We start from the raw sequence: 72,089 nt of genomic DNA on the forward strand, positions 1-72,089 counted from the left end.
ATAAAAATGGCAACTCCACGTGTGGGAGCAAACGAGCTGGAAGGGGGTGCAACGGCTGACAGGCCCGCGGTGGAGGCGGGTAAAAAAATAATTCGGGGGGCGTGTTGGGCGAGGGTCGTGACAGAAGAATCAACGATGACCAAAAGGGAAAAATTAAATGGGGAGACCAAAACGTGTGAGACGAGACACGAGGTGACGACAACAGAAACTTATAAATGTATAGAGACACGGGAAAACAGAAAAAATAGAGGAGAGACTGCACGATGAAGACTGGGTAAGTGACGCACACACACACACGGAGGTAGTGGAGGATAATGGGGGTGAGCTGGCGGACTGGGTCGGGACCCAGTGCGAGCACCTGGATGGCCTCCTCCAGGAACGAGGGGAGGGAGTATGCCCCCTTGAGGTGAGTCACGACCAGGTGAGTTCGGTCGTGCTTTGCGAGGTTGAGGGGACGAGTGCTGTGGACAGGTGCACGGAGAGCTTGGGGGGTATAGAGGCCCCGGAGACCCTTGTGGGGACACGAATCCCCAGTGTAGTTGTCCCTGTGTGTGTGGTGCAAGGCGTGAGTGCGTCCCCGTGTGTGGAAGCGACCCCGTGTGTGAGTGGTGTGGTGGCGATGGTGCCAGGGTACGTGCTTCCCAGCACGCCGTGTGTGGATGAGGCACCGCGGGTGAGTGCCCCCGCGTGTGTGGGTGAGGCACCGTGTGTGAGTGAGGCCGTGTGTGTGGATGAAACGGCCAGTGTGGATGAGGCACCGCGGTTGAGTGCCCCCGCGTGTATGAGTGAGGCACGGTGTGTGGATGAGGCACCGCGGTTGAGTGCCCCCGCGTGTGTGAGTGATATGGTTTGTGTGAGTAGTGAGGCACGCGTGAGTGAACGGCCGAATGCAAGGGAGACCGTGTGTGTGAGAGAGCGGTATGTGAGGGAGATGTCGGTTGGCATGCGGGAGCACGCAGCCGCGTCTCCCGGTGTGAATGTAATGGAATGGAGTGTGAGCGTCGTAACACGCAGGTGTGCGTGGGTTGAATGGCGACGACGACGGAGACATGTGAGGAAAGAAAGCCGAGTAGCGGCTGTAGCTGTTTCGGGGACCGTGCCGGGTTCACCCAGCAGTGAGCACGAGGTCCGTGCTGTGCAACGCACGAGACCGCCACGTGCTCGCTTGCGAGAGTGAAGTCCCGGTCCGGAAACGCACGCGGTGGATTTGCCGATCCCGCGGACGGACAAAGTTTAGGCAGGATTTCGGATTTGGACCGGACGGGTTCTCCACGCGATTGTGTGTGTTAAGCTCCAACGGGCAAAGCACATGTGTTCGCGTGGGGAACCTCTCGAGACGTGGGGCTTGTGTTTTTTTTTTATGCGCACGGTGACGCCATGGCTGCACGTGGGGTTGGAATCCGGCAGGAGGGGTATCCCTGCCGAATAGTACCGTCCCAGGAGGGACGAGGAACACGTGCAGCTGCATGACGTCACGGGCAGGTGCAAAGTGCGCTGGTGCTGCGCATGGAAAAAATAAAAATAAAAAACAAGCCTCACTTTCGGGTGCGCAGGATTCCTGGGCAAGGGGTGGAAGACCCCCTTGAAACCTTGGCACAGGATGGAAACTAGTTAGGGGGAAGGGTTAGCTTAGTTAGACCGACTTCATGGGGCAGGGGTAAGTCCTCATGGAGTCCGTGGAATGGATTAGTTAGAGGGATTTAGATGAGCTTTAGGTGGGGAAATAAAAGTTATTTGGGACATTTGAGAACAGTGACAGACTTGTGGATGTGTAGCGGGGACGTAGTTTAGCTACGTAGTGTTAAAAGGAACGTGCTGTAGTGTAAGGGATGACGTGGGAGCACGAGTTAGTTAGGGGAGGTAGTTCGAAGGATGGCAGAGTTCAGTGGTGTGTGTGTTGAAGAGTTGTTGGTGAGTGAGTGAGGCCAGCGGGTCTGTGTGAGTGGAGCGAATGGGGAATGCATGGTGCGATGAGTGATTGGGGGGAGGAGTGACTCCCGCCCAAGGGACCCCGGGGTCAGAGTAAAGTGAGTTAGCTGGGTTAGTCAAATTGAAAAATGGAGGTCGTTTTGCTGTTGGTGGGAATGTAGGCTCGAAACCCATTTGGAGGGGTGCAGGAGCCCTGTTGACGGGCTTGGGAGCGTGGCTGCGAAAGGTGAGTATCGCTGAGTGGGTACCCCGGGCACCAGGCTAGTCGGCCGCGGTAGGCCATGGGCCCATGGGGGGCCGGGATAGCGTAGTGGGCACGGGTGCGCCTGCTTGGTGCGGGGGCCCGGGGCGCCATTAGCCGCGTGGGCAGTGTTGTGGGCAAGGGTGACCCTCGGAAAGGGGCCTGGGAAGCCAGCCTGCCACGTGTGCGTTTCAGGGGAGGTGCCATGGGGGGCACTCCCCGGTGTTAGGGAGCTGGTAGGCTCGGAGGCAGTGTAGTGCCCGGGGGTGCCATAGCGGGAGATTCGGCAGAGGGTCGTGCCTGCCAAAGGGAGCCACGTGTCCCAGCCAGGAGACCGTGTGAGGGCACGGAGAGAAAATTGGGGGGCGAGGCCCGAAATTGTGAGGACACCAACACAGGCGACGGGAATCTGGGTTGTTAGAACCAATAGTTTAAGCGAGAGGCGCTTGTTGAAAGCCCCGGGGTAGTTTAGCAGTTAAATGGTTAGGGTAGATTAGGAGATGTACCCCTCCGCACCATCCATCCCCTCGCTCTCGTTGTGGGCCGCTGGACCCACTTTGGTTATAGATCGCTGAACTCTGGGGAGGCCATTCTGAGGCTTCGTTGGGCCTCGACAAAGGACGCTAGCTCTCCCTTATTCCCCTCCGGGAAGGGAACGTAGGGGTTGGGAGTATGCTAGGTGACAGGATAGGTTAGCCGAACAAGGACGATAAAGGGGGTTAGGGGACGATTTATAGTGGGGAAGTAAAAATAAAAACAACAAAAAAAAAATAAGTTGGGGCTAAATTGGGGTTTGACAAATTAAGGGAGTGGGTATGAACAGTGACAGGCAAAGGCGATAGGTGGGAGGGAGACAGGTAGGTAGGTCCGAGCCCGCCTTCCAAGTGGCCAGCACCACCACACTCCCTCCACCAACCTCCACTGAACGGCAAAGGCTGGCCAGCTTCATCGGCTGGCTGTTTTTCTTCAAGGCCTGTGCCGGCCAACTTCATCGGCAGCTGTTGTTTTGCTGCGAGGCCTGTGCCGGCTGGATCGTCTGCAGCTGCTGTGCTGCAAGGCCTGTGCCGGCCCACTTCATCTGCCAGCTGGCTGTTTTTTCTTCAAGGCCTGTGCCGGCCCACTGCATCGGCAGCTGTTGTGTTGCTGCAAGGCCTGTGCCGGCCAGTTCATCTGCTGGCTGTTTTTCTGCAAGGCCTGTGCCGGCCAGTTCATCTGCCGGCTGTGTTTGCCTGCAGCGGCCTTCTTCTGCGGGCTGTGTTTGCCTGCTACCTTTGCCATGCCATGCCCACTGCCCCTGTTCACCAGCCCCGTTCAATTTTTGCTTTGCCCACCCCCCCCCCCCTGTTCATTTCCATGTGCGCCAGGATCCACAAGGCAACAGTTTGCAAGCTGCAAGAACTGCCCTGTTGGCAGCTACAACACGGGCCTGCAGTGGCGGCCCGTGCACCGTGTTTGTGTCCATCCATCCATCCGTTGTGTTCATTGCGTGTGCCACTTGAGCTGGCACGGAGACTACGTTTGTGCAGACCATGCACCGTTGTGGTTCACTGCGTTCAGTTAAAAAGGGAAGTCCTTGGACTGCGTGTGAGCAGCCAGCCACGTTCCCTGTCACCTGCATTGTTTGAGTCAGAGACTGCATGCGAGCAGCCTGGCTCCCTGCTAACTGCTTTTCTTTTGCAGAGTTCATTGATCCTGGGCCATGGTTTAGTGTAAAATTTGTAAGTTAAGGTTAAGATGTACTGTAAACATGAGTGCGCCCCCGGCATGTCTGTCCTAGCGCCGGCAATTTTATTTAAGTCGTCCGTGTGAGTGAGTTTGTTTAGGTAGTTACGCAGCCCTCAGGTTATTTATTTTGGGGACACGAATACCATGAATGTCGCACTCAGGGATCCGTAGGTAAAATGTACTAGGGGAAAACTACACCTGATGGCACATGAAAATTTGACGACTCGGGACGAGTCTGTAAAAAGGGGAGGGGGTAGTGTTGTGGTTGACCAAATTCGCACACCACCATTCAGGTCCCTTAGGTGAGATATCTCCGTAAGTATATGTGTAGTTAGGCCCAAACCCGTTGTCTAGTGGGAATAAATGTCATTCATGCGTGCTGCGACTCTTCAGGATAGCCGTTTTTCTTTTACTATCTTTATTTTGGACCAACCGCCATTGTTACCACCGCCAACCGCGTCTCAACAGTCGTCACAACATCAACCACCCACCACAACGCCGCTTCACCACAACAGCAACGACCTTTCCCGTCATACCTCGCAACCGTCGCATCGCCACTGTTCTTGCGCCGCTTGTGGGTACCGGTATTGGACTCGTGCAGGGCGCGCGCCGAACAGCGTGTACAAAACCACGGATTTTCCGCTCCAAAAACGGATCAAAAACGACACACGCCCACTTTTGTTCCGTCCAATCGGTGAGCGAGGGGTGATTTGGCCCCGCCTCCAGGGCGTTGGAGGGCGGTCGCTATATGCAAATTCATGGATCAAAATGCATTCACGCCCACTTTTTCTCGGGCCAATGAGGAGCGAGGTGAAAGGTCGAAGGCAGGGGGTCAAAGGCGAAGCCACGAGGCTTATATAAGCGACCGCGTTCGTCAGTCGAGTCAGTTAAAAAATCAAGTGTCGTCGTCGTCGTGTGCGTTGGAAGGAGTTCGCAGGAGGAAGAGTTCAGAGTTGGAGTCGGAGCGAAGAGGACGGAGCTGTGGAGAGGCGGCGGCGGCGAGGGCGGACGAGGGGGTGCTCGTGTCGGTGCCGGGAGCTGCACACCAGGGAGGCCGACGACGCGACCTGGTCGAGGTGGAGACGCTCGTCGCGGGACCCGAGACAGAGTAAAAATCCTCCTTTCCCCAAGCATCAGCAACCCCCTCCTGTTTCCCCCCGCGCTGAGATAGTGCGACCAAGGGGTCCCTTCCCACCCCCTACCAGACACTGTCCGCGAGGCCCGCGGAGTTGGGGCACCATCGCCGCTTCGCGTCTCATCACCAGACGGGTAGGCCCGACCCGGTCTCGGCCTCAGGCCCGCTTCATCCTTGAGGGTGTTCTTTTTCTTGGTTTTGGGTATGTGTTGTCGGCGCCGTCTGTGAAGTAGAATTGTATAAGTGTTGCCGTGTGCTCGGTAGTCGGTATTAGCTCTGCATTGTGTCTTCGCTTTTACATTTGCTTTTTGTGTAAAATTGCATTGTGTTTCTCTTCTTTTCTATGTGCTTTTGGTGGAATTGTATATGTGTGCTTTCCGTTCATCGCGAATAAATGTGCTTTATTATTGAACTGTTCTCCCGCTTCGCTTCGTCTTTTCCTCTATTGAATCCCCATCTTACTTCACGTAAAGGGTTGGTAGTGGGCTGAATACGCCCGATAATTAATCGAACCGTCGAGGCCGACGATAACACCGCTCGGTTATCCCGATAGTACGGAACGGGTCGCTTAAGTGGCCCGTGTCCGAAGTCGACCTGCGGCGAGGTGCGATCGCCCGGTCTACCCTCCGTGTGGGTACTTAGGTAGGTCGAATTTGGCGAGCAACCCTATCCCACGCGGGGGCCGATTGGCTCGATCGCGGTGAGACCGAAAGGTCCACCCGTGACTGGTTCCCGGCGTTAGTCCGAGAGGGTCACGACTGGATTGTCCGTCCGGTGGGCGACGTGCCGCGATTCGAGTTACGTGGCCGTCGCACGCCGGCGGGCGCGAATCCGTAACAATATCTTAAGCCCAGCACCAGGTTTGTACCGTTGATGAGAAGAGCAGACGATTAGCCACGATTTGGCCGTTCGACGGTCATGCCCAAGAGGAATTTTTTTTTTTTTTTGTATTGCTTGTCGAGGCTCGTGTGAGAGCGAACACACAACGCACATCAAGGGGGGCATGAAACAGGAGGGGAGGGAGTGGGAAGGACAAAACAGTGGGGAACAGAGACATTAGGAGATCTGTGGAAGGGAGATGGATGGGACGGGGAACATGGGGAATAGAAGATGGACATTACAGGAACTTTCAGGAAGGAAAGCAGGGAATTATCGGGGTAGAAAAGATCGAGGATTTGGATGGGGGATGATAAGAGGTGGTGGTGAACAGCTGTTTTGAAGGCCTGGAGGGAAGAATGGGAATGAATAGAGTGAGGGAGTTTATTCCAAAGGCAGGAAAAAAGAGGAATGAAAGGGTGAAGGTGAGCAGTGATTCGTGATTTTGGTAGTTTTAGCAGAAGGGGGTTGTTGGCGGACCTTGAGCGCCCTGCGGAAATGTGGTGGGGACAAATCGCAGAGAGAGCAGGGGGGACGAGGTTAGAGAGGAGACTGTGGAAGACAGAAAGACCACCGACCAACCTGCGATGAGAGAGTGAGAGGCCCAAAGAATCAGCCTCATTGCAGGAGATGCCAATGATCTGAAATGCTTTGGTTTCCACAGCGTGAAGCCGAAAAAGGTGGGAGGAAGGAGCACCAGCCCAGAGGGGAGAGCAGTACTCCATCAGACTGTGGACGAAAGCTTTGTAAGTGGTCAGGAGCTCAGGAGGGCCGAGGAAGGACTTTGCACGACGGAGGATTCCCACTCGGCGACTGGCTTTGGAGGCGAGGTTTGAAATGTGGCTTTCCCAGGAAAGGTCATGGCAGATAGTGAGACCCAGAAGCTTGAAAGAAAGGACTTCTTCCAGAGGATTGTTGAGAAAGTAGATGGGGGGGGGGGGCTTCTAAACAGTCCTTTCGGAGAGGCATAGTGAGAGTGTGAGATTTGTCCGGATCTTCTCACAAGTTCTCAAGAGCAAGATCGATTTTCGAGGGCGCATGTCAGATGACGTCACCTGCTTAATGACGTCATCTAATAAAAACCCGCTTTCAATTCCCACCAACCGGTTCATCAACAGCTCCAACTTGCCACGTCTGCAATTGTCCTGTCAGGTGCTCACCCCTCCCGGGTCTGTTACCACCACCCCCAGACCCTTCTCCTGTGTGAGTGTGACACTCTCCACGATTGTCCCTCACATCATGTAATCCCCATTTTCATTATTTTTACCCATCCCCAGCTCAGTCAGCACCTGACAACACTCCATTATGTTAAAAACTGCGTCTGATAATTAATCCTTCAACATGTCCAGCTGGAGTAAACTGGACTTTCCTCAATCGAAACAACACCCTCTCTCTGCTGTGACGAGCGACATCGACACCTTTTACCTCCAAACTCCGTCATGTTCAGATTTATAAAAACCGACTCGCATTAACCCAACCATTTAAACCATTAATATGTAAATTATAACTTACAATGGTCACAGTTTACTCTTGGGTTTACGATTGTCGCGGCTGCAAGCGCGCGACGACGACAGTGACGTGATCGGTGAAGAAGATTCCACCGAGATGCACTATTATGAAGAAGAGAGAAGAAGAAGAAGAAGAAGCTAACATTCGTCGCTTCGTTTCCAATGAATTTACCAAACTCTCCCCCCCCCCTCATCCCCCATTCACACACTTCCGCTGTGCGGAGCAGTGCAAGTCCTTCCCACAAACAACGACCTAACAATCAAACTCGTATAAAAGAGAGGGAGATGTCATTCCGACGCACTCGATAGCCTGACTGCTCCGGTGTGGCCTCAAATCGTGATCGTCCGTTCTCTTATTTACTTCTTTGAACAACTGTGAGGTAAAGTGTACGTGAGGAAACGAGGTGTGTGAAGGAATTCGATGTGACTAGTCGTACGTATCCCTGTGATGGAAACGATTTGTTTCGTGTTCGGTTTGCAGGCGCCGAGCTGGGAAAATGAGCGGGAAAGTGAAGATTTATTACTTTAATGGCAGAGGTCGCATGGAGTCGATTCGTTGGTTACTTGCTGCTGCAGGCATCGAGGTTCGTTCAGTTTATTGACAACAGTGTGTGTACGTGTGTGTGTGTGCGTGCGTGCACAGTGTATGTATATATTGTTACGGCTGTGGAAATTTGCAATACACCATAAGGCCAAAAAAAAAAAAAATGTTGCATTGGCGTAACCCGCCCGACCCTAAAAATTCCGCCGACCCTACGTTTTTTTTTTTGTTTTTTTGCTATCGAAAAATTTTGCCGACCCTATTTTATTGCTATTTTTGTTGTTTTGCTATCGTTTTCAAGTATCTTGTTGATTGCGATCGCGATCGCAAAAACCCGGAAGTGTTTCGGACAGAACCCGCCGACAAAAAGGGTGGTACTTGAGCCGGGGGAGATTTTGGGAGGGATTTATTAGGAAAAAAAAAAAAAAAGATCCTGACCGACCTACCCTATTTTTCAGTGACCCGTTACGCCAATGCAACCTTTTTTTTTTTGGCCTAAAGGTCCTTAGATCGGTTATGACGATAAGTAATTGTGCAGTTAGATTTCCCCACCGTTGTTTCGAGGGAATTTCCGTGTTCACCGGGCTGCGATCCATTGAGTTGGCCGTTTTTCTTTTTCTATCGTTATTTTGGACCAATAATCTCCCAACAACTCAAACACCACCACCTTCGCCTCTTTACCTCCACAACTCCATCCCGCAAACATCGCTTCACCGCCATTCTCAAACGGCACCTGCCAACAACCAAACTCCCACCACCTCCACCTTTCTACCACACGCCAGGCCATGGGCTGTGAATGCGTTCCTTTCGCCCCGAAAAGTGGATCAGGAATGCTTCACGCCCCCTTTTTATCCGCCCAATGGCTGAGCATCGGGTAGTGTAGCCCTACCTCCGAACCCGCTGTGATCCAGAAATTTACATATACGCCCCTCCCCGGGCTATATAGGAGCAAGCACGGCGCAGCTCGCGGTGGAAGTCAAGGTGCGCAGTATATTGGCAGAGAACCAAGTGGGAGCAGTGGAGTGGCAGCGGCGGAGTGTCGGCAGAAGAAGTAAAGTCTGCAGTGTCAGCGGGACAGTCGAGTCGGGCGACGGAGCTCGAAGCAGACGGGGAGCGCCGGAGAGAGCTCGCCGACGACGCCAGGGGCACGAAGCCAGGCGCAGCTACACTGACATTGCGGCTTGCCCGCCATCTTGCCACGAGAGCGCGGGTAGGACCCTTCGGTCTCGTGGACCTGGCCGCTCATCCAGGTTCCACGCGCATTAGGCCCGCGGGCCCAGTCTGACTCCCTTGCCTTTGATGGGGTCTTTCCTTTGCTTTTGTGTGAATGCGTGTTGTGGCACCATGTTTTGTAAAGTAAAAACTGTTTAAGTGCATGTAAATAAACCTTTGCTTGTAGTCTGTTGTAATTCTGGCTTTCATTGCTTTGACTGTTATACGTGCTTGCCTTGTCTGAGTGTGGAATAAATGTACTTGTCGAACTGTTTCCTGTTTTGTTGCGTCCTTTCCTTTGTTTGAAAGTTCCATCTTGCATCACAGAAGGAATTTGTTAGAAGGGTGTAAGCACCCGGTAAATAATCACGTCCGTCGGGGCCGGCGATAACACCGCTCGGATATCACTGAAGCACGGAACGGACTGCTTAAGCGGTTCATGTCCTAGGCCGGCCAGCGGCAAGGTACGATCGCCCAGTTAACTACCCGCGCAGGTACTTAGGTAGGTCAAGTTTGGCGAACAACCCTATCCTGCGCGGGTGGCCGATTGGCACGATTGTGGTGTGGTCGAAAGACCCACACGTGACTAGCTCCTGGCGATAGTTCCAAGGAGGGTCACGACTGAATTGTCCGTTCTGGTGGGCGACGTTCGAGTTACGTGGCCAATCGCACGCCGGCGGGCGTAAATTCGTAACAACATACATATATAATGATTGACCCCTCCCGTGCTCCTCGAGCCAAAGTAGCTGCATAAAGCAACCCAAGAAAACGTACACAAGGTCAGTGCTAAGCGCTGTTTCCAACCCTTTCCAGAGTTCCTCAACAACCATAAAGACGTTAACACGTAGTACACACATGACAATCCCCATGCTCTACACTTCCCTCAGCAACCGGTTTCATCGCTTATTGGAGAATCAGCGATAGCGGAGACAGCAATGCATACCAATGAGGCGCTCATGCCTGTACCACGTGCATCCTGGCCACCTGGGTGTCGTCGATTGGGTGAGAGCTGATTGGCTGTTCCCTCCATTCACAAGTGAGAGATGTGGGTGTATCTTTCTTTAATATATACTAGATTCTCCCAGGTCTATTCCCTCAATCCCTTCATCCACTCCCACTTGTACCTCTTCTGCCCTTTCACCCCTGACTGAGCACAAGTTGCAGTTTGATGCTAATTCATTTCAGGAGTGAAGGGGAGTGAATCGAACAGCTCAAACAATCATGTGATCGTTTCCAATGTCTGGTTTTCATGCAGAGAATCGACATATTTAATTACGTCACGTTTTCACTTGTAATAGCCATGACCAGAAGGAATAGCACCACGTGATACGCATTTACGAAGACAATTTGCGTCGTCACTCAAGCCAAAACAAAGGAGGCTGTAAAAAAATTTTTCCTTAATGATTGTTATTATTTTTTAACACCATGAAAACCTTCCTGAGTACAACCATGTTGAAATTCTGTATAATCAGTCATGTAAAATGTGACTTCAAGTCATCAACCCCTCCCCAAAGCCTCAACCCACTCTCCCAACTCTGTCACCTCTCGGCCCTCCCCACCCAACTGTCCTCCACTCCCCCTTTCTCCTTTAACACCCCCCCCACCAACTCTTCAACCTCTCAGTTGCAACCCTAAGTGCTCAACCCCTTCGCCAAAGCCTCAACTCCCCCTCTCCCAACTCTGCCCCCTCACCCAACCCCAAGTCCAGAACACCCCCCCTCACCCGACCCCAAGACCACAACCCTCCCTCCTCACCCGGCCCCAAAGTCCACAACGCTCCCTCCTCACCCGACCCCAAAGTCCACACCGCTCCCTCCTCACCCGGCCCCAAGGCCACAACGCTCCCTCCTCACCCGACCCCAAGTCCACAACGCTCCCTCCTCACCCGACCCCAAGTCCTCAACGCTCCCTCCTCACCCGACCCCAAGTCCACAACGCTCCCTCCTCACCCGACCCCAAGTCCACAACGCTCCCTCCTCACCCCACCCCAAGTCCCCAACGCACCCTCCTCACCCGACCCCAAGTCCACAACGCTCCCTCCTCACCCGACCCCAAGTCCACAACGCTCCCTGCTCACCCGACCCCAAGTCCACAACGCTCCCTCCTCACCCGACCCCAAGTCCACAACGCTCCCTCCTCACCCGACCCCAAGTCCACAACGCTCCCTCCTCACCCGACCCCAAGTCCACAACGCTCCCTCCTCACCCGACCCCAAGTCCACAACGCTCCCTCCTCACCCGACCCCAAGTCCACAACGCTCCCTCCTCACCCGACCCCAAGTCCACAACGCTCCCTCCTCACCCGACCCCAAGTCCACAACGCTCCCTCCTCACCCGACCCCAAGTCCACAACGCTCCCTCCTCACCCGACCCCAAGTCCACAACGCTCCCTCCTCACCCGACCCCAAGTCCACAACGCTCCGTCCTCACCCGACCCCAAGTCCACAACGCTCCGTCCTCACCCGACCCCAAGTCCACAACGCTCCGTCCTCACCCGACCCCAAGTCCACAACGCTCCGTCCTCACCCGACCCCAAGTCCACAACGCTCCGTCCTCACCCGACCCCAAGTCCACAACGCTCCGTCCTCACCCGACCCCAAGTCCACAACGCTCCGTCCTCACCCGACCCCAAGTCCACAACGCTCCGTCCTCACCCGACCCCAAGTCCACAACGCTCCGTCCTCACCCGACCCCAAGTCCACAACGCTCCGTCCTCACCCGACCCCAAGTCCACAACGCTCCGTCCTCACCCGACCCCAAGTCCACAACGCTCCGTCCTCACCCGACCCCAAGTCCACAACGCTCCGTCCTCACCCGACCCCAAGTCCACAACGCTCCGTCCTCACCCGACCCCAAGTCCACAACGCTCCGTCCTCACCCGACCCCAAGTCCACAACGCTCCGTCCTCACCCGTCCCCAAGTCCACAACGCTCCGTCCTCACCCGCCCCCAAGTCCACAACGCTCCGTCCTCACCCGACCCCAAGTCCACAACGCTCCGTCCTCACCCCACCCCAAGTCCACAACGCTCCGTCCTCACCCGACCCCAAGTCCACAACGCTCCGTCCTCACCCGACCCCAAGTCCACAACGCTCCGTCCTCACCCGACCCCAAGTCCACAACGCTCCGTCCTCACCCGACCCCAAGTCCACAACGCTCCGTCCTCACCCGACCCCAAGTCCACAACGCGCGGTCCTCACCCGACCCCAAGTCCACAACGCTCCGTCCCCACCCGGCCCCAAGTCCACAACGCTCCGTCCTCCCCCGACGCCAAGTCCGCAACGCGCCGTCCCCACCCGACCCCAAGTCCACAACGCTCCCCGCTCACCCGACCCCAAGTCCACAACGCTCCTCCTCACCCGACCCCAAGTCCACAACGCTCCGTCCTCACCCGACCCCAAGTCCACAACGCTCCGTCCTCACCCGACCCCAAGTCCACAACGCTCCGTCCTCACCCGACCCCAAGTCCACAACGCTCCGTCCTCACCCGACCCCAAGTCCACAACGCTCCGTCCTCACCCGACCCCAAGTCCACAACGCTCCGTCCTCACCCGACCCCAAGTCCACAACGCTCCGTCCTCACCCGACCCCAAGTCCACAACGCTCCGTCCTCACCCGACCCCAAGTCCACAACGCTCCGTCCTCACCCGACCCCAAGTCCACAACGCTCCCTCCTCCGTCCTCACCCGACCCCAAGTCCACAACGCTCCCTCCTCCCTCCTCACCCGACCCCAAGTCCACAACGCTCCCTCCTCCCTCCTCACCCGACCCCAAGTCTACAACGCTCCCTCCTCCCTCCTCACCCGACCCCAAGTCTACAACCCCCCCCCCATATGTTTGGCCTTGTCACCTACCAAACTCATCCACCGAGTTTCGTACAAATCTGTCCATAACATTTTGAGATGTTTTATTATATACCGTTTATGACCCTATCTCTCAATGGTGAAGAATCACTGAAAAAAATTCTCGGATTCTGATCTTCACCAAAATCAAATCGATTCTTCCTCGTCAAATACCCGTCATGTCCACCAAGTTTTGGCCGAATCCATCCATAACATTTAAAGATATCCTGCTCCCAGACAGACAGACAAACGGGTGAAAAATATAACCATTCACCTTCGATGGTGGAGGTAATGACCGATTCATGATTGTAATAGAACAGGAGCTCGGTGGCTTTTTTATTCAATATGGAAGGTGCAGATGTTTAAGGGTGCCAGTGGTGTAGAGTAGGGTTGGCATATCCCAGAAACCCAATTGTTAAGTTGTGCCAGTGGTGGATGTGGTAGGTGGCGCCACTCAAATCCAAGATGGCTGTTTAGATGTAGGCTAAAACCAATATTGTAATACCAGGCCGATTCTAATGATCTTGGGATGCATCCTGATAGTTTTGTGTATGCCCAATCTAATGGAGAGGGTGTCATTATCATCCAAGGTCAATGTCATGAGATAAAGGTCAATATCAGTTTTTGGTCAATTTTATGCCTGTTTGACCTTGACCCTTTGATTCAAGGTCAAATTTGATGACATGAAATGATTCCCCATACATGATTTCCTATTAGTGCCCAATACATACCTAAGCTCTCAGACAAGTATTTAAATAGTTATAGGCATATTAAAGTAAGCTATAAATCGATTTGGGATCACCCCCCTTATGTCATGTGACAAATTTCTGACAAATTCAAGTGTCATGCAGACTTTCAGCAACTTGGCAACAACAAATAAGGTAAGATTTTGAACATTTTAAACATTTTCAACCCATTTCCTCTCCCTTTCCTCCTCTCCTCGAGGAGAGGGCATGAGGAGAGGCCCAGAGGAGAGGGTTAATGACACCCAACCTACCCAACCAACCCCCACAATTTTGATCATGTTGAAAACTCGACGACCGCATCCGAGCATAGTCGACTGTCCCCGACCAGATGCTCGGGGCGGGGGGGGGCAGTTCGGGTGGGCCGGTCAGGGGAAGGTTGGGGGTCAGTGAGCGTGGACCTTAAGGTTATATTTTTTCATTCAATGTACTTATCCCTGTCAAATGACACTCGATTGGTATTTGCACTTTAGGCACTAATAGGAAATCATGTATGGGGAATCATCAACCACCACTGGCGCAACTTAAGAATTAAGTTTCTGGGATCTGCCAACCCTACTCTACACCACTGGCACCCTTAAACATCTGCACCTTCCATGTTGAATAAAAGTCACCTAGCTCCTTGACTACTGTATTGAATCCAAAAACTTTTTCCATGTTATTTAATAGCCACATGACTATTTCACTTGATTCATTGCTATAGTTTACAAGGCACCGACCATACAAAATGTACATCATCATGGTATCTTCCTCCCTTCGACCATCCACTCGCCTTCCAAGTTATGATATGCTTTGTGATGCAAACGGCATCTCCACCGGGGAAGTATTATTGATTAGATATTAATTTTAGTTGATGTTTCTCGATAATAAGATGAACAGCAATGAAAACACAACCACTAAGCAATGCTGCTGCTTCATTTTGGTTTGTTTCCTCCATCCATGGAAGTTGGACTGAGGTTATGTTTTCACCTCTGTCTTTTTATTTGTTTTTTTGTTTTCTCATTTAGAAAATAACAGAGAAACAGTTGGGATGGAAGGGCCAACAATATTCCTTGACTTTGTCAAGGCTGTGTTGGCAGACAATTTGAATGATAGCACAAACGCATGTTAACTGCTGTAGGTTGTTATTTCTTTGCCATCTTTCATGGGAGTTGAGTAATCGTTGCAATCTCAGAACTGTTCTTGACATTGCTCTCTAAATTTCCATGGTGCCACGTACAGTGTCGGAAAAGTCACTTTTCCAAGGTAAGGAAAAATATTTTGGTTTTTGTCTCTGGTAAAAGTAAACATTGACATGTTTTATCAATTGGAGGTTGACAAAGGTATGCTGTGTGCTGTGGGAATCAAAGTGAAGCTGTCATTTTCGGCATTGTTGGTAATCAGTTGATGAAACCTGTTATTCATATTTACCAACGTTGACTGATACCGGGCTTGAACGAGTATCGTGTTCCTGTGTTTATAATTATGTACAGTCTTATTATTGCAAAATATATCATCATTGCTCTTGGTGCTGTAGTACAAATCCTTTAAGACTTTCTGAACGGGCTGTCATTCCATTATAGGGTTGCTGCCGTTTCAGATCCCATTTTTTTGTGGCTATCATATGATATTCTTTAAAATTGTAGAGGAAGGTTTTGCATGGCTCAACATTAACTTTTCTTCCAGGCTGTATGTATGTTTTAGATTTTTACATGTCTTCTCAACCATTGCACCTGTCTACTCGGACTGCAAGCATGTGGGGTAATGCCATTATATTTATTTTCTTTGAAGTTTTCCCTGGCATGCTGGGGTGGTCAGATCTGAAAAGATCCTCTTGGTCATCACTCATCAATGTGACTTTGCACAGAAAAGAACAGCTAAGTTTGAGGTGAAGGATGTTTTTTTGCCTTTTTTTAATTAATTAATTTCTTTTTAAATACAAAGTCGAGACTAGTGGAGGAGCTAGAACAGAGAATGGATCAGGACGTGACAGGATAAAAGCAACAGTAGAAAGATGAGGGAGGAAAACACCAACAGCATGGTTGAGGGAAAAAAATAGAGGGAGACCTGGACAAATAAGGGATGTGGACGAGGTGGATGCAGACGCAAACTCTCAGGAAGAAAAAAAAAAACAAACTGGAAATTTGGAAGGTGGGCTTGGGTGGGTGGAGATGAATGGGTGGGGTCCGTGGGAGGGGGGGCGAAAAGGTCATGGTTTTGGATGGGGGAAAATAGCTGTGTTAAAGACTTGAAGAGAACATGGATATTGGTTCCACAAGTGGGGGGAAAAAAGAGGAATGAATGGAGGTGAGCAGTGATTCTGGATTTTGTGGGTTTCACCAGAAGGGGGTTAATGGTGGGCCATGTGTGTCCTACACAAACATGGTGAGCCATGTGTGTCCTACACAAACATGGTGGAGACAAAGCATGGAAAGAGCAGAGGATACAATACCAAAAAGAGGTGGTAGAAGATGAAAGACCACTGACCTGTCTGTGATGTGAAAGTGTTAGGCTCATGAACTAAAGTTCACTGTGGGAGATTGCAATGAGCTTGAAGGCCTTTGTTTCTGGAGAGAGCAGTAGTCCATCAAACTGCTGATGAAGGCTTTGTTGGTGGATAGGAGTTCAGGTGTGCTGAATAAGGACTTTGCATGACTGAGAATACTCGGTTGGCGACTGGCTTTGGAGGCCAACAAAAAAGATCATGGCTGATAGTGTGACCCAAACGATTGAGTGACTGATTATCTTCAAGACAATTGTTAGGAAAGCAGTAGATGGGAGAGTGTGCACGTGCGTGCGTGTGTGAGATTTTTCTGTATTGAAAGATATATTCCATGTGTTTGACCAGCTTGTGATCTTATATTTCAAGGTCTGAAGATACTCATGCCTGCCTATCTAAAGGATGATTAATGTCATGGCAGAGGGTGGAATTGTTAGCAAATAGAGTATTTTCCAGAGTCAAGAGATTGCTGATGAAGATTAGAAATAGGATGGGGCCCAGAAGTCTGCCTTGGGGCACTCCAGCCCTGACAGGGAGAGGGGATTGGAGATATTTTGTTTATTAAACTTTTGGCTGGTAAAAGTGACATGTCCTTTGGCCATGTTTGTTGAGGATTTTACTTGTCTGACAAACAAAATTGCCTGTCATAGACAGACAACCATTAATGTTGAGCCCTGTTATGTGATATGTCACATGAAATATCTCTACAGCTCAACTTAAATGTTAAGTGTGCAATATACATTCCTGTTTGAATAGTTGTAGTCTACAAAATAAAATAAAAAAACATATATCGTTAACAAACAGTTTTGAGACCCTGTATGATGGAATTGTACTTTTAGAAACAACTGTTTCATTCCAGTTCCAAAGGGTTTTGCATTGTTTCTTAATTTCCAATTTATTTTATTGAATTCAAATATATTGTAAGGTGAGTTCACTACATTGTGTTTGTTGATGAGAGCATGATTTTGCATTCCATTACAATGCAGTTTGAAGAAGAGATCTTGGAATCAAGAGAGCAGTATCTGAAGATGATCAAAGGTCAGTTGTTGATCTGTATATTTTGGCGAAAATATATTAACGATTAAAAGAGGATTCTCTTGTTGCAAAAACCAAACAGCACCTGCTTGTTCGGCCTGAGGTCTGCATGGAGTTGATGGAATGTCACATTAGACTGTCTCCAATTTCCTTTTTGCTTCAAAACTAGGAGATTAGAACCTAGTAACAACTTTAGTTGAAAGAACCTCGTTTTGTGAAAACACACACACACACACGCACGACTTTGTGGTGTAATGGTTGGAGCATCCACTCTGAGGCTGGGAGGTCGGTGGCTTTGCACCCCGGCTGGGTCATACCAACGACTTTGCAAATGGTACATGCTGTTTCATTGCTTGATGCTCAGCATTTATAAAAAAAAGATAGAGCATGGACAAACAATGCTGGGAAGGCAATGGCAAACCACTCAGTATAACCATTGTCAAGCACCAACACTTTGCTTTGGCAGCACCAACACTCTGTTAAGAGTATGGTGCATTGTACATCATAAAATCTCTCTATACCCACTGAATGGCTGACGCACTCGCATAAATGTTTAGTACTTTCTATGTGGGATAGAAGGGTGAAATTTCATACACTGGTGCAACTCAGTCATGATTATAGAAAAAAAAACAAAAAACGAGAGACTTCAGAGAACACGATACCCTGCGCAGTGTTAAAGCAATATCCCTCAGTTTTAATAAATAATGATTTTAAAAGTCGTTAAATTCCAGAAGTTTAGTGCTCTTGAAAGTGTTATACACTACCCGAAAGAACATGTCCAAATCGTGCAAAACTGGATGTTATTGGAAGTATTATGAAGGCGATTTGTGTTTTACGGTGTTCAAGTATATAATTCAATTAAAATAAAATAAAGATTGTGAAATTCATGTCAATAAATTAATTCCGGGTTTCACCGCCGTTTTATACAGTGTCTATTGCACCACACTATCTAACATGTTATATTAGTTCTTCATGCCTGCTATTTGTGTCGTTTATGGCATCCTTCAAAACAATAACTTTCCTGTTTGGAATGATTTTCAATTTTGTTTGACTGCCAGACAGTCAGACAGAGTAAAAATATTAACTCGCTCTCTACGCTTGTGCAATCTCGACAAATTCGGAGACAAAGTTCTGTTAAACGGCAGGTTTGTCTTCTGATTCGTGGTTTTTTTTTGCATACATAGTCGAGGCTCAGGTCAGGTGTGGGAGCATGCGCCGGAGCAGCACGTCGCTGCACCCACTTTCCGCCGGTGCTCCAGGGGCCTCCGTTTGGCCATCCCCCAGGCCGTTGCCTAGCCCATCCCCATCTCTTTGGGATGCTGATAAACCTGCTGCAACCACAAGGCACGTGGTCAGCACATTGGCCTCCTCCACTCACGAGGCTCCCTCGCTGAGAGAATCTGATGAGCAGGATCAGCGTCAAGAAAACGAGCCACTTGTACATACAGCCACAGCTGACTCTCACGGACTGTGCAGGTAACAAATCTTATTTGAGTCTCAGCAGTCACTCGTTGGACACAAAGTCTGACCAGCGATAGCCAAGGATTCTCCGAAGAGACCTGGTGCCAAAGGAATTAAGTCTGTCTCAGATCCCTGGTCAGAGTCCAAGACTGGAAGGACCTGAAGACTCGACTTTTGTCCTCCTGCACAGGTACCGATAGCTCCACACCTCATGATCCAGTGAATCCATGACTCCACAGGCCCGACCCAGACGTCTCTTGACCTCTGGCTCGCACAAAGAGGTAGTACACTGACTGGATCAGGATGTAACAGACACAAAAGGAACAGTAGAGATGCATGCAAAACATAGCAAAACAGAAAATATAGGACTGCCTTTCCTCAAGCTCACCTGGAGTAGGAGCAACAGTCACTCAAACCCCACGGAGACCCCTTTAGAACCTGAAGTTTTTTTTTTTTTAATGCCATGAACAAACTTTGATACATCAAGAGCGATGAAGGCTGTGGTCAAGTTTTCATTGAAATTCTGTGTGTAGTTTGGAAAAGAGAGTGAATACCTATTGTAGTGTTCAGAAACCCTCCTGTCTACTCCCTTAGTGAACGCAGATTTTGATGCAGTCAATACGCTGTGGTACTTCACGCGTGAAGAATTTTGTGGTCAAGTTTCATCAAAATCATGTGCGTAGTTTTGGATAAGAGAGCAAATTCCTATTTTGGGGTTCAACCTCCCCCCCCACCCCCCAGAACCCCTGATCATTCACTGGCATTGGTTGTGGAGTCATTTTTCATGGCTTGAACTGTGATCAAAGCTCCTCCTCATGTAGCAGAATTTGAATGCAGCTATGATACCTTGATAAATGGGTTGGAGGATTGATGGAGTGTTTGCAGGGAGAAAGAGGACTTGAATATCAGGGTGTCTCTCAGCCAAAGTGGTAGGGTGTTGCGGGCCATTATTTACAAGTAGCATAACTTTAAAAGAGAGATTCAAGTCCCTCAGATAATGTCTGATGTTGTGAACAAAACAGTTAGCCAAACTGTTTGAACATTGGTTTGATGTCAACCAGGCCATTTTGTTAGAGCTCCAAAACACAGGCAGACAAAATTTATTTTTTTCCCTTTGAATGCAGGAAATGCAGCTGCTGCATAATGATCATCTGATGCTGGCTCACCCACAATCTTCATATGATTGAGATGAACATGTTTTGTTTTTTTTAACATTGTTGCAGTTCACGAACGGCATGCATCCAACAGATAGTGGTCCCAAGACAGTTATTCCATTATTATACGTGTAGATAGTCCCTTCCCTTTTGTCTTGCGGGACAATAGGGTTGTGCGTTGCGATGATCTCATAGCTAGGTTTGCTTACATCATTCCTTCTTTATTTCATTTCTACTCTTTTCTGATTTATTCCTGAGGTAAATCTGAGCCATGTGCACCTTCGCTGTGACATGGGTCCTCACGGAGGCCAGCGCGTGCCGTGCCGCTGCGAGGAAACGATTATGCGCGAGCATTAACAGCGCAGAGCCCTCGTTCCCAAGCGAGCCCTCAACTCAACGTGTGCGGCTAGTCATGCAGTGCGGGATTATCGACTCGAGCTTCTGATGATCTGGGGAATATTGCCGGTTGCATTAAAAAGGCATACGAATGAATACCTCTTAAGAGGCTGCACGAATGGTGTTTTTCACAACACAGGAAACAGCCAGCACGATGCCCACGCTGCACGAAACTCGTACGGAGGCCGATAAAGGCGACTCTACGTGACGTTGGGTGGGATACGAGTGTGCAAAGTAAAAGCGGAGCGTTCCTTTTCAACCAAATATGTGACATGTATCTGTGTTCGCCGCGCGCACACGCTAGCAGAATCTGGTGAACGTGAACACTGACCACGTGGGCCATTGTGGATCCATGCGTACTGGGCGAAACATGCATGGATTTATCCATAACAATGTACCTTCGGCCCTCGCTGGCAGCAGCGGATTCCCCATGGATGGTGAACGTCTTCTCGTCTCTACGGCCAGCAGAGCTGCGATTGAGCAGGGGAATGTTTTACAGTGCGGGCCACGTTTGCGCACACAGAGCGGGTGCGTTGATCGGCGCTGGTCGGACGCTCGAGCGGGCATGCGGGACCCTCGACTGGTCGCCAGGGCATGGCCCAAAGGGTTTTGGGGACGATTTGCACGCCAATTTCGGTGTGGGCGATTCGTGTCATGTCGTGGGGTCGGAGCAGAATAGTTTCGCTGTCTGAGATGACCTTGCCGGAAACGAAGTGGTGCGGTTTCCAGCCGAAGTTAGCAGGCCGCGTGAGGAGTTGGGGCCAATCGGAGCGCCCAATTCAGGTGATTATGCTTCGCTTCAGGGTGGCCCTCCGCCCCGCACTGGAAGTGCTATAAAGGTCGGAGTGGTTCCTCCGCCTTTCTCTCTCTCTCTCGCCTCGCCCTCGTCTCTGCCCGACATCGCCATGACCTGCCTCCTGCTGCCTGGACTCCGCCTCCTCATCTCCGCCCACATGACGTTGACCCCACCCGCCTACCTGGTCCCGCCTACCACTCCATCCACGCACTCTGGACTCCGCCCCTTCTCCACTCAAGCCCCTCCTTCACGAACACTTTCTCCACATGTGCTGCGGAAGCCAGAGACACCGCGCCAGCTGTCGGGTACCGCACCTTGGACATCCCCCCCCCCTGAAACGTATCGGACATCCCCCCCCCAAAAACGTATTGGTGGTGCGTTGCGCAATCAAGTACAAAGGTACTGAGATTGTAGCCTCAACTCATCTCCCTTCTTGTTGCGTGCGTGCGTGTGTGTGTGTGTTCGTGTTCTGGCGCCTGTCTGCTTAAGTAAGACTGCAGAAGATCGTTATTGTTATCATTATTATTATTATTTTTGCGTTAAGTCTGCTTTTGCAAGTTGCTTGCTTATTTGCTGCACCACACCCCTCTCCCCCCTATCTCTGCACAACACACCCCAATAAATCTTGATCGTGCCACATACCTTTCCTTGCCCATTGTAATAAATCGATATTAGGAATGTTCCCTGCTAGTTTTTGTCTTTTCTTCCATTGATCCAGCATGGTCTGAATCAAATCATTATTAGGAATGTTCCCTGCTCGTTTTTGTCTTTTCTTCCATTGATCCAGCATGGTCGGAATCCTAGTTTAGCCAGGACTTTATTCCCAACAATCCATTCCTTTTAGCCGGTACGTCCTTGGCAGTGTCGCTCGGCTGCATCCGATCTGGAAAAGTGATCTGATCCGGTTTGGACAAGGCGTACCGAGGGCATGTTCCCCGGTAATTGAATCACGTGATTAATTAGGTAACCCGATTAACCCATAGATTGGAGGACCCTAGGTCACGCGGTTGTTATTGGCGTACACGGTCGGTTAAGTCATTCCACGTCATGGAATTATCCGTATGCGACAGCCTACAATTCCGGGGAGTCTGGTGGGAGCCGAGATAGCTTTCCCCCCCTATTGGTCTTCTCACCTGACCCCCGGCCCACAACATTATGTTCAAACCACCCACTGTTTGCTGGAAATCTACTGCTGGTTTGAGCTTCTTCTTCATCATCCCCTGCTTCATCACCTTTATCACTCTCAGCTTCTTATTTCAAGTCATTTTAAATTGCAAGCAAGGGCCTTGTGCCAAGTGTGAGGGCCACCAGTAGGCATGTTTTTAGCTTATCTGGAATTTAAGTTCGAGATAAGGTATTGTCATCGCGCACCGTTCATCCGTCTCCTTTTTCGACCTCTCTGGCCAAAACGCTGCGCCGATCTGGCTGAAATTTGGCAGTGATGTTCCTCTCCTGACTGGTAACAGGAATTGCAAAGCTTGTTTTTTATTGACTTGTTTGTTCACATGACTTGGTAAAATTCTTCAAAAATCTCTTCCAGATCCACCAGGCAAAACGCTACCAAATTTGGGTTGCAACATTAAGACACGGTCCTGATGTTAAATTGCGGAAGCCATGCTCGTCCCACCAGAAGTGTCAAGATGGCAGGCCCGCAAATTCCTTACAAAATCTTCTTCTCCTAATCCACCAGTCAGTATGCTATTTAATTTGGGTTGCAACATTAGGCCAGGGTAGGGATGTTAAATTATCGGTCATGCCGATCATGTGACCAGAAGTGTGTCAAAATAGCCAATCTGGTCAATTTTGGGGGAAATCGTGTAGATTGCTTCAAAAATCTTCTTCTCCAGATCCACCAGTCAGAACGCTACCAAATTTGGGTTGCAATATTAGAATAGGGTCCTAATGTGAAATTGCGAAGGCCATGCTGATCACGTGAACAGAAGTAAGTCGAAATGGTAGACTTGGTAAATGTTTGGGGAAATCATGTAAATTCCTTTCAAAAACCTTCCTCTCTGGACTCACTGGTCAGAATGCTACCAAATTTGGGTTGCATTAGGCCAGGGCCCAGATAATCTACAGGTCCAGTGGTCCTATTTTTTTTTTTTATGTTATTCTTCCAACCATACGGTCAACAGTTTTCCAATTTTTAATTTTTTTTTTCCAATATATGGATATGCGCGACTTAACAATGCTGCTTTTGAAGCAATATTTCATCAGAACTGACTGACGTTAGCCTGAATTTTATCTTCACATTGGTGAATGTTACAAATGGTGGACTTATTGACTTAGTGTTTCGCCAACACAATATCATGTGCACGACGCAAGCTCTTCAGTAAATACACCACTTGGTGGACATTTTGGGCCCATGGTTAAATAAATAATTGCAATAATACAGCATCCAAAATTTTACCACAAGAAATGCTGGACCACAAGTCACCAACCACAACAAAGAAGCTGCCAGAAGACACTGATGTGGCCAATGCCAGAAAATTCAGAATGTAAAGTTTGAAAGTTTTATATTTTTCGGTCATATTATAATTTAAAATGTAATGTTAAATTAAGGAAAATACTGTTATCCAAAAATTGAAAGTATTTAAAAAGTTATAAAAATCAAATGAGTTTTAAGGGTGTTGGGGGTTGGGAAGAGTTCTCTTCTTTTTCTTCTTCTTCTTCTTCTTCTTCTTCTTTTTTTCCTTCACGTGTACATGGAAATTTCAGTGCAGAGGGAGAGAAAGGGTGTCGAAGAGTTAAGCACAGATATGTGAAATCGCAGACCAACCACTGTGTGTGTGTGTGTGTGTGTATGTGTGTATGTGTATGTGTATGTGTATGTGTGTATATATATATATATATATATATATATATGTATATATACATTATGCATGTTTGTTCAGTGATAATTCGCACCCTGTACTATATATATATATATATATATATATATATATATATATATATGCCGAGATGTGAATAGAAAGTCACTGGAGTAGAATAGATTTGTTATACCATTTAATACGTTTCACATAAGTGTGGTTTCTGTGTGAAAATGATAGGGCATGTGAATGCAAAAAATCAAAGTTTATTTCGGATATGATAATTGTGACCCTCCCCACCATAGTGTGTCTACAAACTTACCCACCGTTCCCCCTCACCAAGTCTTCAAATGTTTTCCTTCATAATCCGTCTCTGCGTTTTCTTGAAAATGAATGATGGTAACTCGATCCCGCAAGTCCAGCGAATTACCCCTTGATGACGACAAGGGTACGCCTCACCAATGTGCATTAAGGTAAGAACTGTGGCCCATGCTGAAAATCACCAGAACCTGAAACCGATTGCAACTGTGGGCTTGGCGAGGGGCTCGGTTGAGAACCAATCCGTGCATGGTTGTGAAGTAAGAATAGCTGAGGGGTGGGGTCAGTTTTCAGCAGTTGAGAATGAAGCGAGTTGGTTCAGAAGGGGAGGAGCTCCAGAGAGTACAGGACGAGCATTTGAGGGGAGAGGAGCTTGAGTGAGTGGGCAGCAAACAGCTCAAAGTTCAGATCCGAGAGAGAGAGAGGGAGAGATGGAGTTCAACAGCCGATAAAACGCGCACACATCGAGTGGCCACGAAGCCGGGCACGGTCTGCCTGACTGTCTTTTCCCACCAGAACTCCACAATCAGAGCTTCCCCCTTGAACCAAAACACCGACTCCACTCAAGCATTGTGTGGAGTTCAGCTTTGTCCTTCCTTGTCTTGTGACCTGTCCCTGTCTGAATCTTTTTCATGTGAATGAAATAGAATACGTTTAACTACCAAAGTTCATAGGCCCATGGGTTAATAATTATGATTGTGCTTTTCTCATTGTTCTCCCCCACCCCCTTTTTCTTTTTTGTATACATTTGTCAAGGCTCATATGAGAGCTAACACACAGCACACAGCAAGGGGAGCATGAGCCAAGAGGGGCAGAAGAGAGGACGAAACATTGGGGAACAGACATGAGATCTGTGGAAGAAAGAGGAATGGGGCGGGGAACACGTGGTATGCAAGATGGACATTACAGGAACTTTCAGGAAGGAAAGCAGGGAATTTGAAGGAGGTGGGTTTGGGGTGGATTAACGGGGGTAGAAAAGATTGAGGTTTTAGATTGGGGAAGATAAAAGATGGTGGTGGTGAACGGCTGTTTGAAGGCCTGGAGGGAAGAATGGGATTGAAGAGTGTGTGGGAGTTCATCCCAAAGGTGGGGAAAAAGAGTAACGAAAGAGTGAAGGTGAGCAGTGATTCATGATTTTGGTATTTTTACCAGAAGGGGGTTGCTGGCGGACCTTGAGTGCCCTGCGGAAATATGGGGGGAACATATCGCAGACAGAGCAGGTGGGGGGGGGGGTGAGGCCGGAGAGGAGATTGTAGAAGACGGAAAGACCACCAACCTGCCTGCAGTGAGAGAGTGATAGGCCCAAAGACTCGGCCTCATCGAGGGAGATAGCAATGATCCTAAATGCCTTGGTTTCCACAGCGTGAAGCAGAGAAAATTGAGAGGCAGGAGCACCAGCCCAGAGGGGAGAGCAGTACTCTATCAGGCTGCGGACGAAAGCTTTGCATGTGGTCAGGAGCTCAGGTGGACCAAGGATGGACTTTGAACGACGGATGGACTTTGCCCTTGACTTTTGATCATTCATTACCTCCGCCACCGCAGATGAAGGAGGTTACGTTTTCACCCCTCTGTCTGTTTGTGTGTACGATATCTCAAAAAGTTGTGGACAGATTCGGATGAAACTTGGTGGACATGTTGGGTTTGTGACAAAGAAGAATTGATTCAATTTTGGTGAAGATCCAGATCCGAAAAGTTTTTTTTTTTTTAAGTGTTTCTTCACCATTGAGAGATAGAGCTAAACGAATATAAAGCACAATATCTCAAAAAGTTGTGGATGGATTCGGATGAAACTTGGTGGACAGGTTGGGTGTGTGACCATGACAAATTGTTTCAGTTTTAGTGAAAATCCGGATCCGGATAGGAGATTTTATTTAATTTTTTAAGTGATTCTTTACCATTCAGAGATAGGGTCAAAAACGATTATATAGCATGATATTTTAAAAATGTATTTGGCCCGATTATGTTCTCATGGATCAGGCATTACATGGCGGAGGTATGTGCTCTACCGAGTGCCCTTCTGGTTAAACATGTTACCATCATTGGAGTGTTGGTCTGATGTGTGGTTTGTCTTTTGGGTAAATACCGCAGCACAAGTTAAACTCTCAGCATTGAAAATTTACAGTGTGAATCCCTCATTACGAGGTTGTGACCATCGCTGTTAATTTCCCCAGGGTTTACTTGGCTTCAAGTCCTAATGAAACAGGGAAATTAGCATCGGCGGCAGATCTCATTAGAGTTTCTGTGCATCAAATTGGAGAATTTCTGCCTGGCTTTCCTGGTGGATGGCATATGGTCTCTTTAGACATTCCATCAAAATATTGGGGATCATCCAGGTGGAGGGTTTGACCTCGAATCCACTATTACATTGGCTTGTCAGGATTGGCTCATGACACTGGTCCAAATACAGTGACCCTTACAATATATAAAGTGATACACACATACATACATGCATACAGACTGACCTGAATTGCCCTCGATGCCTATATAATAGAAGTTTATTTGTCTGCTCTTGTGTTCTGTCTGTTATTTCTTTCCAGAAAAGAGCTTTGTTATTGTAGCTTAAATCATTACACATTGAGGCATAAAAATTAAAGACACAGCCGAGCTACATCTTAGAAGAAAACTTTGCTGCCAGTGTGTCATTTTATTTGGAAAATACAAGGAACCATAATGCAGTAGTAGGGCATTTTGGCTCTTATGCCTGGACTACATCAGCTGTCAAAATGTACATCTTTGGTGCAAAACTCAGGGATTTAAAGTTTTGTTTTCTGAGAAACTCATTGTCGTCTTGTTTAAAATAATTTATCCTCCTGAACGTTAACGGAACCATGACTGGCTTTTGAATGCTGTTTTGTTGTGTATGTGTCCTATTTGCAGATGGACTGCTCATGTTTGAACAAGTTCCCATGGTTGAGATTGATGGCATGAAGCTAGTTCAGACACGAGCCATCCTGAACTACATCAGTGCAAAGGCAGGATTCCAGGGAAAGGATATGAAAGAAAAAGTTCTGTAAGGAGCAACATTCCTCCCCCCCCAAGTTCTCCTCATTTTTTGTTTGTTCCTCACTTTCTTTCCCTTTGCAGTTCTTATCCACATGGCTTCTCTTTCATCAGCACATATGGTTCATGTTGCCTTATTCATCCTTAATTATTCTCCTTCCATTTTCTTTTGCATAATGATACAATTGATGACACGACAGTGGACACATATTCAATTTTCCATTTTTTTTTCGTGCAATTGTATCTGAATATTTTTATTACCTTAGCAACTGAAGGTGGATGGAGGTTTTGCTTTCACCTCTGTGTCTGTGAGCAGGATATCTCAAAAAGTTATGGACGGATTCAGATGAAACATTGTGGACAGGTTGGGTCTGTGTGACAAGGACGAATTGATTTGATTTTGTAAAGATCCAAGTCTGGATTTGGATTCAATAATTTTTTTTTTGTTTTTTTTAGGGATTCTTCACCATTGAGAGATGGGGCTAAAAATGATATATCACAAGATATTTCAAAACTTGGTAGGTGACAAGAACAAGTCGATTAGATTTTGCTTCAAGTTCAGATGCAGACCCGGCCTATCAGTGGGATACGACATGTAATCTGCAACATACTCTACTTTTATTGCACTTTAAATCAGTAATTGTTGCACATTTTGTGTATACATAGTCACGGCTCGTGAAAGAGCTAGAACACTGAATAGATAAGAATGTAACAGAACAAAATGAACAGTCGAGATAGGGGAGGGACATGAACAACAGGGTTAAAGAGGGAGACGAAGACAAATAATTGGTTTGGAGGAAAGAGGGGTCAGGGAAGGACAAATTGGTGGACAAGATATACATTTTAGTGCTTCACCAGCAGGGGATTGATGCTGGATCTCCTGTTTCCCTCAGCAACCTGGTTGGTGGGGGGGGGGGGGACAAAGCATGGGAAGAGCAGAGTGTCTTCCACCTCATCCTTTTTTTGTATTGCAGAGAGATCATCGACCTGTCTGTGATGGGAAAGTGATCGGCCCATAGACTCGGTTTCATCGCAGGAGATTCCAATAATTTTGAAGGCCTTGGTTTCCAGGATGTCAAGCCGAGCAATGTGTGAGGCAAGGGCACCAGCCCAGAGGTGAGAGCAGTAGTCCATCAAACAGTGGATGAAGGCCTTGTCAGTGGATAGGAGTTCAGGTGTGCCAAGGAAGGACTTTGTACGACGGAGGATGCCCAGTCGACGACTGGCTTTGGAGGCCAACTTTGAAATGGGGTTTGCCCAAGAAATATCATGGTGTAGAGTGAGACCCTGGAGTTTGAGTGACTGAACTCCCTCAAGAGAATTGTTATGAAAGGAGATGGGAGGGTTTCCCATACAGTTCTTTTGGAGTGAGAATGAGAGTGTGAGATTTGTCTTGATTGAAAGACATATTCCAGGTGTTTGATCAGCTTGCGATTTTTATCATGGTCTGAAGAAAGGAAAAAGGCTGCTGCCAACCTAATTGAAGGATGAGGGATGTCATGGCAGAGGGTGGAATCATCAGCACATCGATAAAGGGGATTTTCCAGAGAGTGAGAGAGACCATTGATGAAGTTTTGGAATAGGACTGGGCCCAGAACACTGCTTTGGGGGCACTTCAGCCTTAACAGGGAGAAGAGATGAAAGGATTCCGTTGAGAGCCACATGTTGGTTGGGAGAGTCGAGGAAGTCAGGAACCCAAGAGTGGAGTTGGCCTTGGATGCCATGAGTTTGGAGAACAACGTGGGATGATAGACTATTGACAGCTCAGGATATGTCGAAAGAGTCGGCTCTCATTTCTTGGCTGACATTGAGGGCATCCATCCTTTGGTGGGAGAGTTGGAGCAGTATGTCCAAGGTGGAATGACATGGTCTAAATCTGAATTGGTGATCTGAAATTAGACCATTGGAGAAATGGAAGGATTTCACATCAACTGTGTGACCTTGCTGGGGATTCAAAGTAAGCTAATACGTCTGCATTTAAGAGGATCAGGTTTTGTACATTTTTATGTAATGCAGTGATGTTGGCCGATTTCCAAGCAGATGGAAGATGACCTAGTCCCAAGGCAAATGATAGGGTGAAAGAGGATGTGCAAGAGCAGCAGAATTGGTTTGATGGACATGTGAGCTGGTCCAGATGCAAAGTCAGAGTCAAGAATTGCCAGAAACCTCTCCACTTTCTCAGGTGCAAAACACACACAGTCCAGGATCAATTAGGTGTGACTGGAAAGGGGGGAGGGGGGTACCAAGAACGAGGAGTTGGGGGCACAATATTTGGAATCAAACACATAATTGAGGCATTCAGCCTTCTCACGAGCAGAGCCGACTGTGGTGCATTTTGGAGAGAGGGAAGGGAATCGATGGATGGCGAAAATCTTGGGAAAATGAGACTAAAATAAAATTCTGTTTTTCTTTTCGAATTTTCCTTTCCTCATATTTGCCCTTTTTATTTATTTATTTTTATTTTTTTTTGAAGGGGGTAATTACAGTTTTGCTGAATAGCTGACTTGAGTAGTAACAGTGCCAAAAATGTTAAATACCACTGCTCTAGCTCTAGACTATCCTGCCAGCTACATGTCTTGCTGCTACATGAAAACAGTTTACTTGCATCCTTTCCATTAAACAGTCTCACTTATGTTTACCTTGTTTTCTTTATTGAGCCTTAGTTCTCTGTTAAACCCCAACTTTGTAGTAGCTCAGCATCAGAAGAACTGACTGAGATCGAAGAACAAAACTGCGGTGGTTTCGAAAACTGAAAGGCAACTTTCTTTAACCTTGTGTCCCTCATCAATTATTGACCTCCAAAAGAGATGCTGATCATCTTGGTCTCCTATATATTTTTCATAGGAAGTTTTTCACTGTTTTACGAAAAATAGAAATATTATACAAGTATAAAATGACTCTCAAATATCTTAAATCAAGGAGAATTGCTATCTTATCCAATGGCTTTGTTCATGGTGATAGGGGTAATGGTTGGAACAACAGAACATTGATCAAAGTATCGTAAACCAGGCAAAACGCTGCAGTTCGAACTATAGTATATGAGAGTAGTACTCTCATATACTACAGTAGTCTACGGGAAAGGAATGTAATTTTGCCTGGCCATCTCTGGGAGAAGTAAGGAGAAGAAAAAAAAGAGGGGCTGAGAAGCCCCTCTTTCCCCCCTCTCTTTCTTCCTCCCCCCCTCTTTCTTCCTCCCCCCCCCCTCTTTCTTCCTCCCCCCTCTTTCTTCCTCCCCCCTCTTTCTTCCTCCCCCTCTTTCTTCCTCCCCCCTCTTTCTTCCTCCCCCCTCTTTCTTCCTCCCCCCTCTTTCTTCCTCCCCCTCTTTCTTCCTCCCCCCTCTTTCTTCCTCCCCCTCTTTCTTCCTCCCCCTCTTTCTTCCTCCCCCCTCTTTCTTCCTCCCCCCTCTTTCTTCCTCCCCCCTCTTTCTTCCTCCCCCCTCTTTCTTCCTCCCCCTCTTTCTTCCTCCCCCCTCTTTCTTCCTCCCCCCTCTTTCTTCCTCCCCCCTCCTTCTTCCTCCCCCCCTCTTTCTTCCTCCCCCCTCTTTCTTCCTCCCCCCTCTTTCTTCCTCCCCCCTCTTTCTTCCTCCCCCCTCTTTCTTCCTCCCCCTCTTTCTTCCTCCCCCCTCTTTCTTCCTCCCCCCTCTTTCTTCCTCCCCCCTCTTTCTTCCTCCCCCCTCTTTCTTCCTCCCCCCCTCTTTCTTCCTCCCCCCCTCTTTCTTCCTCCCCCCTCTTTCTTCCTCCCCCCTCTTTCTTCCTCCCCCCTCTTTCTTCCTCCCCCCTCTTTCTTACTTCCCCCCCCTCTTTCTTCCCCCCCTCTTTCTTTCCCCCTCCTCCCACCACCCCCCTCCCTTTGCAGTTTCTGGAGGGCACATGGTCCACGATTAACCCCTTTCTGGTAAACCTCCTAGAATCCAGAAGAACTGCTCATATCCACTTATTTATTCCCTTCCCCCCCCCCCCCAACCAGTGGAACCAGCTTTCACATTCTCTTCAATCTCATTTTTCCAAAAGATCTTCAAGACAGCTGTTGAGGCTTAAGTCACATTTGCCACGGCGGCCGTGGGTCTCCAAAATCTACGGCCACTAGCAATTATACGGCGGCCGCAGTATTTCCACAGTCACACAATGTAGCAGTCGCATGTGTTTTTATTTTTCGGGGAGCCGCACGGGGTATTTAGAAATTGTGGAGACCGAAAACGTGGGGTTGCCGTACGGTCTTTGATTTGAAGTCGCACGGTGACTTTAAGGGGGCCCTGCGGCGAACATATAATTTTCAAGGTAGCCTCAAGGTGCCCGCAAGGCAACCGCAGGGGGGCCCTAAGGCGAACGTGCAGCCAGACGGACGGTCACGAATGGGTTCATTTTTTTTTTTTCCTGCGTGTCGAATTGCTCCGGCGAATGTAGAAATGAAAAAAGTTGTAACTCCGCGTTATAATTCCATGGCGACCCCTACGGCCTGCAAAAGATAGCCAAATGGCGTGGGGCCACCCTGAGGCCACCGCAGAAACTCTGCGGCCGCCGCACGTTTCTGTCAATTCAGAGGGCGTACGACCGCCCTATCCTCGCCGTAGAGCAAATGTGACTTAGGCCTAACCACTATTTCAGAACACCCCCCCTCCCCTTTTTCCAAAACCATTATATTTTCTACCCCTTCAGTCCCCCTCCCCCAAACCCCCACACCTCAAATTACCAGTTTTTCCTTTCTGCGAGTTTTCTTCTGTATTAATGTTATCCATCCCCTGCATTCTTCCCTCTGCCTTAGCCCAACCCGCATCCATTTTTCTCCTGTATATTGTAACCTGTGCAGATATAATACCTCATCAGTCTCGAGTTAAATTTCTTAATTCATTTTTGGCAGTTTTGATGCAATGTGACAAGTTCTCTTTTCTGATCAATTACAGAATTTGAGCAAATATGGACTTGTATTGGTAACTTCTGATTGGCCATGCAATTAGGTGAATATGAACAATGTAGTCAGCACTGTCCAGTAACTTGAAATGGCCAAAAATGAGAGTATTTTTTTCAGTTTAGATTGACAGCATGCTTTTTTGGATGTTTTCTGAAAGAAGTGAATCGCAGCAAATGACAAATGAATGCCAGACATCATCTATTGAAATCCGAGTGAACCCTGTGCATTTCAGGGTGGATATGTACGTAGAGGGTGCAAGAGATATTGGCGATATGCTTCTGCCTCTGCAATTCTTGCCTGCTGAAGATCGAGAAAATTCCCTGAAAAACATAAGGAAAATAGCCTGCAATCGTTACTATCCTGTTTTTGAGAAGGTAGAAGAATATTTTTTTTTCAAATATTCATGAGGTTTTGTTACTTGTGCTTAACTTCTTTGGTGACTTTAAGTGCAATTAATTTGTAGTTTTTTTACTACAAACTAATTGTAATACATTTATCTGTTATTGCAGGTACTACGTGAAAAAGGTGGAGGCTTCCTTGTTGGAAATGCGCTCACACAGGCCGATCTTCAGCTCCTTGAGATCATCATTATGGTTGATGAACGAATGCCTGATATCCTCAAAGATTTTCCACATCTGCAAGTATGAGCTTTATCAAACTGCATGCTCGCCGTAGATTCATTGCAGTGCAAAAATAAACTAGAAAATGCAGGAAAAAACCTCTTTTGGATGGTCAGCATTTTGCACTGATTTATTTAATTTTGCTTCCTTAAAAATTGGCAAAAGAGATGGGTGGCTGTATAGTATAAGCCACCAAATTTGACAGTTTCATTCTGACTTCCCAGCAGGCACACAACGTTGTTGCAACGTCGTGTTCTGGTTGCATCCCGACGTCAGAATTTGGTCAGTGGGAAGTTGTTTTTGCAACACCCATGACGTCAGATTTCAACGATGTGACAACATTGAAATCTGACGTTGCAGCGTCGTGTTCTGGTTGTATCCTGATGTCAGAATTGGGTCAGTGGGAAGTTGTATTTGCAACACCCATGACGTCAGATTTCAACGTTGTCACAACATTGAAGCATGACGTTAGTTTTCAACTTTATCACAACGTTCATAAAATGGAGTTTTTGTTTTTACCCTTTTCTTTGCACGCCAAAGAAACGAACATTGCAGTGCATGACACCTTTCAGCTTCCAGTTTGATGGAGCCCTCGACCCATAAGTCTGGGGCCAGCGGAGCACCGCTGTTCCACCGGTGCCATTATCAAAATATTGAAGTTGTATTGCAACATCATTATATTGCACAGGAACACATAATGACCACAACTTGAAACAACTGTAATTCATAATCATTTATTATCACGTATCATGCAGAGCATGATTGCGGCAAAAATATACAAGCAGTATTAACAATAATAATATCTTTATTTGTACCAAAAAAGCACACTCAAATACAAACGTACAATAAATAAAAGTAGATACTATTGCAATTGAGAAACATCTATCTACAATTCCAGCAATCTCTGTGTGTGTCTGTTTGTCTGTCTGTGACCGCTGTTTCTCGACAACCACTGGTCCGATCTAATTGAAACTTGCCAGGTATATTGCTGGGGCCCTGTGGATGTGCCTTTTCAAGGTTTGATATTAATTGGACAAGTTGTTCCCAAGTTATGGCCATTTATTTACCAAACCAATGACAGGAGACAATGCTATGACGTCACAATTGACGTCAAATTTTTTTTCACGTGCAGGCACGCACTAATATACTAAAATGGGGAATAAAAAGAAATACCACATGGGTAAAAGTCGTAAATACCTTTTTGACATTCAGGACCACATATGTAATTAAAAGTTTTAGCCACTGATGACGTACTACCCATTGTTGCAAGATTCATAATTAAGCAACCTCAGGTAAGAATTATGAGAAGACGAAGAACCACATATAAATTTTGCTATACGACATATGTAAACTTAGGCTAGGTTTCCAACATACAACATTACAATCAACTATGCTGCAAATTCTTAATAATCAAGGAAGTGGACGGCTGGCACAGCGTGTTGCTGTTACTCGTTATAATTACATGAGGGCTTGTTCCTGCCTGTACCTCCACGCCGATCAGGGGCATATTTCAAATATTGTGATATGGCAGTGTCCACAGCGGCCTCCGTTGCTGTTGGCTGCCTGGCCATGGTACTGTCTGAAAAATAATAAGAATTTCCACTTCGTTTCTATTGGGCTTTATGATCATCAAACAAGACTTGGAATGTGAATTCCGCTCAAGTCATGCACATTGTAAACGGTCATTCAGCAGAATTCATTACCTCTGACAACTTTATAAAAATCCAGGTTCTGGAAAGGTCTCGTCCACATACAATTTGTGTGGAAAGAATGGGACATCACAGCATTGGACATCACCCTTATTTTAGAAAATAAAAACAATTTAGTACACCAGTGTTCGAAGCAGCTTATAACAAATTTTAAGTTCCACTGCCCTTAAAAAGCCTCAATTAATATTATTCTTAATAATATAAAGTTATTTTCATGTCTTTTGATAACCATTTTTACCAAAGGAAAACAATTGTGCACCGAAAAACTTGAACAATTCCCCAAGTGACAAACGACCACAATGAAGGCTTCATTGTTACAAGCGGCAGTTTGGCCGCGGCCAAAGGGTTAATATTTATTTTATGACAAAACTTCACATTTTTCGGCGAACAATAACTGACAATTGTTTTCCTTTTGCCTTTGGTTAGGCCTAACTCGTTAAAAGAGGACATAAAAAAAAATATATGATAAAAATAATATTAATTGAGGCTTTTTTTAAGGGCAGTGGACCTTTAAATTTGTTACATTGCGGGACACTGCGGTAATTTGTCGGACCTGAACGGCCGAAGCATTATCCTCACCAGTAAAATATTTTAAAAGGTTCTGAACCAATTAAACTTGTCCAAATTAATTTTTGCAGAGTTCCCCATTTTGCCACAGATTGGTGTTTTTTTTTTCACCAGGCGCACAGAAAAATGAATTGATTACACTGGTCTGCGTCATTTCAGAGGTCTAGGTTTTCTCAATGGCTCCTATGTTTTTTGCATGCTGAATTTAGAAATGTATCTCATTTCGCTCAATCAGGTCAAGTTTTTACGCTATCTCAATTTTAAGGGAAAAAAATCAATTTTGTTTTTTTAATTAGCATTTTTAAATTCAAAATCAGACTTACATTGACAGAAAATGTACAAACTATATATAAAATGACGCACAAGTACCATTAATGTGAAATTCAACATTAAAAAGACTAAGGAAAACAGCAACTGCTGGAGCGAATGAAGTTGGGTGTTACCAGAAACAACGATTGATCTATATTTTTCTGGAATTGAAATGAAAGTAATTGAGAAGGCACTTTCTTCCACATTAAGTATACTTGTGTGTCATATGTATAGTTTGTCCATTTTCTGGCAATGTAAGTCTGATTTTGAATGAAAAAAAAACAAATTTTGAATATTTTTTTTCCTTAAAATTGAGATAGCATAAAAACTTGACCTGATTGAACGAAATTAGATACATTTCTGAATTCAGCATGCAAAAAACATATGAGAACCATTGAGAAAACCTAGACCTCTGAAAAAAAAAATTTCAAATGCAGCCCAGTATTTACCGTCGATTTGTACACACGATCAGGGCCATAGCAGCGACAGCAAAACGTGATAAACGAATGATGAAATCGGGTGTTCGATGATTCATTCGTCAGATGCACCTTCCCGAGTCCAACGTTCGAACCACGATTGAGTGCCCTGAAGGGCCCGGGAGAGTTTCCATTGAATGTAACTATATAGATTCCATCACACCAGTAACAGGAACACATTATGGATTCTGTAGTCTTAAAAACGTCCAAAAACAAAAGCTAAGACATAAAATCGATTTATAATGTTACACTTACAAAAAATGATCACGGCAGAAGATAATTTTAACTAAAAAAGCTGAAGTCTTCTGCAGATCAAAGCGGATTGTCTGAAACACTCAAACAGCTGAAAGTTCACAAGTTTAACCAAATCCTGCAAGTGGTGGCTCGTGATGCGGAAATAGCAATTGGCCAATGAGATCTCTCCTCCGGTGAAAAGCAAACACAATCACACAGCGAGAGGTGGCAAAGCGCTCATCCTGGAAACACATGAAAAAAGGAGTTTTGGATAATCGCGCTGCCGCTGTACCGTGTCGTGATATGGTTGTACAACCAAGCGGCCTATTCCCGACGTCGTGAATCTTTCATACTGACGTCATGTGTCTGCTGGGTTGGCAATGACAAAATGTTTTGGTGCACAAAAGTTTGGAGAAATTTTCTTTCCTCCATTCTTTCATTGTAGAGGGTGTTTCAAAAGTCTGAAATCATAGGGATATTTATTTTATAATGTTATTATAACAATTGCTCATATTGTGAGGCACTGACATGCATACACTTATAAATTATTGTATGTTTGTTTATTTTAATGTTTCGTAACATTGACACATCGATTTTAGCACATTCGTTTCTGATTTCATTCATCAGATCTTCAATAGTATGTGGTCTCTGTTTTTTTTTTTTCTTTTTTTTTGTCTGCTTAGTCTAGGCTCATGGAAGAGCTAGTACACTGAATAGTTCAGGACATAACAGGATGCAAAAGGAACAGCTGTAACAACACCGTCACAACAATGGTGCCATCTTTCTCACTGCACTCAGTGGGGCATTTCAGTGGGCAAGGAGAAATTTCCTCCTCCCCATGGATGCCAACCTATGGAGTTGTCCATACTATTATCCTTTTAAGTGCCAAACGTCAAGCAAGGAAGCAGCACGTACCATATTTAAAGTCTTGGTATTACTCGGCCGGGGTTTGAACTGCCAACCTCCCAGACTTAAGGCCCTGTCACACCTTGACGATTTAGCCAGCGTATGCCTGATGTATGCAAAATTTGGCTAAAACGCTGGCACACGTTGAATACGTTATGGGTAAGTTTGTATACGTTAAGAGCACGCTGGCATACGTCGTAGTACAGTGAGGTGTTAGACAAATTTTTCATGCTTGAAATTTTTCGACATATGCCAGCGTATGACTCACACGTTCCGCATAATGCTGGCCATAAGTTGTAGGCACGTTACGCGATCATTGACACACATCGACACACGTTACTTGTAAGTTACTCATAAGTCGAAACGCGTCGAGGTAATGGTTTGCGTACCCGAAACTTATTTCTAACCTATGTGTAACGTATTGTCGGCACGTTACGCGATCGTTGACACGTCGACACACGCTACTTGTACGTTACTCATAAGTGGAAACGCGTCAATGTAATGGTTAGCGTCCGTGTTCCAGACTCCCTGGTTTTTATTTTTATATTTTTTTTTCTTCGGTACGACGGTGATGTTGACACTTCGATTTCTAGTGCGGTTATAATATAATATAATTAATAGGCTGCCACTCAACGATTTAAATCATAACCACACTCAAAATCGAAGTGTCAACATCACCGTCATACCGAAGAAAAAAAAAAAAAAAACCAGGGAGTCTGGAACACTGACGCTAACCATTACATTGACGTGTTTCGACTTATGAGTAACGTGTGTCAACGATCGCGTAGCATGCCTACAACTTATGCCAGCGTATGCGGAATGTGTGTCGTACGTCGAGAAATTTTCAACATGCTGAAAATTTCTCGACGTACTTGGCGTATGACGACGTATACCAGCATACTATGACATATGGCAGCGTGCTATTAACGTATACAAAACTTACCGTAACGTATTCGACGTGTGCCAGCTTGGTTCAGCAAATTTTTCATACTTCGGCATACGCTGGCTAAAACATCAAGGTGTGACAGCGGCTTCACACTTCGATGTCTAGTGCGGTTATGATTTGAATCGTCGAGCCACAGCCTATGAATAGCCTATGCCACGTGATCGTCGGCGATACGCTGCCGCGCGCTATGCATAAGTTAGACTATCGTTGGGCATAGGTTGTGAACGCCGACAACACGCTCAGCATTGGTTGGTACAAGTTATCTATATGTGATTAAAACGTTCTGTGTACGTTACTAACACGTTATGCATACGTCCAACACGTTATTATATGCCCAAAACTTAAAAAAAACATCAATAGTTCAGCGTATGCCAGCGTTTTACATACATTTTGAGACCTTGCCATACGCTGGCTAAAACGTCAAGGTGTGACAGGGCCTTTGGAGTGGATGCCCTACCCATTACACCACTGAGTCTATTTCAATGAATTTAATCTCCATGTCTCTGTTCTCATCTTTACTTTCTCAGAAATGCTTGTATATGTTTCGACAAATACCAGTATGTGCTTCCAACCCAGTCCAAAGTGTGAGCATTTGAACTTTAAAATGAAATATGTGCAACTTACCTCCCAAAACCCCCTCCCCCCACCTCTCCTCCTCCCCACCCCTCCTCCTCCTCCTCACAATCTCGTCCAACAGGAATTCAAAGCACTTATCTCTGCTTTGCCACAAATACATGCATTTTTGCAACCTGGCAGCCAGCGAAAATTCATGCCTGATGATAACTATGTTAATACTGTTCGAAAAGTTTTCAACAGGTCATGATCTATAACAAAGACAAGAAAATGTCTGTTGAGCATTAACTACAATGAGATTGATGATCTATAGATCATGTACAATAAATTGACAGAATTTTTGATCCGTAATTCATGATCTCCCCGACTCCCAATGAATAATAATGAAATAATCCAAATCTCCCAATGAATTTTATTTCTTTTCTCTCCCATCATCCCCAACCTCACAATCATCTCATTTATCCATTCTTCCACTTCCTTTTGTTTTCTGTTTTTTTTTTTTTTTTTTTTAAATTTAAATCATGAACAAGCAATCCTCTTTCCCTTCTTTCCTCTGTGCATGTATTATGTATAAGATAGAACCTAACTAAAATAGGAATTGGTTTACAACATGATTGCTATTGAGAAATGATTGCTGGTGGTAGATTTTTTTTATTTTTAATTATTTTTCAAATCAGACTTTGTTCTCGTTTATTGTGTTGACAATTTGCCTGAAAGTGGGGGCTTGTAATTTAGCTTGACAATATTTTTTTTTGATGGTTTGTAATGTCCTTCATATTGATTGCAAATTATAAACAATAAACAAGATTTGAGCCCTTGACCAATGAGATTTTCTTTCATGCAGTTAACATCACAAGATTTCCAAGGCAGAAAAACTAGCTTTTATTGATGCTTGTGGATAAGCGAGCTGATAAAATTTATCCAGGAGTGGTGAAAATTTTTGGGAATGTGACGGTATCAGTAGAACCAATGTGGGTGCCTATTTGCAGATGAATGCATTTTCTTTTGCAGAGCTTTATCAAGCAGTTTTTCAAGGACTTCACAAAATGAAGAGCTTGCATTGGGTTAGCAAGTTTGTGTTCCCATCCAATATGAACCCCGAACTCATAATACAAATTGGTGATGCAGGCATTGAATAGGGGGTAGATGTTATTCTGGTCTAGATGCGATTTAGTGATTTTATAAATGCATTTACATGTTTTCCATCCACATTCTTTACCCTGGCCATTTTGGAAATATACATTTGGTCCTGGAGCTTTATATATTTATTTATATATATATATATATTTATTTATATATATATATATATATATATATATATATATATATATATATATATATTTATTTTACATATATGTATGTATATTTTATTTTATTTCATATATCTTCCTAAATATATACATATATACCAAGTCGTATAACACCAGGGGTTGGCTCAGCCTCTCATCCTTGCGAGGTCGCCGAAATGAGATCCAGTGTACTGGGCCCGGTGTATGCCCCGGTTAGAATAGGTGTACCATATCCCTGTGTGTCGTAAGAGGCGACCAGGTTTGCGTCAGGAAGGGCATCCGGCGTAAAAACCAATGCCAAATCATTATGCGAACAACAAAACGAATTTCCATACCGGATCGGTCGAGGCCCGGGTCACCAACGACCGCCACCGGTACCGGTGGTCAGCAGGGTACCAGTGGAAATTGTGCTACTGCTGGGCGAAGGAGGAGAAGGAGACGGGGAAGGCGAGTCCGGAGGCAGTGGGAGAGGGGGAAGAGTGGAGGTGAGAGTTGGAACTCTGAATGTTGGGACGATGACTGGCAAAGGGCGAGAGTTGGCTGATATGATGGAGAGAAGAAAGGCGGACATACTGTGTGTACAAGAGACCAAGTGGATGGGGAGCAAGGCTCGGAGCATTGGAGGTGGTTTCAAACTGTTCTACCATGGTGTGGATGGGAGGAGAAATGGTGTCGGGGTAATCCTGAAGGAAGATTATGTCAAGAGGGTATTGGAGGTGTGATGAGTGTGAAGTTGGAAATTGAAGGGGTGATGATGAATGTCGTCAGTGCATATGCCCCGCATATGGGGTGTGAGATGGAGTATAAAGAAGATTTCTGGAGTGAGTTATATGAAGTGGTGGAGAGTGTATCAAAGGATGAAAGAGTGCTGATTGGAGCAGATTTCAATGGGCACGTTGGGGAAGGGAATAAAGAGGATGAGGAGGTGATGGGTAGGTATGGTCTCAACAAGAGAAATGTGGAAGGGCAAATGGTGGTAGAGTTTGCAAAAAGAATGGAAATGGCAGTGGTAAATACGCATTTCAAGAAGAAGGAGGAACACAGGGTGACATTCAAGAGTGGAGGAAAATGCACACAGGTGGATTACATCTTAAGCAGGAGATGCAACCTGAAAGATTAGAGACTAAGATGGTGGCAGGGGAGAGTTTAGCTCGACAGCATCGATTGGTGGTCTGTAGGATTATTTTGGAGGTGAGGTTGAGGAAGAGAGTGAGGGCTGAACCAAGGACCAGATGGTGGAAGCTGAAGGAGGAAGACTGTTGCGTGGAATTTAGGGAGGAGACGAGACAGTTGTTGGATGGTGGTAAAGATGGGTGGGATGATTGGGCAACGACAGCAGAAGTGGTGAGGGAGATAGCTCGGAAGGTCCTGGGTGTGACATCTGGACAGAGGAAGGAAGATAAGGAGACTTGGTGGTGGAACGAGGAAGTACAGGAAAGTATAAGGAAGAAGGGGTTGGCGAAAAAGAAGTGGGATAGTCAGAGAGATGAAGAAAGTAGGCAGGAGTATAAGGAGTGGCGTCGAAAGGCAAAAAGAGAGGTGGCAAAGGCCAAGGAAAAGGCATATGACGAGCTGTATGAGAAATTGGATACAAAAGAAGGGGAAAAGGATTTATACCGATTGGCAAGACAGAGGGGCCGAGCTGGGAAGGATGTGCTGCAGGTTAGGGTGATAAAGGACGCAAATGGGAATGTGCTGACGAGCGAGGAGAGTGTGTTGAGAAGGTGGATGGAGTACATGGAGGAGCTGATGAATGGAGAGAGAGAGAGAGAGAGAGAGAGAGAGAGAGAGAGAGAGAGAGAGAGAGAGAGAGAGAGAGAGAGAGAGAGAGAGAGAGAGAGAGAGAGAGAGAGAGAGAGAGAGAGAGAGAGAGAGAGAGAGAGAGAGAGAGAGAGAGAGAGAGAGAGAGAGAGAGAGAGAGAGAGAGAGAGAGAGAGAGAGAGAGAGTGGAGGGGAGAGAGAGAGAGAGAGAGAGAGAGAGAGAGAGAATGGAGGGAGAGAGAGAGAGAGAGAGAGAGAGAGAGAGAGAGAGAGAGAGAGAGAGAAAAGGTTGGAAGAGGTGGAGGTAGTGAATCAGGAAGTGGGGTGGAACAGCAAGGATGAAGTGAGGACCGCTATGAAGAGGATGAAAAGTGGAAAGGCAGTTGGTCCAGATGATATACCAGTGGAGGCATGGAAGTGCTTAGGAGAGATGGCAGTGGGGTTGTTAACCAGGTTGTTTAATAAAATCTTGGAAAGTGAGAGAATGCCGGAGGAGTGGAGATCAAGTGCACTGGTTCTGATTTTCAAGAACAAGGGTGATGTGCAGAGCTGAGGAAATTACAGAGGGATGAAGTTGTGGGAAAGAGTCGTGGAAGCTTGGTTGAGAGGAGAGGTGACGATTTGTGAGCAGCAATAGGGGTTTATGCCAGGAAAGAGCACCACTGATGCGATGTTTGTTTTGAGAATGTTGATGGAGAAGTATAGGGAAGGCCAGAAGGAGTTGCATTGTGTGTTTGTGGATTTAGAGAACGCTTATGATAGGGTGCCAAGAGAGGAGTTGTGGCATTGTATGAGGAAGTCGGGAGTGGTGGAGAAGTATGTGAGGATCGTGCAGGATATGTACGAGGACAGTGTGACAGCGGTGAGGTGTGCGGTAGGAATGACGGACCTGTTTTAGGTTAAAGTGGGATTGCACCAAGGATCAACGCTGAGCCCTTTCCTGTTTGCAATGGTGATGGACAGGTTGACGGACGAGATCAGACTGGAGTCTCCATGGACTATGACGTTCGCGGATGATCTGTAGAGAGAGTAGGGAGCAGGCTGAGGTGAGCCTCGAGACGTGGAGGTACGCACTGGAGAAAAGTTGAATGATAGTCAGTAGGAGTAAGACGGAGTACATGTGCGTAAATAAGAGGGAGGGTGGTGGTATGGTGCAGTTGCAAGGAGTTGAGGTGGGGAAGGTGGATGGGTTTAAATACTTGGGATCAACTGTCCAAAGTAATGGAGAGTGTGGGAGAGAAGTGAAAAAGAGAGTGCAGGCAGGATGGAGTGGGTGGAGAAGAGTTGCAGGAGTGATTTGTGACAGAAGGGTAGCTGCAAGAGTGAAGGGGAAAGTATATAAGACAGTAGTGAGACCAGCTATGTTGTATGGTTTGGAGGCGATGGCGCTAACAAAAAGGCAGGAAGCGGAGCTGGAGGTGGCAGAGTTAAAGATGCTGCGATTCTCGTTGGGAGTGACGAGGATGGACAGGAAAAGGAATGAGTATATTCGAGGGACTGCGCAAGTAGGACGGTTTGGAGACAGTGAGAGAGGCGAGATTGAGATTGTTTGGACATTTGCACAGGAGGGAAGCAGAGTATATCGGGAGAAGGATGCTGAGGATGGAGCTGCCAGGCAGGAGGAGAAGAGGAAGGCCAAAGAAGAGGTTCATGGATGCGGTGAGGGCAGACATGCGGGTGGTTGGAGTGTCAATGGAAAATGTGGAGGATAGAGCGAAGTGAGATGGTTGATCCGCTGTGGCGACCCCTAACGAGAGCAGCCGAAAGAAGAAGATATTTTATTTTATTATTCATTTATATTTATACATTGATATATTTTTATGTAATATATTATATATGGTCTGGGCTTGTGAAAGAGCTATGACACAAAAACAGAAAACACCAACAGATAGGCAGGAAGTAGATGGAGATGCATGTCAGGTCAGGCCAGATTAGATCTGTGACTTGCTACAGGTATCATGTAAACGTGTGCCAACCTGTTCCAGGGTCGGGTTGTCGGCGACTAAACCGTCTACCCATCAGGTTTTTGGATGAGGAGGGCGTTTGGATATGGAGATCCAGCAGGATTAAAAACAAAACCTGTCAAAGAGCAGAGGAGCTCCTTGTGAGCCAACGGCCATCCATATCCAGTGCCCAACTGTGTCTGCGGACATCCTCCTGCAGTTGGGTTACTTTTTTTTATTAGGAGGTTGGTGGCAAGATTTGCACTCCGGCCCCCGTAAAGCCCTTCATTCCGCAAACACGAAAACGCAAAGAAATCTGAAAACCCACTCCGTGGGAGTACCTTCTGTGCAGCTTCCCTTCGCGGGGCAGCTCACCGGATGACTGGATTCCCCCAAAGCCTTCGGCACCCCCAATCTTTGATGATAGGAGGGAAACCATGGGATAACATTCCCGGGTCAGATTGCGTAGAGTGTATCGGAGTGGTGCTAAGGTGTCGTCCACCAGATGGCGGGCTCCTTGAGTTGACCTGAAGTGGTCCCTTCGGGTGAGAGCCTGGAATGTCCTATCCCTAAGAGAGGATGATCACCTGTCTTATCCTCTGAGCTCAAGCGTTTGGACATCGGTATTGCGGCGAGATCATGGCAGGTGGTTACACCTCCTGTTGGTCTGGTCACTGATGGTTACCAGGCCCAAGGAGTTGCTGTAGCTGTGTCCAATAAGCTGACTCCAATGATAATTGAGGTAACACCGGTCAACGAGCGTATTATAAGACTAAGGATTTGTCACTCCTTAGGTGACATTTCCCTGGTCTCTGTTTATGCTCCGATTGAGGCGAGTGATCTCAACATGAAAGATGCATTCTATGCCATGCTCGAGTCTGTGATTGATCAGTGCCCCAGACGAGATACACTTCTTGTCTAGGGGAATTTCAATGCATCGACTGGAACTGATAGAAATGGCTAAGAGACGTGTGTTGGTCCCCATGGGTCAGGAACTGTGAACCTGAATAGCACTAAGTTCTTTAACTTTGCAAGAAGTCATGGACTTAGGGTGGCTGGTTCATTGTTTCAGTGCCCACAATTTCATCGATGGACTTGGTATTCCAACCCTGGCGGTGTGGCAAAGGAGATTGACCATGTCCTCGTTGATGGTCACTGGAGGATGATCCAGAACTGCAAGGTCTACCGGAGTGCTCAGTTCCTCAATACTGACCACCGACTTGTTGTAGCAACTCTAAAGCTGCACCTTAAATCCAGGAGAATGGTACCATCCCAGCCTAGGCTGGATGTTGCCAAGCTCAGGGATGAGAGAGTAGCTGAGGAGTTTGCGAACAGGCTGAGTGGACACTTGGGGGGGGGGGGGGTCTGGGTGCTTTGGGGGGTCCTGAAGAGTTGTGGAGTGCCTTCAAGACCACCGTCCTTCATGTTGCCGGTGGATGCCTTGGAGCTCACCGCAGGGCAAAGAAGAATTTTGTCTCAAGGGACACTGGATACCATTGACCAGAGTCGCAGGGCCAGGCTGAATGGCAGAGCTGAGCTGTTCAGGGAGCTGAGGCGTAAAACTGTACGTGCACTGAGGGTGGACAAGGAGGCCTATGTGCGAGGAATCTGTGAGGGGGTAGAGCATCACCTGTGGACAGGTGATTCTCGTCCCGCTTACAGGGGAATGCGCGCATTACGTTCATCCAAGCCCATCCCTCGGTGTACTGCAGTTAGAGCAGACGGTGGTTGGCTCTTGACAGAGGATTCCGAAGTGAAGGCCCGCTGGGCCGGTTACTTTGAGCGGTTGTACCAGGCTGATCCACCAGCTGTCGAGTTGGACGTCAGGGGTGTTGCAATCCCTGTTGCTGACCCTCCAATCAACTGTGGTCCACCTTCGCTTGTGGAAACACAGGCTGTGGTGAACCAGTTGAAATGGGGTAAAGTTCCAGGGATCTGTGGCATCCATGCTGAACTTCTCAAGGCTGGTGGAAATGCTGCACTCGTGTCATTGCATACAGTTCTGTGCTCTTCCTGGAACACAAGCATCATCCCAACTGACTGGAAGAGGGGCCTTGTTGTCCCTCTCTGGAAAGGGAAGGGTGATCGCCAAGACTGCAACAACTACCGAGGGGTGACACTGCTCTCAGTGCCGGGCAAGATCTTTGCTCGTATAATTCTTGATAGGGATCGCCACCATCTGCTTGAGCACCAGCGTCCAGAGCAGTGAGGCTTTACATCAAAGAGGTCAACGATTGACCGTATCCTTGCTGTTCGGGTCCTCACCGAATGCAGACGAGGGTTTCGGCAGGGGCTGCTTGCAGCTTATGTTGATCTCTGTAAAGTGTTTGAGTCATTGAATCAGGATGCCCTCTGGAGGATTCTTGGTCTTCGTGGGGTGCCACCAAAACTGATTGATCTGATGTCTGAACTCTACTCTGGTACTGAGATTGCTGTGAGATGTGGTGGTACCATCTCTGACTTATTTCCAGTTGTTACTGGAGTTCGTCAGAGGTGTTTACTGGCCCCCACACTTTTCAGCACTTGCATGGACTGGGTTATCGGGAGGATGTCAGAGAGATCAAGCTGCGGTGCATCTAATCGTTTGGGAATGTCAAGATCTCTGACCTTGATTTCCCAGATGATGCAATCATCTTTGCGGAGACTTTAGATATCCTTTTGGGGGCCTCGAGGTGCTGAATAAGGAGTCAGAGCCCCTGGGATTACGGGTTTCCTGGGTCAAAACGAAGATCCAGGCTTTCAATGACATCTTGGATGCTGCTGTCCTGTTTGTGGTGAGGATGTTGAGGTTGTGGAGAGATTCACTTCACCTGGCAGTGATATTCATGTGTCTGCTGGCTGTGAGCCAGAGGCCAGTAGTCATCTGAGTCGGGCTTGGGGAGTCATGGATTCACTGGATAATGGGGTGTGGCACTGCCAATACCTGTGCAGGAGGACAAAAGTCCGAGTCTTCAGGTCCTTGGTGCTTCCAGTCTTGCTCTATGGATGTGCGACTTGGACTCTGACCAAGGATCTGAGACAGAGCCTTAATTCCTTTGGTACCAAGTCACTTCGGAGAATCCTTGGCTCTCACTGGTCGGACTTTGTGTCCAATGAGTGGTTGCTGAGAGAGACTCAAATGAGATTTGTTACCTGCATAGTCCGTGAGCGTCAACTGCGGCTGTATGGATATGTGGCTCGTTTTCCTGATGCTGCTCCTGCTCATCAGATTCTCTTTTGAGGGAGTCTCGTGAGTGGAGGAGGCCAATGGGCTGACCATGTGCCTCGTGGTTGCAGCAGGTTGATTGGCATCTCAAGGAGATGTGGATGGCCAGACAGAGGCCCTTGGAGTACCTGCGGAAAGTGGACGTCGCGACTCGCTGCTCTGGCACATGCTCCCATACCTGACGTGATATTTTATTTTATTATTTATTTTTATTTATATATTGATATATATTTATGTATTCATATTTTTTTAAATACATTTTTATTTAATAAATTCATATATTATACATGGTCTTGGCTTGTGAAAGAGCTATGACACAGGAAAAAAAAAATCAGAAAACGAAATAAAAAAAGGGGAAAACACTAACAGAAGGCAGGAAGTTGATGGACATGGACAAACCAGGGTTGCAGCTAATGGAGAACACGAGGGGTGGATAATATAGATACATAAAATTTTGGGAGGTGGGGAGTGGTTTGTCAGGTGGAGAAAAGATCATGACTTTGGATGGGGTGGGGTATGACTAGAGGTGGTGGTAAACAGCTGTACTGAAGACCTGGAGGGAAGAATGAGATTGAAGAGAGTTTGGAAGATGGTTCCACAGGTGGGGAAAAAAGAGGAATAAATGAGTGGAGGTGAGCAGCGATTCTACATTTGGGCGGTTTCCCAAAGAGGGGGTGCTGTTGGACCATGTGTATCCTGCAGATACCTTGGGGGGGATGGGGGGGGGAGAGACAAAGCATGGATGGGGCAGAGGGTGCAAATCCACAAATAAGGCGGAAGAAGGCAGAGACCACTGAGACCTGGCACAATGGCGAAGTGATTGGCCCATAGACTCGGCTTCATCGTGAGAGATTCCAATGATATTAAAGGGTTTTGTTTCCACAGAATCAACCTGAGCAAGATGTGAGGCAGGGGGGCCAGCCCAGAAGGGAGAGCAATTTTCCATTGAGCTGTGGATGAAAGCCTTGTAGGTGGATAGGTGCTCAGGTGTGCTAAGGAAGGACTTTGCATGATGGAGGATGCCCATTCGGTGCCTGGCTTTGGAAGGCCAATTATAGTGCTGCAGAATGGTGCCACATAACAGACCAATTGTGCATTTTGGGTGAAAAGCATGAAAATTGGCACAGGTGTAGCTTTTAATGTGCTGAACATTTCTAGATATGGGGCCATTTGAGTTTCTTTCCAAGATGGCCACCAAATTCAAAATGCCCACCACTGAGTAAAAAACTTTTTGACTTGTTTATAATATTCCAATGTACTAATTTCATATTTTCCATGCTCTTTAACCATGATATTGCATAGTTATTTTCTATCCTGATGTTTGCATATTTCAACAATGCAACAATTTTAAAAATAGCGCAGAAATCCAAGATGGCCACCATGCTTAAGCAGTTGAGGAGATCGACCTCCATCTCTTGTGCAGTGTTATCATGAAACTCAACTATGTCTTTCACATGACTGAGCCACCTATAAAGCAACAAGAAATAAGCATATAGACACAAATAGTGCAACAGTTCAGTGTTCACATTCACAATAATCTACTAGTATTCGAAATATAAATGTTGGCAGATGCACAATAAGCGAGGTCCTAAGACTAGAACATATTGAACTCACCTGGCATTGTCCTGCAGTGCTGCATACATTCTTTCATATGAAGCAGGCGGGAGAACAGAAACTTCTGGCACTGTTGGTTCTTTTGTATGTAGGGAAGCTGGTGGTATGCTGGTGTATTCCGCTGGCAATTCTGATAAGGTCTTCTCTTTAGACTCACTTTGCCGGAGGATCTCTGTGTCTCTCTCTACTCCATGGACATCGTTGTTTGGGTGCTGAAAGAGGGATATTCCTGTGCCATGATATGCCCCTTCAGCGGTCGTGGAAGTAGGATTGTGGTCTATGTTATCAACTGCACTTGTGGTGAATAGACCATGGCATAAGTTTGCAGGACAAACAACATGTTCTGCTTCATATCTTGCACAAACTTCATTACCCAAATCCTTTGAAATGGGAAGTACTCTGTCATATGATACGGAGAGCCCAAGGTCATACATTCTGTCAATTACTCACGCTTTCTTGTCCTAGCATGGATGAGGAGTCCGACGTAAATAGCCAGGGGTGTCTCACGATCCACGCTGTGGTAGTGAGAGGTGAATCCTTCACGACGTCGAATTATGACATTTTGGCGTATAAGCTGCGAGACAGTTGGTATCGCCTGGGCATCAGTGGCATTGCTTGATTGCTGCACTATGTCTGATCCACCCATTATCAACCCAACGAGGCTCGTCAGAGACTTAGAAACTGATTGGTGCTGACACTTCTTGGAGAATTTCCCCATAAATACAGACTTTTCAAGCTTCAGAATGTCCTTACCAACGATTTCAGCTGCCTTTACCAACACGATAGCCTCCTCGTCAAAGTCACTTTCAAATGCTCTCTTTAGTGCCAGTCCGATGTCATCCTGAAAAGCAAGAAGAACGTTCCTGCCTTGCTTGTGGGCTTGTAAGTCTGGTATGTTGGCTAATATTCATTATTTCAGTCTGGTCGAGTGTTCTCGAGTAGATGTGTCTGCTCCCAGGTCATTTAGTCTTGAAGTGTACATCTGATTTAAATCTGCTAGTTTGAACACCGGTGCGACGTCATTCTCCATGCTTTCTGCACGACAGTCTTCAATATACGAAAGCAGCTCCGCCAGGACAATGCCGTGCAGTTGTTTATCAGAAGAACTTTCTCCGCTGTCAGAGCAATTCACTGACCCTGCTTTCTTGTGGAGTGTGTTTAAGCAATTGCTGTGGTACATTGCATCTTGGGACATCATATCTCCAGCGCTCAATTTGGCAACTAACATATGGCACAATTTCTGCACATCGCCGAACATTTCTGTCTAGTTTCTCCGTCGATGCTTTTTGGAGTTTATCTGATTTTTCACCACAAAAGAAGCAAGTGTCGTGCGATGTGCTGGCTCACCACCAATGCTGTAGCGAGTGACTTTCCTTTTTGGCGAGTCACTGTTGGTTTCACACTCATCTCTTTTCCTGTTTTCTACCCGTTGAAGTTTGGTATTGTACTTATCCTTGCATTTTTTGCCATTTAGCTGCATTAGACTTTAGAGTTGAGGCAACTCCTGTTCCATTGTCTAACCTTGAAAAGTTTATATTATCTGGAAGACTGAAGCTCTTTGAATCTTATCAAATTACCTGCAAGATTATCATAAAGTGTACCAATGTCAACATCAGTCCACTTTGAATCAGCTGGGCATCGCAGTGGTTATTTTGATGTCTCTTGACATAACATGCATTTTGTTCAATCTATCGGCGATGATGATGATTCAGATGTTGAAGGAGTTTCTGGGCGTTGTTTGGGGTCTAAAATATTGAAGGATTTAGCAATTGTTGGTATTTTGATTACTACACCACCACCACAGCTTCCACAACTAACAGCATGCACTGTGATATGGAGATACTGATCTGAAAGAAGAAGATGAAGGATGAATGAATGTATGAATGGGTGCGATGTACACAGATTTACTGGAACAACGTTAACTGTGATGCATGGTACAATTACCACATTACACGTTCATATGTTTGTCACCATTTTATCATTTGGCAGCCATTTTAAATTTGAAAGCCATCTTGGTTAAGAAATGAAGAACATGCAAAACTTAAGGTAAAAGTTAGTAACATTTCACATTTCTTGTCAATTTTCCAACCAATCTTTGGAAATATATTCATTTATATGGTTGTATCGGTAATTTCGCCCATGGCGGCGGCCATTTTGAAAATGACCGCCTTGTTGGAAAAAAAATTCAGTTGGCCCCATCTATATATTAACACTGAAGGACCAATTTTGTGCTCCTCGTGGTCGCGTCACGTTTTTCTCGGTCCTGTGACCTGGACTGAAAGAAACTTCGTACCGGTAAGAGTGCATCGCACATAGTGGCGATAGTCAACCTTCAACTCTGAGGCAGGATAAACACTTTTCGTTGAGACGGGGCCAGACGTGAAGAGGCGGGGGCGGGGGATGAAGAGACGGGGGCAGCGAGTGAAGAGGCGGGGGACAAGGTAAGCAAATTGAAAGCGGGAGACGGGGGGAAGGGGGCGGGGGCTGGGGTGAATTAGGCGGGGTTGAGTGTGAGGGTGTGGACAGGGGCGGGGCCCAGGGGCAAGCGCGGTGGGGAATCAAGAGACAGGGGCGGGGAGTGAAGAGGCGGGGCGGGCCGGGGTAATTAAATTTTTGGGCAGGGGGGTGGGAGGCGGGAGGGAATGGGGCAGGGGCGGGGGATGAGTAGGTGGGGGCAAGCACGCCCTGTCCAGTCCATGTCCCTCGAGTGTGGGAGAGCTGGTGAGGGTGGTTGAATGATCGGAATCCGTCTGTGACGGGGTTTCGGCTGGTATCTAATATTGTTCAGGAGGTAAAACACTACAACGGTGCAAAGTTTCATGCTTTTCACCAAAAGTGCACAATACTTCCACCATTCTGCAGCACTATTATGAAATGTGGCTTGCCCAAGTTTTTTTTTTTCAGCTTATATACTCTTACCTTTCCTCACTGTTTCTTTACTTTATTTTCTCTCTCAAAATTACAGTTGCCACATTACAGTTTCATATGAAACTCCTCTAAAAACTCTTCCTCCACCCAGGGATAGATTCTCTCAGCTACTGCTAATCCCCCATCTGTTCAACATCTTATTTTCATCCCAAACCAATCTGCCTGTATTGTCTTCCACTGAGTCCAGACTTGTTTCAACCTGTTCTTTACTTCTGTATACTTAATGCCTTTTTATCTTGCCAAAACGAAGTTTTTGCAAGATATGTTAGTCAGCTTGTATGTTTTTTTTATTATTTTGTTTGTTTGTCTGTAATCACGTATAAAAAATTCTGCAGAGCACAGTTATCATTGGAAATTTTTGTAACTTCGCATATCAGAGGCCTATCGAGGTCCCTTTCAGTGCACAAAATTTTGAAGGTCAAGGTCAAAGGTCACTTTGTCGCAAATCAGGGGAGTCGACGAAACCCTTATTTTTTTGAGTAATTTTGATCGGATCGTCTTCAAACTTCATGGGAATATAGTTCATGGTCTGGCGCTCAGCTGATTAATTTTTGGTGGCGATTGGCCTTGACCTTCATGGTTAGAGCCTAAGGTCAAACATATTTGACCCCAAGGTCAAATTTTCAAGTTTTAGGAACCATATCGTGTAGTACCTCAAATTGAACACCTCGATGAGTGCTTTCTAGATATGTCAAGCTTGAGACATTATGACGTCATTTGGTGACGTTATGAGGCAAACGCATATTTTTCATGGTTACTCTCCAGAACGATTCTCATCGGAATGTCTCGTAGGCAGATATTCCTCAAGGAGTCGCTCCTGATGGATAGCAGCTCTGTTCACCTCAGTGTGACCTTAAAGAAGTCACACGTGGTCACCTTTTGGCAAGATACGGGTCACCCTGCAGGTGACATTGGTTTATTTTTTTTATTCCCACGCTTTTGGAAAGAAATGGGGGGATATTTTAATTGGTTCCATTTGTCTGTGTCCATCCATCATGTTATCTCCTCCGAAACGGATGTGCAGAACTTCACCAAACTTGGTAGTTCTGATCACCATATGGCACGAAGGTGGAAGAGCAATATTCTGGCCCACTCCCTGGGATGGGCTCAAAAGATCAAATACCAAAAAATATAATTTCAAAACATTTTTGGACGAAGCTTTGTTTATGCAATCAACATTGTGGGATGCATGAGATATGTAACCTTTTTTTGGGGGTGGGGGGGGGGGTTGACCTCTGGTTAATGTGCAGTGGTGGGAACTTGGATCAAAATTGACAGGGGTTAAAATGGAAAAACAAATTAAACTCAAAATGTGATATTGTGTCAATCCTGGTGGAACCTTTTGCCATCTTTCAACTTTGCTTTCGGTGGGAAGCGTGAGGATTTGCCATGTCATGCCATCGATTTTGCTCTTGTGTTTTAACACAAGCAGATAACCCAGTTAAACCGGGCTGTTGTAAAGGAATTTGTTCCCATTTGAGTGAGGAATATTAGGGAGTTTGCTCAGAATGTCATCTTATGGAATAATAATTAAGGGCTGTTAAGAATAATAGTTAAGGGCTGTCATCTTACAGAATAATAGTTAAGGGCTGTCATCTTACAGAATAATAGTTAAGGGCTGTCATCTTACAGAATAATAGTTAAGGGCTGTCATCTTACAGAGGGCTGTTAAGACTGCTCAGGTTTCTCGGTGAAGTAAGTCAACGAAAAGATAATTATACGTTGCATGGAATTGACTGAATAGTTTGCGGTTATACTATGTTTTACTTCTGGTAAGTGGGCGAACTGGAGACTGAGCCGAGACGCCACCCATGTGCAACCCAGCCACAAAAATGCACATAACTAGAAATTGCAGGAAGATCGAAATTTCTAGATCTCCATGTGCACTGTGCCAACCCAAGAGCCCTAAAATGAGGTATCATTCCACATTATACATGCTGTGGTTACGACGTTTATCCCATTCAGACACAATCACGCAAATTGCATATATCTAGTTACACTATATTGTTGCGGTTCCGCGAAGCTGGCACTCCCCCAATGCAATAGCATCCAACATATAGCAATCCCGAGACAGTTATATCGCGTTAGTATTCGTTCCGTTAGCCCTTCCATATGTTGAGTGGGTAAATGGGACAAGATGCGTTGCATCGGGCTTTTAGTTAGGTCTTCTGTAATGTACTCGATAGACAGGGACGAAGGCTCTGATGTGGGAACAACAGGTTTAATTCGGACACTGGCACAACACAGCCCAACACAGCATCGGAACATGTGCGGGTCACATGACTCTGCTTAACCACACCCCTGTACATCCATGTATGCATGCATTATCATAAACTACTGATACATCTCATCTCCCCAACCCCTTACCCCCTTCATTTTTTGTATTTGTTTTTACAAATCAAGATGCTCAGGAGGCTGACAGACACGAGCTGATCTTCCAAGGGCTAGTGGAGGGCTGTCCTTGCTTCCGACTGCTGTGGGCTTCTCAATAAGGGGTACAGGGTTTGGAAGGAGTTCGGTCAGGTACATTGATGGGTGAAAATCTTTCATTAGGAAACACCTCAGGTTCAAACACAAGTGGTGTAAATATAGGAGTGGGTGACAAAGGCACTTGAGCCAGTTCAATGTTTGGCTACCCATGACGTAACCTGAGTTGGTCAACATGTTTACGCGTGTATCTACCATCACACAACTTCACAAGAAACATCATTTCACCAATGTTATCGATAATGATGCCTGATAACCACTTGGCTCCACATCCGGAGTTCAGCACGTACACAGGATCATTGATCTGGAAGTTGCAGTACACAGATGTTTGGTCGTGATTTGGTTTCTGTTAATACTTGTTATTCTCGACCTTGATTGTTTCATCCGTGTGCACTAATGATAACCGTGTTGTTAATTCACGACCCATCAGAAGAAGCTTGGCAGGTGAGCGACCGGTGGTTTGATGTGGTCTGATGCGGTAGTTGAGCAACACACAAGCAAGACGAGATTGAATGGAGCCTTCCTTGACGCGGCTTAGACCATTCTTGATCTGAACAGCACGTTCGGCTTGACCATGACTGACAGGTTTGTATGGAGCAGATGTGTAGTGCCTAATGTCATTCATTTTACAAAAGTTCTGAAACTAAACTCACAAATGACGATACATTATCTGATAAAATGGAGTTTGGAATACTATGTTGTGCGAATATGGTACGTCGAGCTTCAACTGTTACAGCAGAGGATGAGGATGGCACCACAATTGCTTCAAACCATTTGGAGTGGGCATCAACTACGACAAGGAAAAGCTTCCCTTGAAATGGACCAGCATGGTCGACGTGTAGTCTGGACCATGGTTTTGATGGCCACGACCACATGGCCAATGGAGACTGTGGCGGTGTCTTGGCATGAGTTTGACAAGTGTAACAATGGTGTACACTGGACTCGATGTCACTGTCCAAACCAGGCCACCAAACATGAGCTCGGGCAATAGCCTTTCATGGTGACTTGGCCTGGATCAGCATTTTGGAGTTTACTCGTAATTTTCCCATGGAGTTTTGGCGTAATTATCACTCGGCAACCCCAAAGCAGGCAGTCTGCATCAATATAGAACCCATACTTCTGAATGAGGTGCGGTTTCGCCCATTCCGCTAGTGATGCCCAATCACATGACGTAACACAGAGTTTAATTTGTGACAAATCTGAATTGCCATTGGTAGCACAAGCAATCTGCTTAGCAGGTACGGGCACCTCATCGTGAATGATGTTTGGCATGAGATGAATGATATCAGGAGATTGTGGAGGTTCTGGGATGGTTACGGGAAGCAGCAAGCGACTGAGCGCGTCAGCACAGCACATTTCCTTACCCCGGTGGTAAACCAACGAATAGTCATAACCGGCCAGGGTCAACACCCAACGTTGTACACAACCTGATGATGTGGGTGGAATGGCTCTGGTTTCTCCCAGGAGACCTAACAAGGGTTTGTGATAAGTCTCGATGGTAATGTCTTCCAGACATATTGGTGCATCTTTGAGGTGCCCCAGACACATGCTAACGCCTCTCGTTCTACTTGAGCATCGCGACATTCAGTGTCACGTGGGGTTTGTGATGCATACGCTGCAGGCTGGAGATTACCGGTTCCATTTGTTTGCAACAACGCATACCCAATGCCATATGAATAGCTATCACAACTGAGAACAAGTACCTTTGATGGGTCGTAATGGACAAGTAATGGCGAGGAGGACAGCATGGTTTTAGTGGTCTTGAACACTCTTGTTTGGACAGCTTCCCATTGCCAGACAATGACTTTCTTGAGGAGAAGATGCAGAGACTCGACGGTTATGGTGAGTTGAGGCAGGAAATTACCAAAGTAGGTCAACATACCCAGGAATGCACGAAGTTCGGAATTGTTTTGTGGCATTTGTGCATTCACAATTGCTTCAACTTTGGTCGGAGAGGGCAAAATGCTTTGACAGGAGATTTGATGACCCAGGTATTCAACTTCACATACCATAAAGGTACACTTATCACACCTTCGGCGTAACCCAGCTTGTGACAGCCGATTGAGGACTTTGTTTAGGTTCTCGAGGTGTTTATGTTGTGACTTGCCAGTCACTGGTATGTCATCCTGAAATATGACTGTCTTTGGTACAGTTTCCAATAACGTCTCCATCTTGCGTTGGAAGATTGGTGCAGCAGGAATCTGTTGTACATGTAGAGTCCTCGATGAGTGTTGATGCATGTATAGGGCTTGGAATCATCATCCAGTTCCATTTGAGCATAGGCATTGGTCAAGTCAAGCTTAGTGAATGTCTGGCCACCCATGAGAGTGGTGAACAGATCTTCTGCTTTGGGCAACGGATAGCCATCCAGCTTTGAATAGCAGTTGATCGTCGTGTTGCAGTCCCCACAAATGCGCACTGTTCCATCTGCTTTGAGTATTGGAACGATAGGTGTTGCCCAGTCGGAGTACTCGACTGGTGAGATGATGCCCTCACACTGCAGGCGGTCAAGCTCACATTTGATCATTTATCGCATCATGTAGGGCACAGGTCCAGCCTTATGGAACAATGGCTGAACATCTGCAGAAACATGAATCCTCACTTTGGGCCTTGCAAAGGTGCCAACACCATCGCTGAACAGGCTAGGGTACTTGTTAAGCACTGTGTCGTATCCAGCCTCAGAGTTGGAGACTCTGTTTACGTCACTCCAATTAAGTCTGATTATTCGTAACCAATCTTGGCCAAAGAGAGTTGGTCTTTCTCCACGCACTATCAGTAGTGGTAGGATATGAGTGCTGTTTCCATATCCTACTGTTATGTTAGCTGAGCCAACTACAGGAACCACCTCCTTGGTGTATGTTCTCAAGTCAGTAGATACGGGCCGGAGTGCAGGAACCTTTCTCGGAGGGTAGATGGAGGTGAACTTGCTCTCGCTCATAATTGATCTGAAAGTGCCGGTATCAACTTCCATCCTCACTGGGATCTTATCGATTGTTCCGTCAACTATAATTAGAGCATTGGAGGTCTTTGTTCCAACAGAGAAAACCTCATGAAGTTCCTCACTTGACTCTCAGCTGTAGGCTGTGCTCTGTGACCTATCGTCCGCTGCATCAGGGTTCACCCCAATGTAACAAACAGGAGACAAGTTCTTGGACTTGGATCGAGAACGACGACACTTCAAGTGTCCCCGCTTACCACAGTTATCACAGAGATAATTCCTGTACCGATATTGGAAAACTTGATGATAACCACAACGCCAACAAGTTACCCCAACCTTCCGGGTAGATTCAGAAATATCAGGAGGTGGAGGTGAATTTGGTGGCTTGCTACACTTTTGCTTATAGCCAAAGGTTACCTTGTTAACCGATGGGTCCTGCTAGATAAGTTTTGACTTGTTGGAGATCACACGCAGGCTCTCGGCAGTTTGCATACACACAGTGGCTATTTCGATGACTTTAGCCAAATTGGGGTCGGATTCAGTTAGGAGTTTCCGCAGAATTGAGTCGTCATTGATGCCTACTATAAAGAAATCACGTAACATCTCTTAGAGTTTATCTGTAAACTCACAATGTTCGGCGAGTCGGCGTAAATCAGCCACAAACTCGGATTCTGATTGACCATCTTGATGATGTTGGGGATAAAATCTATATTTCGAGACCATCTTACCCAGTTTTGAGTGATAGTGTCTTTTCACCAGATTGATGAGCTCTTCATATGACTTGTCAGAAGGTTTGCTTGGGGCAAGAAGATCTTTGATGAGGCTGTACGTCGGGGCGCCGCATTCGGTCAGTAATCCAGCTCGCCGCCTTTCAGCATCCTCATCGGTGTCCATTTTGTTTGCCACGAACGACTGCTCCAGACGATCGGTGTAGTCTTCCCAATCATCCCCAACTGCGTATTCTTGCAATATGCCGACGCACGAAGGCATCCCATCCTCGTCGCCACTGTAAGGTACTCCATAGACAGGGACGAAGGCTCTAAAGTGCGAAAAACAGGTTTAATTCGGACACGGGCACAACACAACACAGCAGAGCTTCGGAACATGGGCGGGTCACGTGACTCTCTTCACCCTCGAGAGCCCCAGGGATCATCGGTGACCGCATGCAATTTTGTTTGATTTGTTTTTGTTCACCCAGAAAATTTTGTGGGCTCTCGAGGGTTAACCGCGCCCCCGGTGCATTATCGTAAACTACTGATACATCTCATCTTCAATCCCCAATTCTATCACTTATTTTATTCAATTCACTATATTTCACACACGAACCCCGCCATGCATGCTTGCGCGCCAGATCTGTGATGTTACCCGTGGGACAGGAATAACAAATATGACCACAGCTTCATTTGCATATGCGCGCTGTTTTCCCGTTCAAACGGCATGCCATTAACCAACCGACTCCTCATCTCAGATCCTCACCAGACTCACCATGATTGCTACATTACCTCCCCAAAATTCCCATAAAAACCTATGCCAGACCTCTTCACCCCAAACACCACAACTGCTCCCAACCACTTCAGCCTCATCACCACAAATGCCTCAACCACTTACAATGCTTCAACAGACGCCACATTTACCACTTTACTGCAACTGCCATCAGCTCCCTGGACGCTCACAACAGTCATTGGGGATTCCGGGGAATGGAGGACATAGCGGGTGCACGCGAGCCAGAACACTTCGGCATGTAGCTCGAAGTGCGAATGTGTGCTGGGATTCATTCGGCGACGACGGTATATTTTGTGCTCCACTAGCTTAACAGCATTCGGTTGGAGTCCAGCACACATTTCTAGCCGGAGAGCGCTCCCGAAAACCCACACCGCATAGAAATTATGGAGCTCCATTGCATGACTGAGCCTGAGAGTGACTGAGGCCAATTTTGGCTCCAGAGTCTGGTTGGAGTGTGGCTCCGGCTCGGAATGGCATCTATGTGCCAATGAGAGAGCTCTGAAATGCCTACAGAGCCTCTTAATCCACTTTTTGCCTCTCCTTCACCCGGGCTTTATAAAAGTAGCGGCAAAGAGCAGATTAAGCTTTGTTATTCAGTTCCCTTCGCTCTTCACCTCGATCCAACACCAGAGAGACACCGACCAGACAGAAGCGTCACTGCAATAGCTGAGGTTAGGCAACGGCGGAAGTGACCAAGTGGGGTGGAGCGAGCGGTCATAGGCGTGACCTAGTCATCCCCGGTTCATCGCGCTCGACTGCGTTCCACAGCCAATACTCATTACATTTACAGATTATCTCATACACTTATGTTCAATCTATCCTCTCACATGTTCTTCTTTCCTTTGTTTCTCCAATTCACCACTGACACACATCTTCACACCTTCCTCTCTGCCTCATTGCACCGCATGTGCACCTCCCCATGCATGCACCGTAGACACCAACAGTTTTCATTACTTCTCCCCCCTCCTCAGCAATTGGGTTGCGTTGGTCGACCGTGCCAGGTCCCAAGAGGTCATTCTGCTTCTCTCGCTGGATATCTCAACTGCTTCTCTCTCTGGATATCTCTAATTTCCTCGGGTATGTGTCTGCTGGTGCCTGTAATGTGAAATATAATTACTCTCGCCAAAGGAGAGGGGATTGCATTTGGGTCCGTTTGTTTGTTTGTTTGTTTGTCTGTCTGTCTGTCTGTTTGTTTGTCCGCACAGAACTATCATGTGTTTCTCTGCAACCGCCTGTCGGATTGAGATGAAATTTTCACCATTGATGCGACTACTCATGTGGAATGTTCTAATGATAATTATGACATCATAGGTCACGTGGTGTGGCAGCCATATTGGAAAAAACCGAAATGTTTTAATGATAATTATGACGTCATACGTCACGTGGTGTGGTAGCCATTGACGTGGATTTCTGTCCTCGAACCGCGTCGTGATCGAAAGGATTCTTGATTGTTGAGGGATCTTGACCTCCTCGAGGATTCAACGTCTAGCCGACTCAGTGTTGCATGTATCGGGATAAAATAAACCACAGAAGTCCAGTAATAATCAATGTCCACAAGGAGTTCTTTCTTCCGTACCATTTATTTGCTCACTCCCTGATCATTCCTCCCCCTCCCCATATATCCATTCCATTTTATAAGCAGAGAGGCCTTTGATCGCAAAACAGAATGCACAGCTTATCAGCCCGGTCACCTTGTACTTTCAGAAACCCAAGCAATGTCCAAAGTGTCAAAGAAAGACAAGATTATAAGTAGGTGGTAGGCCTTAACAACTAAATAGTAGAACAGTAGAGGAAAAACACAAACACTTTGACCTACTCAGACTGAGGCAAAGGTTTCTTGTCTAGAGAGTAATAATTTCCCCAACACTCCCCCCTTGTTGCCTAATAAGGCAACACTAGTTAAGTTTAACGATATATATTTTCTCTTCACTTGGAAATGCATTCTCTCTTGCGTTTGAGTGTGCCCATTTTCTTGGGTAGTCACATCCCCCTTTTCCCCATCCTAGAGCTCAGTCCCTTAGCCTTTCCTGTCCCGCAAGCCAGGTGGCTTCATGTGGTTGTACAGCTTCGGACCTGGTTGAGGTTCCGGTAGGCCCCTAGGCCGATTGAAGATAAGGCTACCCGTTGGGCTGCACAGCTGATTTTCGACAACCTATTTCGGGGAACAAAGCAGATGAGCAAGAGTGGATTTGACAATTCCCGTGAATATTGAACACATTCATTTGCGCTACTTATGGATTTCCAAGTTCAGGTTCTATCTCAAAAGAGTCGTAGGACTCAGTGTCAAAACCAGGGTATGAGGGTGGTGCTTGGGCCACCATCACCTTTAGCAGCATTCCTCTTTAGACAAGAAACAATCAATGCCGGCATTGTAATTGTTGCACATCTAACAAGCACCACTACAATGATGATCCACAATAACCCAACGGAAATCCAATGCAATAGGGTAGTTCCCCAGCCTCCAAAAATCCCTTCAAACCAGGAATAAAGCCCATCTTTCGTAAAATAATTGTGATACTTGGCTCCTTCTTGCTTAATCTTGTCAGCTATGTTCGTGATTTTCTCCGAGTTATCAGGGATATAAGTACAACACTCAGAGTTAATTACAGCACACGTTCCTCCTTGAGCTGCGAGAATGAGGTCGAGCGCAACTCGGTTTTGCATTGAAACTGCACGTAGGGCGACGACCTCCGAGTTGATATCAACCATGCCGAGAGCAGTTTTATTTGCCAATAATTCAAGCGAAGCAGCTTAACTCTGCCAATCCCACAGACGTTTGTCCAACACCGTAGTGAGGGATTAAAATCATGAAGAACAGTTCAGTTGACGTGAAACCCCGTTTACCCGTTTCAAATGCTCAAAAGGTGACTTAGATAACAGGCGCATATGTGGCAAAATGAATGACAAGAAACAGGATCCACTCCAATTAACTGGAAGCCATGGGTATGCTCGATTTCCACACACGAAATAGGTATTATTTAAAGCGACTTGTGGTCCCATCGTGTGATTTTCATAAACATAATGACTGCATTCAGAATTCCCTAATCTTCTTTCTCCCCATGCCTCTTGTACCAAGCATAGTTCGGGTTTTTCTGTCGCCCGTTCAACCATAAAATGTGGAGGCATTTTACTTAAATTAAAAATTTGGCCAAACCAGTTACTGAAATTTCGTTGTCGGAGGCAATTTCCATTTCCATTGGTAACGATGTGGTCGTCAAGGTTATTATCTTGTTTATCCCAGTTTCTTTCCTTTGCCCAGTACCCACACCATTCACTCAGATTGAATGGTATAGCCAGAAGCGGTATCCCAGTAACTGCTGAATGAGGTATCTTAGTACAAACCCAGCAATTGGTTTTATTAAAAGCTTTCGCGTGTTTACGAGAAAGAGCCAGATAAGTGTTTATTCCATGTGGTGAACCCACTTTGCTCGTTAAGCTTCTTCGGTCTCTGAATGCCTAGGCTTAGTTTGGTGGGTAGTCTGATAGGCCCATCTCCAAAGAACATGCAAATAATGTTGATTACAGACAGTACTTATCGGATTAACAGGCCAAGTACACATTGTACAACTTGCATTTAGTAGTACAAATAATCCTGCAATGGAAAGAATCATTAAAGTTATCAGGAAGCAATGTTCTCCTCGGGTTCTTTTCTGCCGTGTGCCAGTTTGCAGTGTGTGGCATGGATCCATGTTGCTCTTCCTTTACACTTCACAGCTGTATGGGTAGTTAGCAGTATTTGAAATGGCCCACACCAACGTGCCTGAAGAGAGTTCTTCCGTTTGTAAATTTTCACGTAAACAAAGTCTCCGGGTTTGAAGTTGTGATGATCAGATGTGGCTGGTTCTGGCAGAGCTTGTTTCACCTGTGCATAAAAAGTTCTTACAGCATGATTCAGAGAGACACAGAACGTAAGCAACGTGTCGTCCATTTGCTGCACGTTCATGTCTTTTATAGTCAAAGGAGGTGAGTTCGGTAATCTCATTGGTCTTCCCATCAGAATCTCATGCGGAGATAAGCCAGTGTTTCGATTATGCGGTAGATCTCATAGTCATGAGAGCAATTGGCAGAGCATCTGGCCATTTTAATCCAGTTTGTTCACAAATCTTGGCCAGTTTATTCTTCAGGAATCCATTTTGCCTCTCTACTGCCCCCGCAGATTGCGGACGATGCGGGCAGTCGAAATGTTGCTTTATTTGCAATACGCGACATAATTCTTTCACCACTTCGGCTGTGAAATGAGTACCTTGGTCACTGGAGATCCTACAAGGTATTCCAAACCTACAGATGAAATCCTTCATCAACAGTTTAACCACAGTAATGGCATCTGCTTTCCGACAAGGGTAAGCCTCAACCCATTTGGTGAACAAATCGACGATGACTAACGCAAATTCAAAACCGCAGCATTTTGGTAACTGGACAAAATCCATCTGGATATGAACAAAAGGTCCGAATGGAATTGGATGACCCCCTGGGGCCATCTCCACCCCCCTTGCTGGGTTATGTTTTTGGCAAATATGACATGTCTTACAATACTGTTCTGCAATTGGACTAAACCCCGGGGCGAACCACTGTCTCCCAATTAAAGCACTCATGCCGCCTTTGCTAGTATGCCCGGCCCCATGTGCCAATCGGGCGAGCCAAGGTAATAGAGCTCTTGGTGCCACCACACGACCATCAGATGATCTCCATAATTTGGATTCATTATCGAATTCACATCCAGCCAGTATCCACAAATCTCGTTCTTTAGCACTGCCCCCTTGTACGAATCTCCACGTTGGTTTCCCAGGTTTTCTCACAGGTAGGATCGGTGTATTACATTGACTAACAGTGGGAATAATTATCCCTTGTTTCAATAGTGCTTCCACGACAGGAGCAATTCCTACCTCTGCTTCTGGAGACAAAGGGTATTGCGGTTTTCGAGGCAGTTTCTTTTTTGGATCTATAGTGATCTTGATTGGATTCATACTTTTAATTTGGCCGACATCGTTGGCATGTGTTGCCCACAGACAAGTCGGGACTTGTTCGAGTATTTCAGGTAATTTTCCTGACCCATTTAATTCTGAGAGATCGACCACCTCAAACACAGCTTTTGCTGATCCTTGACATTCTGTCCAACAGAATCCCTGTTCCCCGATCTTCCAAAGTCCGTTTACTTGGCTCGATTCCATCAAAGTCGCTTGTGATGCTTTTTTCAAAGAGGTTACCATGTGACCAATGTCCGTTTCTTGGTAACCTTCTGCAATCACTAAAGTAACGTGTGGTGTAACACTGACGGTTGGTTCCACAATTTTAATTGTTCCTGCGTCAGATGCACCTCCAGGCCAATTCCTTGCTTCCCAATCCAAATTGTTCCCAACACTAAGTCAAAGGTCTGGTGTAATTTCGAGAGTGTTTCACTCGCATAGACGTTATCTTTTCCCTTGATGTTGCAATCTGCAATGCAATGTAGTCGAGTCTGTAAGTACCGTCTGTCCATGCCGTGTTTACTCACCCAATCGAGCACCTCGGGTACGTTTCTCTCCAAATGTGATAAATATTCCTGCAAATGGTTAAATGCTTCACAATTAATCACAGTCCATTGATATACAAGATTTTCTGTATTTTCCTGTAATAAATTCATCATAGTTATGTGTGATTCGTGAGGCATTTCTAAATATACACCATCAGGGGTACACTTAATTGAACAATTCAGCTTGCATAACAGATCTCTCCCCAACACCCCAGCCTCCAGAGAGACTGCGACCTGAGCGACCTGAATGCATTTCCAAGTGAAGAGAAAATATATATCGTTAAACTTAACTAGTGTTGCCTTATTAGGCAACAAGGGGGGAGTGTTGGGGAAATTATTACTCTCTAGACAAGAAACCTTTGCCTCAGTCTGAGTAGGTCAAAGTGTTTGTGTTTTCGTTTTTAACAATACAGCTGTCACTGCATGCGGTACCAGGAGAATCAAAGTGTTTCCCGCGACGAGCGCTTCGGTCGCCTGCACCGCGAGCGAAGCGGCTGCTACTGCCTTGAGACAAGGGGGGAATCCTTGCGCTACCGGATCCAATTTAGTACTATAATATGCAACAGGCCGTAATTTATTCCCGTGCTTCTGTGTCAGCACAGATTGTGCGAATCCCTGTCTCTCACATGCATACAAATGGAAAGGTTTTTCATAGTTTGGTAAACCCAGAGCGGGAGCCGAAGAAAGAGCCTGTTTTAACGTTACAAAAGCCTTGTCTGCATTTTGTGTCCATGCAAGTGGGCTGGGCGCGTTTGCCGAACCAATGTCCACCAGGGGGCGCACTAAGGCCGCATAATCTGGTATCCACTGTCTGCAATAGCCGGTCACTCCGAGGAAAGACCTCATCTGTTTAGCAGTAGTTGGCTTGGGCAGGTTTAATATTGCCGCTATACGTTCAGGGGAGATGCGTCTTGTGTCTCCCTTCAGAATATGTCCCAAATATTTAACTTCTTCTTGGCAAAATTGCAATTTAGCTCTCGATGCTTTGTGTCCTTTCCTGGCTAAGGCCCTCAACAATGTCAATGTATCTCGTTCGCATGCGTCTTTTGACGCTGAACAGATCAGCAGGTCGTCAACATATTGAATCAGTGTGGACCCACAAGGGAAAACTACATCATCCAAGTCGTCTTTGAGGGCCCTCGAGAATAATGTTGGACTTTCACAATAACCCTGGGGCAATACAGTCCAAGTGTATTGCTTTCCCTGGTAGGTGAATGCAAACAGAAACTGTACTTCTTGGGCTATTGGTATACTAAAAAAAGCTGAACAAAGATCCACAACACTAAAATAGGTAGTGTTATTTGGGATGCTTGATAGAATGGTAGTTGGATTTGCAATTACAGGAAAAGCTGGAATTACCGCATCATTCACTGCCCTCAAATCCTGTACCCACGACTGCACCCTCGAGTATTTCAGGTAATTTTCCTGACCCATTTAATTCTGAGAGATCGACCACCTCAAACACAGCTTTTGCTGATCCTTGACATTCTGTCCAACAGAATCCCTGTTCCCCGATCTTCCAAAGTCCGTTTACTTGGCTCGATTCCATCAAAGTCGCTTGTGATGCTTTTTTCAAAGAGGTTACCATGTGACCAATGTCCGTTTCTTGGTGATCCGAGTCACGGCACCAACTGACGTGGATTTCTGTCCTCGAACCGCGTCGTGATCGAAAGGATTCTTGATTGTTGAGGGATCTTGACCTCCTCGAGGATTCAACGTCTAGCCGACTCAGTGTTGCATGTATCGGGATAAAATAAACCACAGAAGTCCAGTAATAATCAATGTCCACAAGGAGTTCTTTCTTCTGTACCATTTATTTGCTCTCTCCCCAACAGATTAATTGGTGTATCAGTTGCCATCAAAAATGCATGGTTTGCAGACAATGGTCCAATTTCCACCCGGAGCTGCTCTGTCAGTGGAATGGTACTAGCAACTCCCGACATTCCCACTACTTTTACTCGTTCTCGCGATAACGGGGCGTCTGGGAAATCACTCCTTCTGAGCGCAGATTTGGTCGCTCCTGTGTCGACTAAGAAAGGAATCTCTTGGCCTTCAATTTTCAAAGTCAATTTCGGTTCGTCACATGGTTTCAAAGTCAGGAAGGGTAACTCAGACGAAGTCGCTTCTTTTCTTTGTCATAAAACGAATGGGTTTTGGGTTTGAAATGAACCTTGAGATGGAGGAGGAAGAAATGAGGTTGGAGGAGGAGGGAACGAGGCTGGAGGAGGAGGAGGAGGAGGGAATTCGGTTTGAGGTGCAGTGGGTTGAAATGAACCAGCTTGCTCAAACTGTGTTCCCCATCTTTCCTGTTGTCTATAATATGGATTTTCATTCACTGGAGGCGTGGAGTGTCTGCGAGTTTCATCTCTGTATTGTGCCGCTGGTCTCTGTTCTACCGGTTCATACGAACTATAAGTTCGACTGTTTCTACGATTTCGGCATTCATTAGCCCAGTGCCCTTGTTTTCCGCATGTATAACAGAAATCTCTGCGCTGGTCTCTGTATTTTGGTCTCTGACGGTAATTGGTTTGCCCTCGGTTTTGTGAATTATATCTCACATTCCTTTCCCCGGGGCATTCACCTTGACCTTGAACCTGGGATAGCATTAATGTTGATTCGTTTTCCTCGTCAGAACGATGTTTCAACAATGAATTACAATGCGTTACATATTCCATCAAGTCTTTCACTTCCTTTAATTCCCAACCAATACATACTCGCTTTATCTCATTTTGTAATTTGGCCGTCAAACCATTAAGGTAGACATGAGCAAATGGTACCCCCTCTTCTTTCAGTCCAGAGTGACATTGGTATACACCCCGAAAACGCTCTAAGAACTCCAATGGGTCCTCGCCAGCGCGTTGCCTGCACACCTGTATTTTTGCCCAGTCGGTCTTAAGTGTTACCACCTCTGTGACAGCGTCAATGAGGGTGTCAATATGTTCTTTGAGCTCCTCCCTGTCTCCAGGAGCTTCATCTGGCCATTCAGCGACCTGTTTCAATTGTCGGAGTAACCCTTCTGGTACCACTAATTTTAATAATATTTCCATGTCCATATATATGTTGCCTGATGGCATGCCACCACCACGCGTAGTTCCGCCTGGAATTTTTTGGGTTCTCCCGTATCTTCGGCATCTCATTTACGATGGCTTTTAATTCAGAGCCCCACGGACGATATATTGCTTGTACCTCCCTTGCACCTGGGTAATCTCGCAATGGAAACGCGCCAATGAGTGCCTCATCATCTCCGTCCTTCGCGGTCTCCGGCATTATTTTTTTGATCGAGTTTGTATTTTACCCTTGTCAGCAAGAGGAACTTTATTTTTGCTTTGTGTTCTTGTTTCTTTCTTAATTACTCGCCTGGCTCCCCGTTGAGCCTCTCCTTGCCCTGTGGCATCATCTCCCTCTGTCTCTCCCGCTTCTTCGTCCTCGAGCGGTTGTGCTATCGGAACTGTGCACTCTGGCCATGTATCTGAGTCTTCTTCTTCATCCTCAAATCTGACAGCCACTGCTCGCTGTCTCTTGGTTTTATTTTCAAGTCTCACCGGCATTTGCTTCGTTAATTGGTCTAGCTGACCCTTCAGGTTTAACAACCGTGCCTTTTCGTCTCTGTCATGACATTCCTTCATCCAATTTATATAAACGCTCCAGTTCACCTGCTTCTGGACCTTTTTGTCACTATTTTTCACTTCCAGTACTTTTCTTAAATTGTCTAAACACTCGTGATCGAACGTTCCATTCTCAGGGAAGGGTAATCGACTATTTTTGGTCCAATTGCACCATTTCCCCATGTCTCTCACAGCTTCAGGCCCATACTTATCAAACATAATTCTTGCACATGTACCTCTCCGTGGTTTTTGAATACAATTTTCCTCGGTATACCCATTTTCCTTCCTTTTACAATTTCTATTTCCCATCTCTAAAATCACACAAATCACAACCGCTAAATTCACTCTAAAATCACAGAATAAAATAAATCGCACCCTCGGAGAACCCCCTGCTTACCTTCGCTCAAGCACTTGTCGTTCCTCCAGGCACTGCCTCCGGCAGATTAAGCACCTCCGGTCACGAGCGCCGCACAACGCCGATTCGAATCCGTGTCACTGGCACCAACTGACGTGGATTTCTGTCCTCGAACCGCGTCGTGATCGAAAGGATTCTTGATTGTTGAGGGATCTTGACCTCCTCGAGGATTCAACGTCTAGCCGACTCAGTGTTGCATGTATCGGGATAAAATAAACCACAGAAGTCCAGTAATAATCAATGTCCACAAGGAGTTCTTTCTTCTGTACCATTTATTTGCTCTCTCCCTGATCATTCTCCCCCTCCCCATATATCCATTCCATTTTATAAGCAGAGAGGCCTTTGATCACAAAAACAGAATGCACAGCTTATCAGCCCGGTCACCTTGTACTTTCAGAAACCCAAGCAATGTCCAAAGTGTCAAAGAAAGACAAGATTATAAGTAGGTGGTAGGCCTTAACAACTAAATAGTAGAACAGTAGAGGAAAAACACAAACACTTTGACCTACTCAGACTGAGGCAAAGGTTTCTTGTCTAGAGAGTAATAATTTCCCCAACACCATATTGCAAAAACCCCAAAAAACTTTGGAACTCTGTATTTCTGAAACTGCACCAAGGAAAAAATTGAAACTGTGCACATCTCAAGTACTCCTCATGGGAATTGGGTGTGATTTTTTGTAATGATGTCATAGGTGCCCTCATTATGACATCATTATTGCATATGTAGAACGCCATATCCGATCAGTATGAAAATTTTTGAGGGACATCTCGGGATAAAATGGTCCACAGAAAAAAATAATAATGACGTCATCAGTCACATGATTCAGCAGCCATATTGTTTTTGTTTTTTTGAAACCTTCAAAAATCTTCTCTGAAGCGGCTGAACAGATCGAGGCTAAACTTTACACGTATGACCACCTGTCCATGAGGAACAAAAGGTTCACAAACATGATATCATAGGTCACATGGTTTGGCAGCCATATTGGATTTACCATAAAAACCTATAAAAATACACCACTCAAAAGAAATCCTGGCAAGGGTCTGCAATCTCTGATGTTCTTTTTCTTCTTTAAGATTGTAGACGTTTATGTCGGTTTAGCTCTGCTCTGTGTCTTTTTGTCAAGAATTGCATTTCTTTTGCCACACCAATGAATCCTGGCTTCCCCCCTCCTGTACATTGTATTGAATAAAATCCTCTTAATGTGCCACATGACCTTTCCTCGTCCTCACTTGAAATAAATTGCTTGTGTTATAAATGAACCCAGTCCATTTTATCTTTTCCTTCATTGGTTTGAATAGAATGAAAATTGAGGATTTTAGAAATACCTCCTAAGTTGTTGACCTTGGGGCTGCGTTGACCTCAAAAATAATCAGCTGGTTGAATTCAGTGATATGAAATATAAATCCTCTTCAAATTTCAAGTCAATCGTGTGAAAATTGAGGATTTTAGAAATCTCACCTAAGTTGTTGACCCTTGGCCTATTTTTTTGACCTCAAACCCTCAACAACAATAGCCTTTTTCCTTTTGACAAACTCTATCATGTGGTGAAGTTTCATGAAGATCGGTTTGAAATTGTGACTTGCAGGCGACAGACAGAAGCGACTGACCAATATATTTGAAAAATCTTCGATTTTGCAAGTAATAAACGGACAGAATAACAAAATTGACTGACCAATATACTTGAAAAGTCTTTGATTTTGCAAGTAACAAGAAAAAGACGTCATGCAGAGCATGATACTTTCAAAATCTACCCCCCTCTCCAAAGGTTGCCATGGATACATCACATTGTCCATTTCATTAAGATTGAAATTGACAATCTTAATCAAACCTCAGGTCAATCAGAAGAAAATGATTATTTCTCATATTGAAATTGTTTTTAGAAGTTTGACCTTGAGTTGACCTTTTGACCTCAAATTGATGGTTTCCAAATTCAGTGATGCACTATGCAATTGCTGCTTAATTAACAGGTTAATCAGGTGAAATTTAATGATTTTATAACTTTGACCTTGTGTTGACCTATGATCCTTTTGATCTCAAAAATAGTTGCTTTTCCAATTCAGTGATGGACTATGCAAATCCTGTTCAAGTTAATAGGATGTAAATTGAGGATTTTTCAGTTGATAATCGATTTTAGAAATTTGACCTTGAGTTGACCTTTGACCTTTTGATCTCAAAAATAGTTGCTTTCCCAATTCAGTAATGCACTATGCAATTGCTGTTCAATTTTCAAGTCAATCAGATTTTTTAAAATGACGATTTCAGATACTTGACCTCAAGATGATCTTTGACCTTTAACCTCAAAATCAATAGGCTTTTCAGTTGAGACTACCTCCACAACTTAATAAAGTTTCATGACAATCGGTTTGGAATTGTGACCTGCAGGCGATAAACAGACAGACAAACAAATGAAAAATCACTCAGCATGTGACAACTTGGCAAAGCAGCACAAAGTAGAATGGCACTCGGTAGAGCACATCCCTCTGCCAGGTGGAACAGCTCACGTTTTGTATCCCACTGACGGGCTGGATCTGAAACAAAATCCATTCCACTTGTTCTTGTCACCTATTCAACTCATCCACGTTGTTTTGTCATAATTCGTCCACAACTTTTTGAGATATCGTGATATATTTAGTTTTTGGCCTTATCTATCAATTTTAGAAATTAGGCCTGTGTTGATCTTTTGACCTAAAAATCAATTGGTCGTTGAATTCAGCGACCTGACATGAAAATGCTCTTCAAATTTCAAGTCAATCAGAAGAAAATTGAGGATTTTAGAAAATTTGGCCGAAATTGGCCTTTTGGGATTTTTGACCTTTTGGCCTCTGTTTACCTCAAAATTAATAGGTGGTTGAATTCAGTAACCTGATATACAAATGGTCTTCAAATTTCAAGTTAATTGGATTAAAATTGAGGATTTTAGAAATTTGGCCTATGTTGACCTTTTGGTCTATGTTGACCTTTTCGCCAAGGGTAACCACAAAAATAATATGTGGTTGAATTCAGTAACCTGATATGTGAATCCTTTTAAAATTTCAACTCCATCAGATGAAAATTGAGTATTTAGAAAATTTAGCTCAAATTGGCCTTTTGGCCTATGTTTACCTCAAAATTAATCAGTGTTTGAATTCAGCAACCTGACATGAAAAATGGTCTTCAAATTTCAAGTTAACTGGATTAAAATTGAGTATTTTATAAATTTGGCCTATGTTGACCTTTTGGCCTATGTTTACCTCAAAATTAATAGGTGGTTGAATTCAGCGACCTTATATGCAAATGGTCTTCAAATTTCATTTCAATCAGATGAAAATTTGGCCTATTTTGGGTTGACCTTATAGCCTATGTTGACCTTTTGACCTAAGCTCACCTCAAAAGTAAGAAGTAGTTCAATTCTATGATCTGGTATGCAAATTCTATTCAAATTTCAAGTCAATCAGATGAAATTTAAGGATTTTAGAAAATTCGGCTCAAATTGGCTGCTTGGCCGATGTAAACCTTTTTGGTCAACCACATTTTTAAAAACTTCAATGCGAGACAGTCACAGAGTTGGTGGCATTAATCTCTGAAAACTTCAGAATGTTCGGTTGAGCAGTTTGGCCTGGAGGCGAGCAGACGCACAAACACGTGCGATCAACATACTTGTTAAAAACATTTTTTCTTTTTGCCAAGTAACAAACAGGCAGAATAACAAAATCCACAGACCAATATACTTGAAAAATCTTGGATTTTGCAAATAACAAACATAGTGGGGCAACTTAGCTAAATATAGCATAACAATTGTGCATTTTGTGAGGAAAGCACCAAATTTGGCACACTAGTAGCCTATCATATAATGAACAGATTTGGATATTGGGCCATCTCAAATTCAGCCACTGATGGCTGTGGCAGCCATTTTCCACTGCCATCAAAAATTTTGAGATGGCCCAATATCCAAATCTGTTCATAATATGATAGGCTACTAGTGTGCCAAATTTGGTGCTTTCCTCACAAAATGCACAATTGTTATGCTAAGTTGCCCCACTAACAGACAGACAGGGGTGAAGCATAACCTCCTTCACCTTCGGTGGCAGAGGTAACAATTGATGAATCATGGTGTGTATGTGCAAAAAGTTATATGACAGAGAGTGCATTCTGCCTTGTCAGATCCGCTCTAGAAATAGTAATATGGTCCTACTTATAACGAGGAGAATGCCCACATAATTTGTTTTGCCCAAGAACCTCTTTAAAATGAGAGCAGCCCTATTTAAAGTAGTGAGAAACATGCATTATCTGCCGAAAAGTAAGCTGGCTCAAAGAGTCGGAAAATATTTCTTGACCTGTCTGTAAATCAAATCAAATAAGTGGTGATCACTGTTGGCACAAATTAGACAGACATAATCATTCAGGGTTTTATTTTATTTTATTTTTAGGTCCTCGTGGAGGATCTCTAAGTCTTACTCACGTTGTTG

The 72,089-nt window shown here is 45.8% G+C and overlaps 1 protein-coding gene across 1 annotated transcript; it reads left to right on the top strand.

The window, feature by feature from the left end:
* The first annotated feature begins 7,540 nt into the window (after window positions 1-7,540).
* LOC147020430 (glutathione S-transferase 3-like) lies at window positions 7,541-39,266 on the top strand. The gene is made up of 7 exons (XM_085895741.1): window positions 7,541-7,794; window positions 7,896-7,998; window positions 17,215-17,266; window positions 27,076-27,208; window positions 32,339-32,480; window positions 32,616-32,747; window positions 38,571-39,266. The coding sequence occupies exons 2-7, from the start codon at window positions 7,912-7,914 to the stop codon at window positions 38,694-38,696; spliced, it is 672 nt and encodes a 223-aa protein (XP_085751867.1). The 5' UTR covers window positions 7,541-7,794; window positions 7,896-7,911; the 3' UTR covers window positions 38,697-39,266.
* Window positions 39,267-72,089: the final 32,823 nt, after the last annotated feature.

Source organism: Eptatretus burgeri, chromosome 9, assembly GCF_056783735.1.
Source record: "Eptatretus burgeri isolate ZD-2024b chromosome 9, Ebu_testis_v1, whole genome shotgun sequence".
In the NCBI taxonomy this organism is placed as follows: Eukaryota; Metazoa; Chordata; class Myxini; order Myxiniformes; family Myxinidae; genus Eptatretus; species Eptatretus burgeri.

Excerpts from the sequence above, each read along its gene's own strand:
- LOC147020430 (XM_085895741.1), top strand. The coding sequence starts at position 7,912 with ATGAGCGGGAAAGTGAAGATTTATTACTTTAATGGCAGAGGTCGCATG. Across the intron at positions 7,999-17,214 it reads TTGCTGCTGCAGGCATCGAG|TTTGAAGAAGAGATCTTGGA; the intron begins GTTCGTTCAGTT and ends ATTACAATGCAG. Across the intron at positions 27,209-32,338 it reads GATATGAAAGAAAAAGTTCT|GGTGGATATGTACGTAGAGG; the intron begins GTAAGGAGCAAC and ends TGTGCATTTCAG.